This window comes from Bos indicus, chromosome 11 (assembly GCF_029378745.1).
Source record: "Bos indicus isolate NIAB-ARS_2022 breed Sahiwal x Tharparkar chromosome 11, NIAB-ARS_B.indTharparkar_mat_pri_1.0, whole genome shotgun sequence".
NCBI classification, from domain to species: Eukaryota; Metazoa; Chordata; class Mammalia; order Artiodactyla; family Bovidae; genus Bos; species Bos indicus.
Window position 1 is genome coordinate 34,770,054 of NC_091770.1, and position 72,089 is coordinate 34,842,142.

The window sequence follows — 72,089 nt, forward strand, 5'->3', positions numbered from 1 at the left end:
CTTAATCTAAAATGCATAGTAAACTGGAGATGGGAATACACAAAATGATTGAATAATTTATTCCTGTCAAATTTAGTTTCTCCCAGCTTACCTCAAGGGATCAACTGATCAAATTATTTTAGAGGAATAGCCTATTTTAAGGGTACATAAAATATCCAATGGGCATAGTGATCAAACCAGAACTTTCCATTTGCAATCCATCAATGGTGTGAAATCCCCAAATCAATTAACTTTCCATTTGAGAGAACATGCTAACATGACTGGATTTCACATCAGGTTAAAATTATATACATTAGCTGTAATATGTTTCTGCAATTTTATTAGTCCTTTCCCATTTCAAGTGTTATGTTATTCTTTTCATTTGGCTTTTTATTTAACTAATTTTAATGTTCTATAAATATTTTAGAATATTTGAATTCTGTAACATTTTGCTTTTTTCACTACTCTTAGATTGTCGAATTACAAGTCATATGCAATAACTTGGTCAAATTTAGATAATATTTGTGATCAATAAACCTTAGAAGAAAAGGTGAAGAAAATCATGTTACTCTTTAATCCCCTGAACGTTTTTTCTATGAAACCAATAACAAATGTTATTCTTTACTCTTTTCTATTTTAAATTTAAAAATTGCAGTGTGAAATAAGGGGTGCAAATGTTATATTAAGAATCCAAAACTAATATGTCATAATAGAAGGTGCTTTTATGGACACTGACAATGCTAAACAGTTTGCACACTTTCATTTAATATTTAAGCATCCCAATGAATATATACTTTTATCAATACCCTATTTTTACATGAGGAAACTAAGGCCAAGAGAGGTTTTAATAACTGCAAGCGTCATACAACTAATATTGGAAAATTTTTGTCATACAAAGTTAGGCGTTTCTTCTTTAAGGTCGATGCTCTTAACCATAGTGAAATTTTATTACAACTCCACTAGTAAAGAGGAAGAATGCTGCAGCCTTCCAGAGATTCACTGGTGCTTATCCACAGTTATAGTTATTGGAGAATATTCAAAAAAAACCCCAACTAACCTGTAAGAACAGGCCAAAGGATCAGGGCTCAGTATTATTATATTTTTTAATAATTTTATTTATTTATTTTTGGCTGTGCTGGGTCGGTATTTGTGGCCCTAGAGCACAGGCTCAGTAGTTGCCTTGCATGGGCAGAGGAGCTCCACAGCATGTGCGATCCTCCAGGGATGAAACCCAAGTCTCCTGCATTGGCAGGCAGTTTCTTTACCACTGAGCCAACAGGGAAGCCCCAGGGCTAAGTATTCTTTATTGTTCTCACTTTGATGAATACAAAATATGTTCCTATATTATGTTTTACATATATTCCCTTATCTTTACTGTCTATAAAATCTGCACTAATTTCTAAAATTTTATCTAGTCTAACTCAATGCTAAATATAGTACTAAAGAGTTTGTGACATAGAAGCTAATTAGTATATGCTAAAGGAAAGTTATGACCAACCTAGATAGCATATTTAAAAGCAGAGACATTACTTTGCCAACAAAGGTCCATCTAATCAAGGCTATGGTTTTTCCAGTAGTCACGTATGAATATGAGCGTTGGACGGTGAATAGAATTGGATGGTGAAGAAAGCTGAGCACCGAAGAATTTATGCTTTTGAACTGTGGTGTTGGAGAAGACTCTTAAGATTCCATTGGACTGCAAGAAGATCCAACCAGTCCATCCTAAAGGGGATCAGACCTGGATGTTCATTGGAATGACTGATGTTGAAGCTGAAACTCCAATACTTTGGCCACCTCGTGTGAAGAGTTGACTCATTGGAAAAGACCCTAAGGCTGGGAAGGATTGGAGGCAGGAGGAGAAGAGGACGACAGAGGATGAGATGGCTGGATGGCATCACCGACTTGATGGACATGGGTTTGGGTAGCCTCTGGGAGTTGGTGATGGACAGGGAGGCCTCGTGTGCTGCGATTCATGGGGTCACAAAAAGTCAGACACGACTGAGCGACTGAACTGAACTGAACTAGTGCCAAAGCAAAAAAAATAATGTATGTAGCAGGCAGATTCTTTATCATCTGAGCCACCAGGGAAGCCTTTAAAAAAAGAAAAAAATATATGTGTGTATATAGTGTATGTGTGTGTGCAAAAAGATTACTTAAAATTTATTACAACAATGAAATCTCAGTATTATAATTTCCATTTTACAAAGGTAAGCAACGAACAGCTACATTACCATAGGCTTCATTGAAGGGTGAAATACAAGAGAAACAGATAACAAATGATGCAACCAAAAGAAAGAATTTACTTCCCACTGAGGTAAAAGGAGAAGCCTCCCATCACGTGATGTTTTAGCTAGAGCTGAAAAGGCCATTTCAGAGGCAAGCACAATTGCAAAGTAGTTGCTAAAGTTGGGAGAATAATAATACATCAAACAGTTAGCTGCTCAACAGAAGGCAATAGTACATTTAAACACAGATAACAAATAGAATGTGCTTTGTGTTTTAATTCATTTTGATCTTTTCAACTCTTTCTTTTCTTAAAGAGATTCAGAATTTTACAGAATTAATATTTATAACCTGAAGTATCACTTTTTAATTTTTTCAATATCATCTTTCCTCTGAAATATATATATTCTTATAGATTTTTTTAATGAAAATAAAGCTGCGTGTTAGTATTGATTCCTCAAGGTCTCCTATCTTAACTCCTATATTGATTGAGCGACTTGAAAAATAGTATTATGGTTCAAGCAAAAGTGATTATAAATTTTTCTTCTATTTCTGGAAGAAAACTGAGTTGATATATGGTTCAATTATCTCTGTCATTTTATAGAATAGCTTGAGATAGCATGTATTCTGAATTACTAATAAAAATATAGGCTTGATGAGTCAAATAGATAATTAAATATTCAACAGTCTGCAATACATTTAATATTAAATTGGATAAAAGTATTAATTGATACTGAGAACTGGAGTAAGAGGTCAAATGAATGTGAATTTTTTGTAACTTTATTTGTTGTTTGATGAAATTGGGAATAAAAACACTTAAAATGAATCTTGAATAGACACATTTAGAAACTACAGAGGAAGATAAAATAATGTAAAATGCCAGTTAATACTCAATTGTTGGGGGCCAGAGTGAGGTACTCCGCCCGTGACAAAGGTCATGAGGAAGGAGGCTCGACATACGCAAAGGCGGGATTGAGCCTCAGGAGTCCCCCTGGAACTCCTCGAGCATCTACCCCCATAACTAGAGCCTGCCTACTTTACTACTTTGTGCTCTTACCTACACCTCTGACTTTACGGGGGGCTGTCCCCCACGACTTCTTTCGGAGAAGGAGTTAACCTAGAGCTCCAGTTAATAATAATTCCTGGGCGTGATAAGAGTGTTTTAACCTACAAACTCCTCTGAAGGTTCTCTAGCCTGCCTGACAGGCTCGTCGGGCCACATGTGATTGCTCACAGCCTCCCAACCGTGAGAGGCACGAGATGCTTTAAACCCTCTAAAAACAGGTTCTTTAGAGAAGTTAGAAAACTTTAAGTATAGTGGGCTAATTAGAAATTGTGTTGGTGAAGGGTTTTTCATTTGTTGAGCCAACGTTTGTTGCTAAGTCTCCATATCCCCTGCCCTTACACACATTAATGAATATATAGAAGGAATAAGTATTAACCTTTGATATTAATCACGTTAGACCTTAGGCTAAGTAAATTCTTTCCTTAACTAAAACCCACTACACCCTCACCCTGTAGGAATGTAACTTTATTTGGGTGGCGTCTGTTTTGAGAATAATCAGCCCTGGAGAAATAAGTGTCCTGATTGACTGACCACTGTCACAAGGAGAGGGTCGTAAATTGTCAGCAGGCCCCCCTGGCCAGAAGATGATGTAACACCCCTAAGACCTCTGTATACATTTGTGTGAAGCACCTGACTTTAATAAAAGTCAGGACTGCTGTCCCCACGTGACTTTTGTATAACATCTTAGTGTATAAAAACAGACTCTGGAAAATAAAGAATTGGGATCAGTTTCTCGAAATACTGGTCTCCCCATGTCGCTCTCTCTCTCACTCTGGCTGAGTCTCCATCTGGAGCGCGGAACCCACCATGCTTACTAATTATGCCTGGGCTTCTAAGATCCGACCGGGGAGGCCTCAGTGTCTCCTCTCCTTCAGGAGAACGGAAGGACGCCTGCGGCCTACGTAAGTGGTGCAAGCTTCTTGTCTTGAAGTTTTATTGGTCCCCCGCGTAAACCAAGCTACTCAGCCTCTTTTCTCCACTGAATTTTCCTACTGAGCTATCCTTATTCTATTACTCTTTATATCTTTAATTAATATCTAATTGAAGCTATTGTATCCTGATCTTCGCCTACGCCGTCTCTCCTTCGAATACCCTGGATCAGCCGGGGCTGGTCCCCGGCACTCAATCATGTCTATCTGGCCACATAATTAGACCTATATGTGCTTACAAAGCTAGTTTCTCATTGAGTATTAAACAAACCCAGTGCAAAATGTGTTGAATGCCTCTTTCATAAGATAATTCATAGTAATTAAAGATAAAGTGCAATGGCATCTTTATTTCTGCTCAGAGGAGTCAATTTTGGACTATAATCAGTTCAGTTCAGTCACTCAGTCGTGTTCAACTCTTTGTGACCCCATGAATCACAGCATGCCAGGTCTGGACTATAATCAGGAGGTTACTTTTCATACTATATAATCTCTGTTACTAAATAATAGGTAGACAGAGACAGATATTGAGGCCTAAGACAAAGTTTATCACCATACACTTAGGAAAATTCAGTAAGTAGCACTAGTAGGAATCTGCAGAGCATATTTAAGAAAAGTGTAGCTTTCTTATTATAAAAGTGGGCAAAAAATTATATTTAAAATTAACTTTGATGTACAGACATTAAAATTCTATAAATAGTAACAAAAGTTATAATGAAAGGCATGGGTATCTCAGGACAGATTATGAAATGCATCAACAAAAATGACATGCAGAAGAGAACTGGAAGATCATGAAAAACGTGAGCAGAAATTGTTGGATGAGAACACAAAAGAGAAAATCTTCAAATCACACTTCAGTTCAGTTCAGTTCAGTTCAGTCGCTCAGTCGTATCTGACTCTTTGCGACCCCATGAATTGCAGCATGCCAGGCCTCCTTGTCCATCACCAACTCCCAGAGTTTACTCAGACTCACATCCATGGAGTTGGTAATGCCATCCAGCCATCTCATCTTCTGTTGTCTCCTTCTCCTCCTGCCCCCAATCCCTCCCAGCATCAGAGTCTTTTCCAATGAGTCAACTCTTCGCATGAGGTGGCCAAAGTACTGGAGTTTCAGCTTTAGCATCATTCCTTCCAAAGAACACCCAGGGCTGATCTCCTTTAGAATGGACTGGTTGGATCTGCTTCCAGTCCAAGGGACTCTCAAAAGTCTTCTCCAACACCACAGTTCAAAAGCATCAATACTGCTGCTAAGTCGCTTCAGTCATGTCCGACTCTGTGTGACCCCATAGATGGCAGCCCACCAGGCTCCTCTGTCCCTGGGATTCTCTAAGCAAGAACACTGGAGTGGGTTGCCATTTCCTTCTCCAATGCAGGAAAGTGAAAAGTAAAAGTGAAGTCACTGTCATGTCCAACTCGTAGCGTCAATAGGTTATGACAAAATCTCAATATGGAGAATTTAAAAGAAAATAGAATTAAACTGCATGTTTACTTAATTTTGTTGTATATGGTGGATGTTTAAGTTCATTGTACATCTAATCTGCCTAGAATGGTAATATCAGCAAAGTCCTATTAGGCCAACCCATCCCCACCATACATCTACATCCACCAACAGTAAGAGTCTGATCTTACTTACCAGGTAAACCAACCCATTTCCAACACTACACCTTCTGATAGTGTGCTCACAATGGCCAAGTAAACCACAGGCAGATACCCATCTTCTGCCACATACCTTAACACTAGCTATTTCATCTGCTTCACCAACAGCAACAGCAGGATTCCTGACCCACAGGATACATGCATAGGATGACAGGCCTGCTTCACTAAAGTGTCAGTCTCATCAGGTTCCCTAAGCCACACTTGGGACAGGAGGTGGATCAATACACCCAGAGTGGTATCATCAGCAAAGACTGAGTGGGGTTGCATCATACCGAGCTCATTCCCACTGGCAAGCTCAACTGGTACCTGTGTATAGCACAGAAGAAGAAAACACATCAGAAGAATATCCCAGCCAAGTTTCTGAAAACTAAACTTACAGTTTTCAAAAATCATCAGGGACCTGCATGCTATGCCTAATAATGTGACTGATTACCTGCTATAAAAAGTTTTAGATAGGAAAATGAGTCTTCTATGATAATATGCAAAACATCAAGGATAAAACGAAAAAAAAAAATCTCTTATCAAGAACTAAGAAAAATACAACTTGAAAAGTAAAAACAATCATTGACACCAACAGAGATTATTCATCTCTTAGAATCATGTGACAAAGATTTTAAAGCAGTCATTATAAACATGCTTAAGAAATAGTTACAAGCTCTCTTGAAACAAATAGAAAATCTTATAAAATAAATACAAAAAAGAATTTGTATTTTAGAACTGAAAAATATAACAACAAAGTAAAAACCTTTCTAGGGGGTCTCAGAATAAAGTAGAGAAAACAGAAGGTAAAATCAATAAGTTTGAGGAAAAAGAGTTTACCCAATCTGCATAATTTTGTTCAGTTCAGTTCAGTCGCTCAGTCATGTTCGACTCTTTGCGACCTCATGAATTGCAGCATGCCAGGCCTCCTTGTCCATCACCAACTCCCAGAGTTCACTCAGACTCACGTCCATCAAAGTGGTGATGCCATCCAGCCATCTGATCTTCTGTCGTCCCCTTCTCCTCCTGCCCCCAATCCCTCCCAGCATCAGAGTCTTTTCCAATGAGTCAACTCTTTGCATAAGGTGGCCAAAGTACTGGAGTTTCAGCTTTAGCATCATTCCTTCCAAAGAAATTCCAGGGCTGATCTCCTTCAGAATGGACTGGTTGGATCTCCTTGCAGTCCAAGGGACTCTCAAGAGTCTTCTCCAACACCACAGTTCAAAAGCATCAATTCTTTGGTGCTCAGCTGTTACCATTTGGCAACTCACTCCAGTATTCTTGCCTGGAAAATTCAATGGACAGAGGAGCCTGGAAGGCTATAGTCCAACCGGTTGCAAGACTGAACATACACACCAGCCAGAAATTTAATTAGTAATTATAAAGCCCTCCCCTACATAGGAAAGGAGGGCATACTTCCTATCATTTTGATGCCAATATTACCTGATACCAAAGCCACACACAAAGAGAGTTCAAAATAAGAAAACTATGGACTAATATATCTTATGAATTTAGATGCCAAAATTCGTAATGACATATTGGCAAATTAAATCCATTAGTGTATTTTTTTAAAAAAGAGTTACATTATACTCAAAAGACTGATAAAAGACTAATTGCTTTTCAAAAATATCTACTAAAAAAAATTCTTTGAATTTATGAGTTCAGCAGGATTGTTGGAATTCAAGATAAAATGCAATAACATTTAAAATTATCCCAAACAAGATGAACTACTTAGGTATAAATGTAACAGTGCACAAATCTATATGCTTTAAGTAAAAATCTCGTACTTACAGGAAAATTAATTGGAAATGAAACACAGAGTTAAATGTAAGATAATTATAAAACTTTGGGGAAAAAACATAAGTGATACTCTTCAAGACCTGAAACTAGGCAAGGAAATCTTAGACTAAACAACAAAAGCACAATCCATTTTTTAAAAGTCATAAGTGAGATTCTCATAAAAATTTTAAAATTTCACTGTGAAACTTATGTGAAGAAAATAAATTGAAAAGCTAAAGACTGGGAGAACATATTTTCAAATAACATGTTCAAAAAAATAACAGTTTCTAGAGATTATAAAACACTCTCAAAAGCCAACTTAAAAACAGACAAACAAAACAACACTAGACAATCCAGTCAGTAAAATGGGCAAAAGATGTGAAGAGACCTTTCACCAAGGAAGATTTATGTATGACAAATAAGCATATGAAAAGGTGGTTGACATCATATACCATTAAGAAAATGAAAATTAAAACCACAATTAAGCATCATTAAAAACTTACCCTCTTACACTGTTGGTGGGAATGCAAACTAGTACAGCCACTATGGAGAACAGTGTGGAGATTCCTTAAAAAACTGGAAATAGAACTGCCTTATGATCCAGCAATCCCACTGCTGGGCATACACACTGAGGGAACCAGAAGGGAAAGAGACACGTGTACCCCAATGTTCATCGCAGCACTGTTTATAATAGCTAGGACATGGAAGCAACCTAGATGTCCATCAGTAGATGAATGGATAAGAAAGCTATGGTACATATACACAATGGAGTATTACTCAGCTATTAAAAAGAATACATTTGAATCAGTTCTAATGAGGTGGATGAAACTGGAGCCTATTATACAGAGTGAAATAAGCCAGAAAGAAAAACACCAATACAGTATACTAATGCATATATATGGAATTTAGACAGATGGTAACAATAACCCTGTATACAAGACAGCAAAAGAGACACTGATGTATAAAACAGTCTTATGGACTCTGTGGGAGAGGGAGAGGGTGGAAAGATTTGGGAGAATGGCATTGAAACATGTAAAATATCATGCATGAAATGAGTCACCAGTCCAGGTTCGATGCACGATACTGGATGCTTGGGGCTGGTGCACTGGGACGACCAGAGGGATGGTGTGGGGAGGGAGGAGGGAGGAGGGTTCAGGATGGGGAACACAGGTATACCTGTGGTGGATTCATTTTGATATTTGGCAAAACTAATACAATATTGTAAAGTTTAAAAATAAAATGTAAAAAAAACATCAAAAGAGCAAAAAAAAAAAAAAATCGCAATACTAAAGGATGTGGAGAAACCAGATCACTTATTTATTGCTGGTAGGATAGTAAAACATTTCTTCTAAATTTTAAATTTTTTTAAATTTCAAGATAGCTTGTTTAGCTTGTTGGTTTCCTTTAAATTTTAAATTTTAAAAATAAAATCACTTAGCTATATGATCTGGCAGCTGCCCCCATGAGTCTTTATCCCAGAAAAATAAAAACTATGCTCACAGAACAACATGTACCTTAATGTTGACAGCACCATTATTCATCATACCCCAAAGCTGGAAAATACCCAAATGCCCTTCAAAGAGTGAATGTTTAAACAAACTGTAATACACATCAATTCCACAGAATAGTATTGAGCAATAAAAGGAACAAACTATTTATATGTATAAAAACTGGGATATGTCTCAAAGAAATTATATTGAATTTTAAAAGATAATATCAAAAGTTTATTCTATAGAATTCTATTTACACAACGCTCTTCAAATAAATTACAGAGATGGAAAACAGAGTAAGGGTTGCCAGGGTTTGGAATGGAGACAGAGCATGTGGTGGTAGACAGAGGAAGCTACGCATGGGATAAAACTACTTACACACACACACAGATTAGTGCGTCTGCACTGGTAAAATGGGAAAAAACTCCATCATTATTACCAATATAAAATACTTGGTTCTGATGTTTTATTATAGAAGAAGTTAATGTTGGGAGAGGCTGGAAAAGGATGTTAGAGACCACTCTATACATTTCTTTGCCATTACCTGTGAATCTATAAGCCTTTCAAAATAGAAAGAAAAAAGAATTACACCATAATCCACATAGAGTTACTGTTCCACAGTGAAGCTTCAATTTGTGAATTGTTTTGCTATTCTTACTGAATCATAATACGATGCCTTTATTATGTACTTGTTATTTATCAGATGCCCATAATCTCTCAACTGATCTTTCCAACAAATATTATCCCATGCTATATTACGAATTATTTAAAAATCAAAATATTTTTATATAAAAATAATGTGTTCTATTTCTTATGCTCTCATATCTATAAATGTGGTTCTTGCCATGAATTCTTTTACTTTAAAACAAATTCTCACTTTGGGGCTTCCATTTTCCCATTGAAAAGAAAAGTGATTATAATTCTGAGGACCTGTCTTAGTCTGTTCAGGCTGCTATAACAAAATATCACAGTCTGGGCACTTATAAAACACAGTTTAGAGGCTGGAAGTACAAAATAAGGATGTAGGCATTGTTGGGTTCTTGTGAAGGCCTTCTTTGGGGTTGCAAACTGTTGACTTATTGCTGGGTCCTAACGTGGTAGAAGGGACAAATATTTCTCTTGGACTTCTTTTACAAGAACACTAATCCCATTCACAAAGACTGCCTCAATGACCTAATCACCTCCCAAAGGCCCTGCCTCTGTGGTGGTGGTATCATCCATCACCTTAGGTATTAAGTTTTCAACATATGAATTTGTGGGATACATAATCAATCTATATAGCAGGACTTTTCACCTTGCTTATTATAGATAGCATAAGTGGTGAGAATTAAAGAAGGTTTGAGGGAGAGAAATGCATGGTTTGGAATTCTTGATTCCCAGGGAAGCAACCTAAATTATCTAAAGTTTTTATACTCTATCTTTTCAAATATGAACAAATTTCTTTTTCCCTGAAATATGAGTAGTAGGTTAATCTGAAAACAAAACAAGAAGTTTACTGCTTATCTGTCACATTATTCTTTGAGTGCAATTGAAGAACTGAGAGTGTGCTAGGGGCTTGGCAGCTGAGTTCTTGTCAGCAAGCCATCTCTTGCTTGGTTGGCAAGATTAAAAATGGTTATTGCCTTAGGAAATAAAGAGTAGCCTGGAGGAAATGGCCTGAAGGAAGCTAAAGTGTAACCCTGTAAAATCAATAGCATGGCATAAGGAATGTTATTTAGTCAGCAGAGGAACTTTGGAAAGTGTTTTTGTCCAGAAGATGTAGCAACTGTAGTGACAAGTTATAAAGTAAATAAGCTCACAAAAATTTCAGGAAATACCTTGTATGTCAGTGCTTATATTCTATAGTGTTACTGCAATATCATAAGAAATAAAGGTTTTCTCCTTTCTTTTCTTTAGTCTTAATAGTATTTCCTTGTAGTAATCATGTATACACCCAAGATGAGAGTTAGTATACTAAGATTCCATCTGTGGCACTTCATTTTGTAAGCGGATACATGTGTCACCTTGACTAGAATCATATACCAATCTAATTTAAACCTGAGCTTGAGATGTAATTTTTAAGAAAAGTAAAACCATAAAAAAAGTACAGGTCAAAGGTTTCTTATCAGTATAGAAAGTGTAGAAGTGGAGAAATTAGTTTTCACAAGCATATACAGCCATGAGAGTTAGATGGACAAAAGATTGAGATAACTCAATATTGTAATGTAATGGGGTTTCCCTGCTGGCTCAGTACTAATATATATATGTATATACACATGCCTGCCAATGCAGAAGACACAGGTTCGATCCCAGGGTCAGGAAGATACCCTGGGGGAAGGAAATGGCAACCCACTCTAGTAGTCTTGCCTAAGAAATCCCAGACAGAGGAGTCTGACAAGTTATAGTCCATGGGGTCACAAAGAGTCAGACACAACTTAGTGACTAAACAAAAGCAACAATAATGTAATGGGTAGGAATATCAGGGGCAGCAAGTGATAATTCCATTTGGAGTGAGGAGGCTTATTTGCCGATTAGTATAAAGTCTGGTTTGACAGACAACATGTATTAATATAAGGGACAGCAACCCACTGAAACATGTCCTGGAAAGCATCATGCAACTATGTAACTGTGGGAATATAAAGCCTCATGAAGAATTTCAAAAATAAACTAGAACTTTCTCTACTATAATGGCTGAATGATGACTTCAAAATAACCATTAGCACAGGATCCGTGATTAGGATGAATCAGTTGAGTAATATGGAATCAAAAGACAAACAAAAAGCAGGGACTTGACCAGTTAGCTCTGTTGATGTCAGAGAAGCAAAGGGCAAAAAAAAAACAGTGTCACCCAGTCAGTACTGCTGTGTCCTAGACCCAAAGACTCCATCACTAACTGCTGAATCCTGTAAAAAATATAGGAAACTAAATAGAGATAATGTGAATGGGCTGATGTAAACTCATCAGTCTGCTTCAGAAACTGTCTCCAGATTCAACTGTTGAACTCTTCTTATAAAGAAGATATTCTAAATAGGACATGTACTTGTGATGACTACATCAGATCAGATCAGATCAGTTGCTCAGTCGTGCCCGACTCTTTGCGACCCTATGAATCGCAGCATGCCAGGCCTCCCTGTCCATCACCACCTCCCGGAGTTCACTCAGACTCATGTCCATAGATCAGTGATGCCATCCAGCCATCTCATCGTCCCCTTCTCCTCTTGCCCCCAATCCCTCCCAGCATCAGAGTCTTTTCCAATGAGTCAATTCCTCGCATGAGGTGGCCAAAGTACTGGAGTTTCAGCTTTAGCATCATTCCTTCCAAAGAAATCCCAGGGCTGATCTCCTTCAGAATGGACTGGTTGGATCTCCTTGCAGTCCAAGGGACTCTCAAGAGTCTTCTCCAACACCACAGTTCAAAAGCATCAATTCTTTGGCGCTCAGGCTTTTTCACAGTCCAACTCTCACATCCATACATGACCACAGGAAAAACCATAGCCTCGACTAGACGAACCTTTGTTGGCAAAGTAATGTCTCTGCTTTTCAATATGCTATCCAGGTTGGTCATAAATTTCCTTCCAAGGAGTAAGCGTCTTTTAATTTCATGGCTGCAATCACCATCTGCAGTGATTTTGGAGCCCAGAAAAATCAAGTCTAACACTGTTTCCACTGTTTCCCCATCTATTTCCCATGAAGTGATGGGGCCGGATGCCATGATCTTCGTTTTCTGAATGTTGAGCTTTAAGCCAACTTTTTCACTCTCCACTTTCAACTTCATCAAGAGGCTTTTTAGTTCCTCTTCACTTTCTGCCATAAGGGTGGTGTCATCTGTATATCTGAGGTTATTGATATTTCTCCCGGCAATCTTGATTCCAGTTTGTGTTTCTTCCAGTCCAGCGTTTCTCATGATGTACTCTGCATAGAAGTTAAATAAACAGGGTGACAATATACAGACTTGACATACTCCTTTTCCTATTTGGAACCAGTCTCTTGTTCCATGTCCAGTTCTAACTGTTGCTTCCTGACCTGCATACAAATTTCTCAAGAGGCAGATCAGGTGGTCTGGTATTCCCATCTCTTTCAGAATTTTCCACAGTTTATTGCGACCCACACAGTCAAAGGCTTTGGCATAGTCAATAAAGCAGAAATAGATGTTTTTCTGGAACTCTCTTGCTTTTTCTATGATCCAGCAGATGTTGGCAGTTTGATCTCTGGTTCCTCTGCCTTTTCTAAAACCAGCTTGAACATCAGGAAGTTCACGGTTCACGTATTGCTGAAGCCTGGCTTGGAGAATTTTGAGCATTACTTTACTAGCGTGTGAGATGAGTGCAATTGTGTGGTAGTTTGAGCATTCTTTGGCATTGCCTTTCTTTGGGATTGGAATGAAAACTGACCTTTTTCAGTCCTGTGGCCACTGCTGAGTTTTCCAAATTTGCTGGTATATTGAGTGCAGCACTTTCACAGCAACATCTTTCAGGATTTGGAATAGCTCAACTGGAATTCCATCACCTCCACTAGCTTTGTTCGTAGTGATGCTTTCTAAGGCCCACTTGACTTCACATTCCATGATGTCTGGCTCTAGGTCAATGATCACACCATCATGATTATCTGGATCGTGAAGATCTTTTTTGTACAGTTCTTCTGTGTATTCTTGCCACCTTTTCTTAATATCTTCTGCTTCTGTTAGGTCCATACCATTTCTGTCCTTTATCACCATTTCTGTCCTTTATCACTACATAGAAGTAACATACATACATATGTAGTGATGACAACATAGAAGTATGTATGTTACTTCTATGTTATCATCACTGCATAGAAGTAACATACATACATATAAGTTTAGTTAGACATGAGAAAAAGTTTGAGGATTATTTGATTGCTCTGAGATATGGAATACTTCTTTTCCTTGAAATCCTTAAAGTCTTTTCCTTGATGATGAAGCTCAGTGACAGACTTCTTAAGAGACAGAAGAAAATCCATTTATGGAGACTGTAATTCTCCATTACTCTAGTTTCCTTAAGGAATTTTATTGTTATGCAAAGTATCAGGGACTTAATATTCAAGTTAGGAGTTTTAATGTATTCTGTATTGATGTATAATTATATGGCTGAGAAGGAATAGCTATTATTTACAATTTTATTTTAAAATTATCTTACTAGTGTTCATTTCAAACGCAAGAAATAAATGCCAAATGAAGACTGAATTAATCTAGTAACTGGGTTCAGAGTATCAGTAAAATATCACTATGGTGCTGTGACCATTAATCATATGTAATCTTGGCACTGTGTTCAAGTGGTTGACGAGTAGTAAAATCTGTAGCAGTTCAGTTATTTGGAAGTTATATATCTGATAAGGGACTTATATTTTAAATGTATAAAAACCAAATTAAAACTTTCTTCCAGTATGGTATATTATAATTTTTGTTAGAATGATAAATGTTTTTAATCCAGTCACTAATTAGTTATGCTTTATTTTCATCTATAACTTTTGAAATATCTTTCAGTTAGAGGGCTGGAGAATTTAGTTCCGCCGCCGCTGCAGCTAAGTCACTTCAGTCGTGTCTGACTCTGTGCGACCCCATAGACGGCAGCCCACCAGGCTCCTCTGTCCCTGGGATTCTCCAGGCAAGAATACTGGAGTGGGTTGCCATTTCCTTCTCCAATGCATGCATGCATGCTAAGTCGCTTCAGTCGTGTCTGACTCTGTACGACCCTATGGACACAGCCCACCAGGCTCCTCCGTCCACAGGATTCTCTAGACAAGAATACTGGAGTGGGTTGCCATTTCCTTCTCCAGAATTTAGTACAAAACGTCTCAAATAAAAAATGGTCTAAAGCAAAATACTGATATGAGAAACCATTTAGCATAGCAAAAATTAACTTTTTAAATACAACCATTTTTGTTTTGAACCTACAAGTTTTTAAATGTTTCTGCCTATTTTGAAATAAAGACTTAATTATAATAACTCTTCTAGTACTATAGTGACAAACTTATTCCTAGTTAATTCATTTGTCTTTATGCAGAGACTTCCATAGGATTGTGCTTTAATTCAGTACTAACCAGGCTATTATTTGAAAGTGTTTCCAACTCAGCAATAAATGGTGGTGATTTAGTTATAATTAAATAGAAATGGGTATTTGAAAGCTTAATGAAGTTCAGAGAAGTATTCATTATGTTTCAATACATTTATATTATCTACTCACCCAATAAATTGTTATACCTATTTTGTAATTAACTAGGAATTAACTCATTTAATTAAAAAAAAACCTGGTCTCAAAATTCTTACTATGTTATATATCCATTGAAAACCTAATTGAGTGCAGACAACACATCTTGTAATGAATCAAAACAAAAAAATTAGTGTAGCTTTGAGAGTGAATTATAATTGAAACTGTTTACAGAATTATGATGGATCTGTAGCATCCAACATTTTTCTGCATTGCATGTCTCTGATACTAAATATCTTTACATATTTGATATGTAAAGATATTCAAGACTTTATCAAATACCATACATTCTTTTTTTCTCATGTCTTTTATCTGATATGAAGAGCATTATCACATTAGTTCTTGTCAGTAAGTCAGTTTTAATCTCTAAAAGACTGAGTCATCTACTTGTTTCACATTGATGTGATTTAATGCATTTGCCTAGCTGTGGAAAATTCTGAAAGAGATGGGAATACCAGACCACCTGATCTGCCTCTTGAGAAACCTATATGCAGGTCAGGAAGTAACAGTTAGAACTGGACATGGAACAACAGACTGGTTCCAAATAGGAAAAGGAGTACGTCAAGGCTGTATACTGCTACCCTGCTTATTTAACTTATATGCAGACTACATCGTGAGAAACCCTGGACTGGAAGAAGCACAAGCTGGAATCAAAATTGCCGGGAGAAATATCAATAACCTCAGATATGCAGATGACACCACGCTTATGGCAGAAAGTGAAGAGGAACTCAAAAGCCTCTTGATGAAAGTGAAAGTGGAGAGTGAAAAAGTTGGCTTAAAGCTCAACATTCAGAAAACTAAGATCATGGCGTCTGGTCCCATCGTTTCATGGGAAATAGATGGGGAAACAGTGGCAGACTTGATTTTTTTGGGCTCCAAAATCACTGCAGATGGTGACTGCAGCCATGAAATTAAAAGACGCTTACTCCTTGGAAGAAAAGTTATGACCAACCTAAGATAGCATATTGAAAAGCAAAGACATTACTTTGCCAACAAAGGTCCATCTAGTCAAGGCTATGGTTTTTCCAGTGGTCATATATGGATGTGAGAGTTGGACTGTGAAGAAAGCTGAGCACCGAAGAATTGATGCTTTTGAACTGTGGTGTTGGAGAAGACTCTTGAGAGTCCCTTGGACTGCAAGGAGATCCAACCAGTCCATTCTGAAGGAGATCAGCCCTGGGATTTCTTTGGAAGGAATGATGCTAAAGCTGAAACTCCAGTACTGTGGCCACCTCATGCAAGGAGTTGACTCATTGGAAAAGACTCTGATGCTGGGAGGGATTGGGGGCAAGAGGAGAAGGGGACGACAGAGGACGAGATGGCTGGATGGCATCACCGACTCGATGGACGTGAGTCTGAGTGAAATCTGGGAGTTGGTGATGGATAGGGAGGCCTGGCGTGCTGTGATTCATGGGGTCGCAAAGAGTCGGACACGACTGAGCAACTGAACTGAACTGAACTGAACTGAGCTGGGCAGAATATGTCTTTCTTCCCACATTCCCTGTCCCCTACCAAGCTTAGAAAATGTGATGAATTGACTGAGTGGCTGCAGACTTTTCTTTTGTTTTCTAGCTTCTTCTTTTTCCTCTTCCTGTATTTCTTCTCCTTCTCCCTCTTTCCTGTCTCATCTGCCTCCTCCATCTTCTTTTCCTCTTCCTAATCCTCTGTTCTCCATACCCCCCCTCCTCCACTTCTTCCTCTTATGCCTCTTCTTCTTCTTCCTTTCTTTCTTTTTTTCTTTTGGAATATCTATACTGAGATGTAATTCATATAGCCTAAAACTCCCTCATGTAAATAAACAATTTAATGTTTTTTTAGTATATTCACACAGATATGTGGAACCATCACAAAGTAAGTTTGCCTCACTTTTTCAACTCAAGCAGAAATGCCATAGCATTACTCTCTGACTGTCACTCTCCCTATTCCCCCATCTTCCACCCACCCTAACCCTAAGCAACCACTAATCTACTTTCTGTCTCTGCAGATTTCTCTATTCTGGACATTTTTATATGAATAGGATCATATGATATCATTATTTATTTATTTTACTTTTGTAATGACTGGCTTCTTTCACATGCCTAATGTTTTCAAGGTCCACCCATATTGGAATATGTGTTAGTGCGTGCATGTGTGCTAAGTCACTTCAGTCATGTCTGACTCTATTCAACCCTGTAGACTATAGCCTGCCAGGCTCCTCTGTCTATAGGATTCTCCAGGAAGGAATACTGGAGTGGGTCGCCATGCCCCCTTCCAGGCGATCTTCCCAATGCAGGGATTGAACCTGCGTTTCTTTCATCTCCTGCCTTGGGTTCTTTACCACTATTGCCACCTAGGAAGCCCAACAGTGTTAGTACTTTATTTCTTTTTTGGTGGTCAGATATTATTCCATTATATGAATTACCGTGTTACCTTTATCCGTTTGTTAGTTAATAGACATTTGGTTTGTTTCTGTCATTTGACTTTTATGAGTAATGTTTATATATATTTGCATGCAAAAATTTTTTGTTTTATTTCTCATAGTTATATGTGTAAGAGTAGAATTTCTGAATCATATGGTGATTCTATATTTAACATTTTGAGGAAATGCTGCACTATTTTCCACAGTGATTCTATATTTACATCCCCACTAGTAGTGTATGAGAAATCCATTTCTCTACAACTTCATCAACCCTTATTACTATCTAACTTTTTGATTACAGTTGTCTTGCATTATCCTGATGGAAGATTATGTGTTTTCTGTTGACTAATTCCAGATGCTCCATGGTCTCTTCCATTCCACATTATTGTATAGTGTCCACTTTTCATTGGCCTCTGCCAAGAAAAATGACTATTCTGGTAATTGCCAAATTATGATTTTCATATCTGCCATTCCTTGTACCTTTCCTGAAGAGCTTTCTATTCTCCTCCATGTATTTCTGTACTCCCATTTACATATTATATCATTATGGACACAGAGATTGCAATTACATTGTGACATAATCCTTTACTCTCAGTGTTAGTTTTGTTTCTCAAGTTGCCTAGAACTTAGACAGTGAGAATCTCCTCACACTGACTACTATATCTTTTTGACATGTTCTCACATTATTTGAGAATTTCCTTTCCTTCTCAATCAAAAACATGTTTCTGCCTTATCTTTTCCTTTCCAATTCCATCCCTGTAGTCATCCCTTTTCCTCAAGGAGACTAGACTCCTTTCAAAGCAAAATGATATTTTATAAGCACAAATGTTACCACTGGAGCATTATCTCATCTAGGCTTTCTCAATGGCAGAGCTAGGAAGTGTCAGTTTCTGAATGTAGATATGTGCATGTCTCTGTATCTTCTTCTGTATCTACCTTTATATACTAAAAATATATATAAATTGATGCTAATACCTCCAACTTGAAACCAACACCAAACAGTGCATTCAAAATACTCTCACTTCAGTATTTGTAACTCCCTTCCCTATCAGTGAGGAACATGGTTCCCATTATCCTTAATATGAATATTTACTCTTTCTATCATAGAAAACAGAGAAAGCAGTTTCTGAATTGCTGTTCTGTATCACTGTGAAAAACAGACCTACTAATAACCACATATTGGTATTTGTTTACAGCTCTGTGTCTTTAGATTGATGATAGTGTAAAAACAAATTTTAAAAATAAGAGGCCTAATTCTCCCTGATAAAAACAGGGATAGAACCATTTCCTCCCTCACCCCCACTATTTTTTAGAGCTTGTTGCCAGTTTTACAATCCAGGAAAGTATTTGTCAAGGTCCTAGGAATATTAAAAAAAAAAAAAAAATTGATAAACAGCAAAAGAGAAAATGCCCCTATCATCAGTTTCTGTGGGAGCAAAGGAAATGACACCTGACCATTCAGCTGATACCTGGATCCAAATTGCAAGCCTAACTCCATTCATAAAGATTTGTTGTTTAGTCACGAAGTCCTGTCTGACCCTTTTCCAAACCAATGAACTGTAGCCTGCCAGACTTCTCTGTCCATGGGATATCCCAGACAAGAATTCTGGAGTGGCTTGCCATTTCCTTCTCCAGGGGATCTTCCTGACCCAAGGATCAAACTCAAGTCTCCTGCTTTGGCAGGTGGATTCATTACAACTGAGCCACCAGGGAAGTCCTTCATAAGGATAGGAGGATTTCTTTTTCTCTCATATGTATAAGGTCAATTAACTAATACAGACGGTTACCCCAACTAAGGTAAATCTCAGTTCAGTTCCGTTCAGTTGCTCAGTCATGTCCGACTCTTTGCGACCCCATGAATCACAGCACGCCAGGCCTCCCTGTCCATCACCAACTCCCGGAGTTCACTCAGACTCACGTCCATCGAGTCAGTGATGCCATCTAACCATCCCATCTTCTGTCATCCCCTTCTCCTCCTGCCCTCAATCTTTCCCAGCATCAGGGTCTTTTCAAATGAGTCAGCTCTTCACATCAGGTGGCCAAAGTATTGGAGTTTCAGCTTCAACATCAGTCCTTCCAATGAACACCCAGGACTGATCTCCTTTAGGATGGTCTGGTTGGATCTCCTTGCAGTCCAATGGACTCTCAAGAGCCTTCTCCAACACCACAGTTCAAAAGCATCAATTCTTCAGCACTCAGCTTTCTTTATAGTCCAACTCTCACATCCATACATGACTACTGGAAAAACCATAGCTTTGACTAGACGGACCTTCTTTGGGCAAGTAATATCTTTGCTTTTTAATATGCTGTCTAGTTGGTCAGTTAAATTTAGGATGAAATATATGTGATTAAATCTCTGAGGTGGGAAGGTCCCCTAGTTAAGGGAATAGCAACACACTCCAGTATTCTTACCTGGAGAATTCCATGGACAGAGGAGCCTGGTGGGCTACAGTCCATGGGATCTCAAAGAGTAGGACACAACTAAGTGGCTAACACTTATATGTGGTTAAAGATGGTATCAAATCCTTTGCTTAAGGACTGGTTATTGTTTATCTGAAGAACATATCTGAGATGGATGTTATGTGCTTGCTTATGTGAGATTCCTTCCTGTCTTTGCAGTCTATTAATGAACTGCCTGTGATGCACACCAAACTAGGGCTTAATGTTTATACAATAATAAAACTTTTTTCCCCACCACCTTTTTGGAGGGTTTTCTGGGTTGAAAGTGCTTCCTTGGTAACTTAGTTGGTAAAGAATCCACCCACAATGCAGGAGACCAGGGTTTGATCCCTGGGCTGGGAAAATCCCCTGGAGAAAGGAACAGCTACCCACTCCAGTATTCTTGCCTAGAGAATTCACTGCACTGTATAGTCCAGGGCATCACAAAGAGTTGGACACACCTGAGCGACTTTCACACTTTTGTCACTTCTGTGTTGAAAGAAGATTTTGTTTCCAATTATATTTTCCCAACAATAGTTAATATTATATTCAAGTGATGCTTGGCTTAATTATTCCTCCCCCCTTACTTGATATATATTTTAAGTGTATATATATTACTAACATATATTAATCTGAAATTTTATTTCTGTTTGTATTCTAATTGTTTCTTTTCCTCCTGATGCTTATTTTTGAATATGTGAAACATCAATGATTCCAAAGTTGATGCTATATAAAAGTTTTATGCAAGCAAGTATAATCTCACACCTCAAATCCTTCAACTTTATTCCTACCAATGAAACTTAACCAATATCATTAATATCTGCTTCATGCTTCTTGTGTTTCTCTTTGCACAAATAAGCAAATGCATATTTTCTGATTTTCCCTTCTTTTTTACACAAAAAACTAACATACTGAATGTGGTCTTCTGTACTCTGCTTTTTGTACTTAATATTATACATATAGGAAATCTGTGTATTAATTCATTGAGATCCCCTCCACTCTTCTTTATGATGCATTGTACTAACACTGTATAAACACATTTGTTTAAACCAATAGTCTATATATGTGCATTTAGGTCAATTATTTTGCAGTTACCAATAATTCTAGACAAAATAACCTTTTGCATATACATTTTCATATTGTTGGAGTTGTAGCTTCATGATAAATTCATGAAAGTGGGATTTGTAGGTCAAAATGTAACTGCATGTATCAGATCAGATCAGACCAGATCAGTCGCTCAGTCATGTCCCACTCTTTGTGACCCCATGAATCGCAGCATGCCAGGCCTCCCTGTCCATCACCAACACCCGGAGTTCACTGAGACTCACGTCCATCGAGTCACTGATGCCATCCAGCCATCTCATCCTCTGTTGTCCCCTTCTCCTCCTGCCCCCAATCCCTCCCAGCATCAGAGTCTTTTCCAATGAGTCACCTCTTTGCATGAGATGGCCAAAGTACTGGAGTTTCAACTTTAGCATCATTCCTTCCAAAGAAATCCCAGGGCTGATTTCCTTTAGAATGGACTGGTTGAATCTCCTTGCAGTCCAAGGGACTCTCAAGAGTCTTCTCCAACACCACAGTTCAAAAGCATCAATTCTTGGGTGCTCAGCCTTCTTCACAGTCCAACTCTCACATCCATACATGACCACAGGAAAAACCATAGCCTCGACTAGACAAACCTTTGTTGGCAAAGTAATGTCTGTGCTTTTGAATATGCTACCCAGGTTGGTCATAACTTTTCTTCCAAGGAGTAAGCGTCTTTTAATTTCATGGCTGCAGTCACCATCTGCAGTGATTTTGGAGCCCAAAAAAATCAAGTCTGACACTGTTTCCACTGTTTCCCCATCTATTTCCCATGAAGTGATAGGGCCGGATGCCATGATCTTCGTTTTCTGAATGTTGAGCTTTAAGCCAACTTTTTCACTCTCCACTTTCACCTTCATCAAGAGGCTTTTGAGTTCCTCTTCAATTTCTGCCATAAGGGTGGTGTCATACGCATATCTGAGGTTATTGATATTTCTCCCGGCAATCTTGATTCCAGCTTGTGTTTCTTCCAGTCCAGCGTTTCTCATGATGTACTCTGCCTAGAAGTTAAATAAGCAGGGTGACAATATACAGCCTTGATGTACTCCTTTTCCTATTTGGAACCAGTCTGTTGTTCCATGTCCAGTTCTAACTGTTGCTTCCTGACCTGCATACAAATTTCTCAAGAGGCAGATCAGGTGATCTGGTATTCCCATCTCTTTCAGAATTGTCCACAGTTTATTGTGATCCACACAGTCAAAGGCTTTGGCATAGTCAACAAAGCAGAAATAGATGCTTTTCTGGAACTCTCTTGCTTTTTCCAAGATCCAGCGGATGTTGGCAATTTGATCTCTGGTTCCTCTGCCTTTTCTAAAACCAGCTTGAACATCAGGAAGTTCACAGTTTTTTTTTATTGCTGAAGCCTGGCTTAGAGAATTTTGAGCATTACTTTAATAGCATGTGAGATGAGTGCAATTGTGCGGTAGTCTGAGCATTCTTTGGCATTGCCTTTCTTTGGGATTGGAATGAAAACTGACCTTTTCCAGTCCTGTGGCCACTGCTGAGTTTTCCAAATTTGCTGGCATATTGAGTGCAGCACTTTCACAGCATCATCTTTCAGGATTTGGAATAGTTCAACTGGAATTCCATCACCTCCACTAGCTTTGTTCATAGTGATGCTTTCTAAGGCCCACTTGACTTCACATTCCAGGATGTCTGGCTCTAGGTCAGTGATCACACCATTGTGATTATCTGGGTCGTGAAGATCTTTTTTGTACAGTTCTTCTGTGTATTCTTGCCATCTCTTCTTAATATCTTCTGCTTCTGTTAGGTCCATACCATTTCTGTCCTTTATCGAGCTCATCTTTGCCTGAAATGTTCCTTTGGTATCTCTGATTTTGTTGAAGAGATCCCTAGTCTTTCCCATTCTGTTGTTTTCCTCTATTTCTTTGCATTGATCACTCAAGAAGGCTTTCTTATGTCTTCTTGCTATTCTTTGGAACTCTGCATTCAGATGTTTATATCTTTCCTTTTCTCCTTTGCTTTTCTCTTCTCTTCTTTTCACAGCTATTTGTAAGGCCTCCCCAGACAGCCATTTTGCTTTTTTGCATTTTTTTCTATGGGAATAGTCTTGATCCCTGTCTCCTGTACAATGTCACGAACCTCATTCCATAGTTCATCAGGCACTCTATCTATCAGATCTAGGCCCTTAAATCTATTTCTCACTTCCACTGTATAATCATAAGGGATTTGATTTAGGTCATACCTGAATGGTCTAGTGGTTTTCCCTAGTGTCTTCAATTTAAGTCTGAATTTGGCAATAAGGAGTTCATGGTCTGAGCCACAGTCAGCTCCTGGTCTTGTTTTTGCTGACTGTATAGAGCTTCTCCATCTTTGGCTGCAAAGAATATAATCTGTCTGATTTCGGTGTTGACCATCTGGTGATGTCCATGTGTAGAGTCTTCTCTTGTGTTGTTGGAAGAGGGTGTTTGTTATGACCAGTGCATTTTCTTGGCAAATCTCTATCAAGTGCATGTATAGTTTTATTTATATATTGCAAAACTCCTCTCCATAACAGTTTGTACCAGTTTGCGTTCTCACCAGCAATTTTCCACAGCCTCAAAAATATAATGTATTATTAAATATTACATTTGTGTCAATATGCTAGTCTATAAATAGTATCTTAATATAATTTTTTTTTCATTTTTTTAAAATTTTATTTTATTTTTAAACTTTACATAATTGTATTAGTTTTGCCAAATATGAAAATGAATCCATCACAGGTATACATGTGCTCCCCATCCTGAACCCTCCTCCCTCCTCCCTCCCCATACCATCCCTCTGGGTCGTCCCAGTGCACTAGCCCCAAGCATCCAGTATCGTGCATTGAACCTGGACTGGCATCTCGTTTCATACATGATCTTAATATAGTTTTAAATTGAATTTTTCTTGTAATGAGTACTGAACATCTAGCCACAGGTGTAAGGGCCATTACTATGTATTTTACATAAATTTTGTTTGTCTGTGGCTTGTTTTACTATTTGGGTTTTTCTTTTCCTTAGTCCTTTATCTGTGTTAAATATTGTAAATATTATCTTCCCGGTTGTAATTGGTCTTTTGATATTGGTTACAGTATGTTACAAGTTGAGTTCCTCAGGAGGCTGATAAAGATTGAGATAGATATTGGCATGTAGGAAGTTTTTTAAAGAGCTCTCTTGAGATCAACACCAATGGAGGGAAAAGAATATGTTCTACTATCTTCTAGGCCTACGTGTCTCTTGCTTTGGACCATTGCAGGTATTTCAGAGATCAGTAAGACCAATCATCAATAGCAACAACAAAAGGGAAAAACAACAAAAGGAAGCCTAATGTTTTATTCCAACATGCCCCCATTCTGTTTATCATGGCTATATTTAAATAAATGGAAAAAACAGCCAAATTTGGTCAAGTCCTAATTATCATACAGGTAGTAAGTTACTGTGGGATTTACCCACACATTTTTAGATGTAATCTGTTCAGTGTGTGAATAACAATAGCTTTAACAGAACAGAAAGTGACCTCCTTAAAAACACTCAAAGACTTCCTAACTCACAGAATTAAATGACCATTATCAATTGATTTTATCAAGTCATTTATTTAAATATTTGCAAGCAGATCTGAAGTCATTGCTAGGATCTAGAATTTGAGGAGGAACTGGGGAAGGTGATCCCTTAACTACTTCATTAGTATTTCCCAAGGTGCATGGCTCTGCAAAAGTGCATTCTGAGATTATCTACCCAAGAATAGATATTAGAAGAATACTTCAAAGGAAGACTGTCTTGTAAATATGTTTTTGGTATTTTCCCCATATGATATATAATTACTTTGTTCTTATAAATAAAGGAAACTAACATAGCCTTTAAACTCCTCACTTTTGGCTTTCCTACTTGTCCTCAATTTTTGCTTCCCTACTTCCACTCATTTATGTTGAGTGTATCCTTCCAAACCTCCTTGTGTGCGTTAAACACACTAATATATATGTCCACTCCAGTATTCTTTCTATGATCCAGGCCATGTAAAGAAGGATCTGCTATGGGCAATTCAAACTGTGCACCCAGCCACAACTATTTTGTCCAAGTCTGTTTAACTGAAACATAACACACAGTTCAGTGAAGAAGATAATAAGCTACACAGGGATGCTCTGTAGTCTGCAATGTGAAAGAGTGGGAAGAATGTTATGCTTCATCTTTCTGATGATAAGGGGTTGAGGTATAAAAGAGGAAAGTTGGTATATGTAATTCTGTCCTCCTTTTCCTTATTCTATTCCCTATCTTTACAAAATTCTACTATTGATAGCTCTCAGAAAGTCAAGCTAGTACCTCAATTTGGAGCATCCTGGGGATAAAAGTGTTCTTGCCTGGAGAATCCCAGGGACGGCGGAGCCTGGTGGGCTGCCGTCTATGGGGTTGCACAGAGTCGGACATGACTGAAGCGATTTAGCAGCAGCAGCAGGGGATAAAAAGACTTCCAAAATAGATGATATATGGCAATGTTTGCTGTCTTTTTGGATATCTGGTATTATTATTATTGCAGGAGTACTACTCTCTGAGAAAGACAGCTCTCAATCATGTTGCAATTCCAAATTCACTGTTAGAAGAACATGTTTTAGAAAAATACTTGAACCCAAAGCTACATTATAAAACCACTATCTCCTGAATATATATCCAAACACATAGGGCACTGTTTGTGATTGAACTTCCCCTGGATTTTATGGGTCCACATGCTTCAAATAATAATACAGGAGAATATCATATATGCCATGGATTTGAATTGAGATCATGAAACCTGATCCTATTTCAAGGACACAGCAGCCCCAGAAGGGCATCTCCCAGGTTTGACTTTAATTAAGGTCCTCTCCACTGGCTGTCTGAAGTGACAGTTGAGATCTTAGCAAAATGTGCCCTTATCTCCTTGACCTCTTTTGTTCAGATCTTCAACACTAGATGATTAAAGCTACTTTGTATTTTATTCAGGAAAAAAAAAAAAAAAGATAAAGTCATTTCCAGGTGCTCAAGGGCGGAAGAAAGTACCTGAATTCACAGAAGGCTTGGCACTGCTCTCTTCTGCTACACTTGGCCTGAAACAACACAGATGGGTTGTATTTGAGGTGATAAAATGCTTGGGAAGGTGAAATAACTCCCTAGGAGAGGAGCTGACAATGGCAAATAAGGCATTTGGTTGGCAAAAGAAGTGAAAATTAAAAGACACAAACTAACTGGGGCCACTGAATATATAAAACTCCCAAGTGCCCAACGATTTTAGATGACTTAAGTGGTTTTAACAGTTTACAAAAAGAAACATACTTACATGAATCAGTACCTAAATAATCGTGCTTTATACTAATTTATTTTATTAAAGATATTATCTGTAGCCTCTCAATATATATAAAAATCAAGAAAAACAAGATTCTGTCACAACAGAAGAAACACCAAACAACAATAGTCAACATGCAATATATTGTTTAATTGAACTTTAGCTGGAGATAATTGTATAGATTCAAATAGAGTCATAAGAAATAATCTAAGAGATCCTTCATGTCTTTTGCCAGTCTCCCCCAATGGTGGTGATGGTGTGTGCATGCTCAGTTGAGTCCAGTGCTTTGTGACCCCATGGATTGTAGTCTGCCAGATTCCTCTGCCCATGGGATTTTCAAGGCAAAAGTACTGGAATGGCTTGCCATTTTCTACTCCATGGGATCTTCCCCACCTAGGGATTGAGCCCAGGTCTCCTGTATTGCAGGCAGACTTTTTACTGTCTGAGCCCCTAGGAGAGTCCACGATGATAATATCTTACATAGTTATGGTACAATATCACAACCATGTTGATATTTATACAATCAGGATGCAGAGTATTCCATCACAACAAAGATCCCTGGTCATGCAAAGCATTTTAAATCCCCAGATCAAAATATCTTACAAGTATTGGCTTAACACATTAAATGAAATGCATGGTAATAGGAACCAAAAGAGATGCATTCATATATAAAACTACGTTGGCTGTTTTCAAGGAAATCAAAATAGGTTGGGTAGAAAGTATGTAAATTTAAAAACTGCTAACAATATCCACCACCGAGAATTGTGGTGGGAAACAATATTTATTAAATAGCTTCATGCAGTCAGGTATAGTAGCAGGGGCTCTGGGTGCAGTAGACCTGGGTATGGCATAAGCCCTCTTGGAGGAGGTCACCACTAACCCACCATAGAGCCACCAGAACTTACACAGGACTGGAAACAGACCCTTGGAGAGCACAAACAGAACGTTGTGTGCACCAGGACCCAGGAGAAAGGAGCCGTGACCCCACAAGAGACTGACCCAGACATGCCTGTGAGTGTACTGGAGTCTCCAGTGGAGCCATGGGTCAGCAGTGGCCTGCTGCAGGGTTGGGGGCACTGAGTGTATCAGGGCATGCATTAGATCTTTTGAAGGAGGTCAACATTATCTTCATTACTTCCATCATAGTTTGGCCTCAGGTCAAATAACAGGGAGAAAACATAGCCCAGCCCTTCAACAGAAAATTGGTATAAGATTTACTGAGCCCATCAGAAGAAGACCCAGTTTCCCCTCTGCCAGTCTCTCCCATCAGGAAGCTTCCCTAAGCCTCTTATCCTTCTCCATCAGAGGGCAGACAGACTGAAAACCATAATCACAGAAAACTAACCAATTTGATCACATGGACCACAGCCTTGTCTAACTCAGTGAAACTATGATCCATGCCATGTAGGGCCACGCAAGACAGACAGGTTATGGTGGAGAGTTCTGACAAAATATGGTCTACCAGAAAAGGGAATAGCAAACCATTTCAGTATTCTTGCCTTGAGAACCCCATGAATGGTATGAAAAGGCAAAAAGAGGACACTGAAAGATGATCTCCCCAGGTCAATAGGTGCCCAATATACTACTGGAAGTCAGTGGAGAAATAACTCCAGAAAGAATGAAGAGATGGAGCCAAAGCAACAGCAACACCCCGTTATGGATGTGACTTGTGGTAAGTCTGATGCTGTAAAGAGCAATATTGCATAGGAACCTGGAATGTTAGGCCCATGAATCAAGGCAAATTGGAAGTGGTCAAACAGGGGATGGCAAGAATGAACACTGAATTTTAGGAATCAGCGAGCTAAAATGGACTGGAATGGGTGAATTTAAATCAGATGACAATTATATCTACTAATGCGGACAAGAACCCCTTAGAAGAAATGCAGTAGCCATCATGGTCAGCAAAAGAACACAAAATGCATTACTTGGATGCAATGTTAAAAATGACAGAATGATCTCTGTTCATTTCCAAGGCAAATCATTGAATATCACAGTAATCCAAGTCTATGCCCTGACCAGTAATGCTGAAGAAGCTGAAGTTGAATGGTTCTATGAAGACCTACAAGACTTTCTAGGACTAACACTCAAAAAAGATGTCCTTTTCATTATAGAGGACTGGAATGCAAAACTAGGAAGTCAAGAAATACCTGGAATAACAGGCAAATTGGGTCTTGGAGTACAGAATGAAGCAGGGCAAAGGCTAATAGAGTTTTGCCAATAGAACACATTGATCATAGCAAACACCCTCTTCCAGCAACACAAAAGAAGACTCTACACATGGACATCACCAGATGGTCAATACCAAAATCAGTTGATTATATCCTGTGCAACCAAAGATGGAGAAGCTCTGTACAGTCAGCAAAAATAAGAATGGGAGCTGACTGTGGCTCATATCATGAACTCCTTATTGCAAATTCAGACTTAAATTGAATAAAGTAGGGAAAACCACTAGATCATTCAGGTATGACCTAAATCAAATCCCTTATGATTATACAGTGAAAGTGAGAAATAGATTCAAGGGATTAGATCTGATAGGCAGAGTGCCTGAAGAACTATGGACAGAGGTTTGTGACATTGAACAGGAGGCAGTGACCAAGATCATCCCCAAGAAAAAGAAATGCAAAAAGGCAAAATAGTTGTCTGAGGAGGCCTTAAAAATAGCTATGAAAAGAAGAGATAGGAAAGGCAAATGAGAAAAGGAAAGATATACCCATTTGAATGCAGAGTTGCAAGAAATAGCAAGGAGAGATAAGAAAGCCTTCCTCAGTGATCAATGCAAAGAAATAGAGGAAAATAATATAATGAGAAAGACTAGAGATCTCTTCAAGAAAATTAGCAATACCAAGGGAACTTTTCATGAAAAGATGGGCACAATAAAGGACAGAAATGATATGGATCTAACAGAAGCAGAAGATATGAAGAAAAGTTGGCAAGAATACACCGAAGAACTATACAAAAAAGGCTCTTCATGACCCAGATAATCACGAAGGTTTGATCACTCACCTAGAGCCAGACATCCTGGAAGGCAAAGTCAAGTGGGCCTTAGGAAGCATCACCACGAACAAAGCTAGTGGAGGTGATGGAATTCCAGTTGAGCTATTTCAAATCTTAAAAGATGATGCTGTGAAAGTGCTGCACTTAATATGTCAGCAAATTTGGAAAAAGCAGCAGTGACCACAGGCCTGGAAAATGTCAGTTTTTGTTCCAATCCCAAAGAAAGGCAATGCCAAAGAATGGTCAAAGCACTGCCCAATTATACCCAGCTCACACACTAGCAAAGTAATGCTCAAAATTCTGCAAGCCAGGCTTCAACAGTACGTGAACCATGAACTTCCAGATGTTCAAGCTGAAGTTAGAAAAGGCAGTGGAACCAGACATTAAATTGCCAACATCCATTGGATCATCAAAAAAGCAAGAGAGTTCCACAAAAACATCTACTTCTGCTTTATTGACTATGCCAAAACCTTTGACTGTATGGATCACAACAAACTGTGGAAATTTTTTAAAGAGATGGGAATACCAGACTACCTGACCTGCCTCCTGAGAAATATATATGCAGATCATGAAACAACAGCTAGAACTGTACATGGAACAACAGACTGGTTCCAAATCAGGAAAGGAGTACATCAAGACTGTATATTGTCACAATGTTTATTTAGGTTATATGCAGAGTATATCAGTGAAATGCCTGGCTGGATGCAGCACAAGCTGGAATCAAGGTTGCCAGGAGAGATACAATAACCTCAGATATGCAGATGAAACCACACTCATGGCAGAAAATGAAGAAGAACTAAAGAGTCTCTTGATGAAAGTGAAAGAGAGTGAAAAAGTTGGCTTAAAACTCAACATTCAGAAAACTAATATCATGGCATCTGGTTCCATCACTTCATGGCAAATAGATGGGGAAACAGTGGAAACAGTGACTGACTTTATTTTGGGGGGCTCCAAAATCAGTGCAGATGGTGACTGCAGCCATGAAATTAAAAGACACTTGCTCCTTGGAAGGAAAGTTCTGACCAACATAGACAGTATATTGAAAAGCAGAGACATTACTTTGCCAACAAAGGTCTGTCTAGTCCAGACTATGGTTTTTCCAGTAGTCATGTATGGATGTGAGAGTTGGACTATAAAGAAAGCTGAGCACTGAAGAACTGATGCTTTTGAACTGTGGTGTTGGAGAAGACTCAAGAGTCCCTTGGACAGCAAGGAGATCCAACAAGTCCATCCTAAAGGAAATCAGTCCTGAATATTGATTGGAATAACTGATGCTGAAACTGAAACTCCCATACTCTGGCCACCTGATGCAAAGAAATGACTCATCAGAAAAGACCATTTGATGGGAAAGATTGAAGTGGGAAGGAAAAGGGGGTGAGAGAGGTTGAGATGGTTGTGTGGCAACATTGACTCAATGGACATGAGTTTGAGTGGGCTCCGCGAGTTGGTGATGGACAGAGAAGCCTGGCATGGTTCAGTCTATGGGGTGGAATGAGTTGGACACGACTGCGTGATTGAACTGATCTGAACTGAACTGAGTCAGGCATATTTACCTTATAAGTTAGTCTTCACAGCCTCTTGAGATATGTAATAATTATTATCTCCAACTTGCAGATGTTTGGTTGCTAAATCATGTCCAACTCTTCCACAACCCCATGGACTGTAGCCCACCAGGCTCCTCTGTTTATGGTATTTCCTAGGCAAGGATACTGGAGTGGATTGCCATTTCCTTCTACAGGGGATCTTCCTGACCCAGGGATTGAACTTGTATTGCCTGCATTGGCAGGTGGACTCTTTACTGCTAAGCCACAAGGGAAGCCCATTTTACAGATGAGAAAAATGTAATTCTTTCAGTTAGTAATACAAGGAGCTAGAATTTAATACTATCTAGGCAATATGTGATTGAGAAGATAGAGATGTCTGGGGAAACCTCAAGATGGATTCCCTGATATTGTGAAATGTATGTGCCATTTTCCTATAAATAGAACTTAGTTGAAGAGGCTAGATATGGGCCCAATTAAAGGAAATGAGATAAGAATGAAAAAAGTATCATCAGGTGATACTAATTGTCTAGAGGGTTTGTGTAGGTTAGTAGGATGTTGGGGGAGAAAGAAAGTAAATATTTGTATTAATTTCATGTGACTAAATTTGAGGAGCCATTATATTAAAATGATAGTGATATAATTAATAAACAAAATTTAAAAAATAATAAGTACACATATATATGGAATTTAGGAAGATGGTAACAATAACCCTGTGTATGAGACAGCAAAAGAGACACTGATGTATAGAACAGTCTTTTGGACTCTGTGGGAGAGGGAGAGGGTGGGATGATTTGGGAGAATGGCATTGAAACATGTATAATATCATATATGAAACGAGTCGCCAGTCCAGGTTCGATGCACGATACTGGATGCTTGGGGCTGGTGCACTGGGACGACCTAGAGGGATGGTACGGGGAGGGAAGAGGGAGGGGGTTTCGGATGGGGAACATGTATATGCCTGTGGCAGATTCATTTTGATATATGGCAAAACCAATACAATACTATAGAGTTAAAAAATAAAATTAAAAAAAAAATAAGAACTACTACTGATGCTGTGGCAGGCCACATTCTTGGTGCATTACATGTATCACCTCATTTATATTGCATAATAACCCTTTTCTATAATCCCCTCAAAATATATTGATTACTAAAAATCATAACTACAACTAGTAAACTACTGAAAATCCTGTTACTATAGTTAGTAAACCACACAAATGAGCAATTATTGAGGGAAACAGGGAAAACAGAATCAGCTCTAAGTTATGTAAGATCTCATTTTCTCAGTTCTTAGAATTCTTGGCCCCAACTTTGATTATCTGCCACCTACCCATCTACCACTTCACCAAAGGTGTGTATGCTTTGAGAGAGGTGCTAACATTTAATCTGTATGTAAAATGTCTATTATCATCTCTTTGATTAACGTATAGGCATTTTATTTACTTTATTTGCTGTTTCTACCCTCCCATGTGGGAAAACTGACTTTCAAACTCAACATCTGAAAAACTAAGACCATGGAATCTGGTCCCATCACTTCACAATTAGAAAGGGAAAAAGTCGAAACAGTGAGAGATTTTATTTTCTTGGGCTCTAAAATCACTGTGGATGGTGACTGCCACAAAATGAAAAGACGCTGGATCCTTGAAAGAAAAACTATTACAAACCTAGACATTATATAAAAAAAGCACAGACATCACTTTGCTGGCAGATCTGTATTGTCAAAGCTCTGTTTTTCCAGTAGTCAAGTAAGGATGTGAGAGTTGGACCATAAAGAAGCCTGAGAGCCAAAGAACTGATGCTTTCAAATTGTGATGCTAGAGAAGTCTCTTGAGCATTCCTTGGACAGCAAAGAGATCAAATCAGTCCATCCTAAAGGAAATCAATCTTGAATGTTCATTGGAAGGACTGATGCTGAAGCTCAAGCTCCAATACTTTGGCCACCTGATGTGAAGAGCTGACTCACTGAAAAAGACCCTGACGCTCAGGAAGATTGAGGTCAGGAGGAGAACAGGACAGCAGAGGAAGAGATGGCTTGATGGTGTCACCAACTCAATCCACATGAACTTGAGCAAACTCTGGGAGATAGCAAAGAACAGGGAGGCCTGGTGTGCTGCAGTTCATGGGGTGGCAGAGTCAGATAAGACCTAGCGACTAAACAACAATCCTCCCATATTTCTTGCAAGCAATCTAGCCATGTTTGGTTTAATAAAAAAATGTTTTTTGTTTTTTTTTTTTTCTAATCATAGTCACTTTGATGCAGTCTTCTGATCTTACTATAGGTGTTAAAGTTTTTACACCAATAAGTCACCATTACGACCTGGCATCAAACAATTTTAAGACTTCATAGATGTTAAGTAACATGACTTTAAGTGAGTTTTAATGGTGGAAAAAATGTCTTGAAATCTATGAAGTGAATAATAATGGCTTATAAAACTATTAGACCCTTACAAGCCTTCTAAATCCGGATCTGAACCAAGAAGGGTGTCTATGCCATTTCGCTTAGTGTTGTACCCAGATCCTTTGTCTTGTTTGTTTTGTCTTATTTATGCTGTTCATTTTGTCTTTTTATCTAACTATTGGAGTTTAGGAATAAATCTCCTCCAAACCACAGAAATGGTCATGGAACATACTTTCCTGACACATGACCTTTCACCTCTTTTCCCCAGACATTTCTTCCTCTGTGCATAAATCATTTCCCCTAAAATCCACATTCATGCACATCTCCTCAGACCAGCTTCTTAAGCTAGTTTCTAAAATTTTGATTCCCTGGACCATTGCTTCTGTTCTAGTGTAACTTTAAAACTGCTCATCCATTCTAAACTTTGCTCTGTTCATTGAATATAGCCTTAGGGGCAAGTTGTGCTATCTCTATGAGTCAAACTTTGCCCTTCAACAAAAGTCAATAGGCACTATCTGCAGATACCTCAGGACACAATTTAGCAAGCTAAATTTACTCTGCCACCATATAGGTCACTGTAATGCTAGTTTGTAAAACGTGGTTTTTACAGAAATAGGTTATTAGAAAAGAACAGAAATAAAATAATAAATAGCTTTCTTCAATCACCCAAGATAGGGTCTAGGTGGCTTGCGTTGAGGGTCACCAGAAGGATTTCCTGGGGGAGCTGAGGGGAATGTTTTCCCTAAACAAAAGCAAATGCCTGAGGGCATTTGATTAGACTATTAAAGTAGTGATTGCCAGTGTTCACCAAGGCCCTTTACCTGCATGAGAGGACTGCCAGGTAAAATACAAGATGCTCAGTGAAATTTGAATTTCAGACAAACCAGGACAATTTTTAGTATATGCCGATTATTTGTATTTATCTGAAGTACAAATTCAACTGAATGGCCTGTGAGTATATACATTATGCATACATAATCTGGCAACTCTACCCTGAAAATAAGAGTGATATGCTCTCCAGGCAGAATTTACTGCCAATTCTGGCCAATAAAATATGAATAAAAATAGTGTACTGATGCAAGACTGAGGCTGTGAAAACATCTACACAATTTTCCAGTTTGTCTTTTTCATGACCAATACAAATGTTTCATAACATGTCATATCTTGGATAACGCAAGAAATAAAATCCTGTTTATTAACTATGGTCCTCTCCTTGAATGCCTTAAAAAATTTGCAGATCCTCAAAGGACTGAAAAAGGTTTAACCTCTGTAATTTTTATATTTGTCTGATTTACTTGTATCATCTTGAATTTTGTTTTCTGAATCTCTTCTTAGTGGCCCTGACTCAGAGGCCTGATGTTGTTTCCTCATTGTAAACCTTAACAGGCATCCTAGCTCAATCCCAGAGAAAGAGGGAAAGAGTGACAAATTAAAATCAATGGATAGATCCTATTAACAATGTCCATTAAGTCCGCAGAAGACCCTTCTCAGATGGATGCAAACTAACTTTATTTATCAAATACGTTTAATATAAAGTTATATAAAATATCAATTACTGAATACTTTAGATATAGGCCAATAGAGTACAAAATGAATACAAGGAATGTGAGACATACTTGACATGGAATATATCTTGATTTTTTAAACTAAATACCTGATTCAATACAACTGTGAATGAAAGGATGCAATAAAAAGACACAGCTCTTAGAATTAGATTTTTCAGTCCTGATTTCTTATGTACATTATAAGAAAAAATATTACTGTAATACTGTATAGTCACCCCTTAACACCTGCTGCAGAACAAGGGCTAGAATTATGCAATAGCTGCAATCTAAAAAATAATAATTAAAACATCACATCCTCAATTGTCCCCTTGTGAGAAAGAGGTCACTACAGAGTAGTAGCTTGTTTTAGTTAGAATTACATCAGTTTTAGGGACAGTATTTTCTCTTACTACGAACAAAGCTAGTGGAGGTGATGGAATTCCAGTTGAGCTATTCTAAATCCTGAAAGATGATGCTGTGAAAGTGCTGCACTCAATACATCAGCAAATTTGGAAAACTCAGCAGTAGCCACAGGACTGGAAAAGGTCAGTTTTCATTCCAATCCCAAAGAAAGGCAATGCCAAAGAATGCTCAAACTACCGCACAATTGCAATCATCTCACACACTAGAAAGTAACGCTCAAATTCTCCAAGCCAGGCTTCAGCAATATGTGAACCGTGAACTTCCTGATGTTCAAGCTGGTTTTAGAAAAGGCAGAGGAAACAGAGATCAAATTGCCAACATCCGCTGGATCATGGAAAAAGCAAGAGAGTTCCAGAAAAACATCTATTTCTGCTTTATTGACTATGTCAAAGCCTTTGACTGTGTGGCTCACAATAAACTGTGGAAAATTCTGAAAGAGATGGGAATACCAGACCACCTGACCTGCCTCTTGAGAAACCTGTATGCAGGTCAGGAAGCAATGGTTAGAACTGGACATGGAACAACAGACGGGTTCCAAATAGGAAAAGGAGTATGTCAAGGCTGTATATTGTCACCCTGCTTATTTAACTTATATGCAGACTACATCATGAGAAACGCCGGGATGGAGGAAGCACAAGCTGGAATCAAGGTTGCCAGGAGAAATATCAATAATCTCAGATATGGAGATGACACCACCCTTATGGCAGAAAGTGAAGAAGAACTAAAGAGCCTCTTGATGAAAGTGAAAGAGGAGAGTGAAAAAATGGGCTTAAAGCTCAACATTCAGAAAACGAAGATCATGGCATCTGGTCCCATCACTTCATGGGAAATAGATGGGGAAACAGTGGAAATAGTGGCTGACTTTATTTTGGGGGGCTCTAAAATCACTGCAGATGTGACAGCAGCCATGAAATTAAAAGACGCTTACTGCTTGGAAGGAAAATTATGACCAACCTAGACAGCATATTAAAAAGCAGAGACATTACTTTGTCAACAAAGGTCCATCTAGTCAAGGCTATGATTTTTCCAGTAGTTATGTATGGATGTGAGACTTGGACTATAAAGAAAACTGAGCGCCGAAGAATTGATGCTTTTGAACTGTGGTGTTGGAGAAGACTCTTGAGAGTCCCTTGGACTGCAAGGAGATCTAATCAGTCCATCCTAAAGGAGATCAGTCCTGGGTGTTCATTGGAGGGACTGATGTTGAAGCTGAAACTCCAATGCTTTGGCCACCTCATGTGAAGAGCTGACTCATTTGAAAAGACCCTAATGCTGGCAAAGATTTAGGGCAGGAGGAGAAGGGGACGACAGAGGATGAGATGGTTGGATGGAATCGCGGACTCAATGGAGATGGGTTTGGGTGGACTCTGGGAGTTGATGATGGACAGGGAGGCCTGGCGTGCTGTGATTCATGGGGTTGCTAAGAGTCAGATGCAACTGAATGACTGAACTGAACTGAACTGATTTTCTCTCACATTCAGTATCAGGACTTGAAGCATGACCCATTCACTCAAAATTGGTATGGTTTGGTGGTTAATCCAGATATATAGAATACAACTTTTCTAGAAAGAAACTTCTTAGAATTAGCCTTTGCTTTTAAGCCGGAAGATCACATCTCTTGGCAAAAAAAGGGCTAGTTTGGGGTCAGGCAAAGTCAGTAATTTAAAGAAAAACTCAGCAAATGAGATCCAGACTACCAAACTCAGGTTAAGAATGTAAGGGAAACAGTGAAGCCATTGTTGAGGCTCATGGACCAGAACAAACCTTGGATTGAGGAGGCACCTGTGCTGGGATTCAAAGGTCTCTGACTTCCTGTACTGGATGTTTTTGCCAACCTGACCCTACCTCCTAGTAGAAGCCTTATGTATACAGCTCCTTACTTTCTTGGTGGACTCTAAAAGACGAAAGGTACTTAAAAAAAAAAAAAAAGGTGTGGGTAAAGCTATACCAGAACGCTTGACAATGTTTATCCCTAAACATCAAACATATATTGAGTTCAGAGTTACTTCTTGAATTCCATGGGCCCTAAACATGTTTGCTTTCCTCCATAGAAAATATGAAAATTGCATTTTATAATCACATTAGTAAAAAACATATATTAATGCCATATATCAGAACATTTTCTTTGACCTAAATATTTCTTTTTCTTCTGATTTTAAAAGAAGTTAAAACATTTCCATGGTTTAGGAAAGCAAAATTTGCCACCCCAAAATGCTTTTTTGTGGTATGAAGATTATTTCAGTGTGATTAGACACAAAAAGTCTATCTTTTTACCTCCCCACTAACTGGCTAAAAAATTTATGTGAAGAGTCTGGTCCAGGCAAAGCAGTATCACCAGGGATACCTGCAAAGAATGTGGGCTAATTGTGGCAGGGGAGCCCAGCAAGACCTGAAGACCAAAGTCCTCTCTGTGTCCCACTGTCTCTCATGGCACAGTGAACATTTGTTTACCAGACATTTGCTTTTCCATCTCCGCATGAACTGCCTTCCTTCTTTTTGAAGTCCCAAACCCCAACTGCCTTCTCCTTCTCTCAGATGGCATATCAGCCTCAACTGCTCACTGTGTAGTTGGACCCCATATTCCTATTGGAACCCTCGTGCATACATAAGTACATTTGATTTTCTCCTGTTGATCTGTCTCATTCAATATTAATCTTAAACTAGCCAGAAGAACTTAGAGTAGAGGGAAAGATTTATTTCATCCCTCAGAGTGGGCTCCTAAGATTATTGTGAACTCTTGGTATAGCATTTACTGTGCTCAGTGGATATCAGCCCTGATTGTTATTGCCTGACTGCATTTCCTCTGTAAGATTTTCATCGTTTCTAGAGCTGTGATGAGGTGTGTCATTCTGTTAGGGGTTGGGGAAGGAGGAGCAGCTATGACAGGAAAGCGACAGCGCTAAATAAAAGAATTTGTTTTCTAACTGGAGAGCAAAGCTTAAACACAGAAACCCGCTGAAGACAATTTTAAAGCACTGAATTTGTAGATAATATTTCAACATCATCCTCTCCCTAAATGTAAGACTTAAAATACTTTTCATGTCGACCACAGTCATGGATTATATTTATAACACGGAAATATTCTGGGTTATTGGAGATGGACCGGTCTTTAAAGTCCTCTAATTCTTTGAATCTTACTTGAAGTTGTTGGATCTATACACTACCTAGCGAAGATAATCTTCAGTGCATTAAGCAAATGCTCACTAATTTCTTTCCTACAAGTTGAAAAGAGGTACAAGAAATACAACTGGCATTGAACATGCTCCCCTCCCCCTTCCAGTATAAAATGGAAGTCCCCTGCCTAGGATTGTGATTCGGATTCTCTTTGCCCTGGGGGTCTTATCTCTCACCACAGACTCTTCTTAAATGGGAAATTCAGCTGTCTGGAGGCTGAGAGCAGGCTAAGTCATTACTCAAAATTCATTGTCCATCCCTGAGTCATTCCTGGTTAGACAATTGACCAAATGCCCACTGGTTTTGACCTGAGTTTACTTGAGAATTTATTCTTTCCTCACAGTCCTTCAGAATATTCTTTGGTATCAGCTTAGTGGGTGAGATTTGATCATCGTTTTTTTTAGGTTTAGATTTGGGACTGGTGAACTTTTTTTTTTTTACGATTCCTCTCTGACTTAAACCACTACAGTGTACTGAACAAACCAGGTATGGAAGTGAGGTGGGGAGAGGTTTAATATTTATTGATATTAGTCTGCCTCTAAGTCAGACTGTCTGGGCCTAAATTTAGGCTTCATCACTTAGTATGTGCCTTTCCTCCCTATACTTTACCCATCATTCACTTCTAGCTACACTCGCATCTTTGTTGCTTGTGACTCCTATCTTTGGCTTTTCACACTTGCTGTTCCCTCTTTCTGTTACAAGGTCTCTGCAGATATCCACATGGTTTACTCATTTACCACATTTGTATCTTTGTTCAGATGTTAGCCTTGAGTTGTCAAACAATAAATATTTATTGAGCACTGCTATGAAGTGAGCACTGTTCTAGGAATTTCATGTAAGTTAGGAAATATTAAAGACAAATGGTCCTGCCCTGATAAAGATTATATTCTAGTAGTGAGGAAGAAACACTGGTTGATTACAAAACAAGCATATTTTAATATATATATATATATTAGAAGATGATACATACTATGAAAGAAAAGAGACTAAGGCAGATTTGGTATTAAGTCAGGCAATACTCGGAGAAGGCAGTGGCACCCCACTCCAGTACTTTTGCTTGGAAAATCCATGGATGGAGGAGCCTGGTAGGCTGCAGTCTATGGGGTCTTGAAGAGTCGGACACGACTGAGCAACTTCACTTTCACTTTTCTCTTTCATGCACTGGAGAAGGAAATGGAAACCCACTCCAGTATTCTTGCCTGGAGAATCCCAGGGACGGGGGAGCCTGGTGGGCTGCCGTCTATGGGGTCACACAGAGTTGGACATGACTGAAGTGACTTAGCAGCAGCAGCAGCAACAGCAGCAGGCAATACTAGTAGGACTCATGAAGAGGTAAACATAGTTTGAATGTGAAGTATAAAGAAAAATACACCAGGGATAAAGACTAAGACTTTGGAGCAAAACTACTAGAATTATGAAATTGTCATTTTGTCTTCATCCTTACAGTTTTTTGTGGTCCCTGAAACCTCCTCAAGCCAGGCCACCTCACCTCTGGAATTTCTTAAGAAGGGGTTTCACTTTCCTTTGATTTAAGACCACAAAGTCTTAAACCATGAAGAATAGAAATTAACTCCTGTGTGGTCTGAAGCTCTCCCACTCAGGAAAATTAAAGAAGGAACAACAGGAGATCTTGTTTCAGTAATTTGCATATGCTCAAAAACTACCCATAATCCAGCAATTAAGATATTGTTGCCTTGAAACAGGTGAGCAGTAAATACCTTTCTCTATGATGATACGTTGACTTAATGTGAGCTATCTACTAGCTATGAGGGTTTCACTTTATATGTAGGAGCACTTGTGTGTAAAGAAAGAGCAAGCAAGCAAAAATTAAATGTATTGTGGCACTACAGTAGTTTCTGGAGCCACATACTGGTAAGAATTTAATTACAGTCATCCTTGCAAAAATGAATTAATTCCTTTATAGTAATTTGCCCCAAATGAATGTGAAGACCTAACATCCAGTATCTGCAACTCATTTGGGCTAAAAGTAAATTTTTGAGTGTTTAATCCAGTGTACTTATATTACATTAAGCTCTGCTTGAAGAGTTTTATTCCACTATGATACAGCCAGGGATGCCATGAAAAGAATTGTAAAGCAGGAAAAAAGTGTGAAAATTACTCAGCATACTTACGTTATCTTTCATGTTATTTTCTTGAAAATGAATTTCTGATGTGAGTTATTCTTCAGTAGCTATGCTACAACAGAAGTAGCAAAGGATTCACTGATGCTGCTGCTAAGTTGTTTCAGTTGTGTCCGACTCTGTGAGACCCTATACACAGCAGCCCACCAGGCTCTGCTGTCCCTGGGATTCTCCAGGCAATAACACTGAAGTGGGTTGCCATTTCCTTCTCCAATGCATGAAAGTGAAAAGTGAAAGTGAAGTCGCTCAGCAGTGCCCGACTCTTAGCGACCCCATGGACTACAGCCTACCAGGCTCCTCCGTCCATGAGATTTTCCAGGCAAGAGTACTGGAGTGGGTTGCCATTGCCTTCTCCAAAAGGACTCACTATTTCTCCACTAAAACACTAATTAATATCTGTACAACTTTTCTGACCTAGTGTAGTGCAAAACTGTTTTATAGTATTCTTCCACTGTGTGCTAATAATTACATCATTCTGATTCCCTTATATGAGAGTGTCTTTTTTCCAGCCTGGCCCACAGTTGGAGGTAATCATTGAACAGTGACATCCTATTTAACTCTGTTTTCTCTTACCATCCTGCCCTCCTCAATCCCTGATTTCTCCATGCCAATAACCCTTCCCTGGCCCAATCAACAAATCTGAAAATGAGTTAACTGCTTAGGTATATTTTTTACATGCCAAATTTTGAAATACAGTGTGAACTTTGAGCAACTTAGGCTCGAACTGCATGGATCCACTCATATGTAGATTTTTTTCAATAAATATATTGGAAATTCTTTTGGATATTTCCAACAATTAGAAAAAACTTGAAAATATACTGTATAACCTAGAAATGCCAAAAAATGTTAGGGAAAAGTTTTGTCATGAATGCATAAAATATATGTAGCTACTAGTCTATATGTGTTAGCTTTCTTATTGTTTTATAACTTAGCTTTCAAAGAACTACATTACTGTGTAGTATGCTTCCTTCTTGCAATAGGAAAAACTGGGCATTAGTCTATTGTAGTCGTTTGTTATGATTTTTTTAATGTAAAGCATTTCCAATACTGTATTATGAGTATGGCTGTTATGTGCCATCTTATGTCTTATATAATATGCTATATGTTATATGCCTTATAGTTATATGCCATGAAAATTTTATAATGATACATTCATTAGTGTTTAGGTTAAGTGTCTATAAAGTGATCATATTGTTACTTCTTCATTATCAATGTAAATGGTTATACTTGTAAATAAATAATATTTTTCACATTATCTTTTTCTTTTTGATTAAGTCTGTGTTAGTAGAATGTATAACATCTACTTTGTTTTGTATCATATAACAATATTAATGTAGGTACTGAGAGATGATTTATCTTATAGACAGATAATATAAATTTCTGTTATCAATAAAACATTACAATACTATAAATGTATTTTCTTCATCATTTCCTTAATGACATCTTCTCTTCTGTCACTTACTTTATTGTAAGAATACAGTATATAATATATATAAGATACAAAATATCTGTTAATTAACCATTTATATTATTGGTAAAGCTTCCAATCACCAGTAAGCTAGGAGTGGATAAGTTTTTGGGAAGTCCAAAGTTACATGTGGATTTTAAACTCTTCAGAGGGTCAGTGCCCCTGACCCCCAAGTTGTTCAAGGGTCAACTGTATATTTTTCATTGCTTTGTCAGGCATCAGATAGTTTGTAGACACTGAGGTTATCAGGTTTTTAAACTTTGTCTATAATATGCCAAAGAACAGATGGAAATTGATTTTTTCATTAAATTAAAATTTATTCAGGCAGATAGAGTGAGGAATTACCTGAAACTCCCATTAGTCATTTCCTTTGCAAAGATTTTCTTTGCAGTCAATCTGTGCTACACTGAAAGAAGAAAGATGTTCTTCTTCCTTCAGATTTCCAAAGAAAGTTTTTGAATATTTTGTGAGAAGAGTGTCCTCCTTCATTTGTGTTAACACAACATTTTGTCCACATATTTATTACAATCTAGCTGATAAGATTTGAAATCTCTAAAGTCAGGACCAAATATCTTATATTGATGTCACTAGTGTGTCTCGGAGAAGGCAATGGCACCCCACTCCAGTACTCCTGCCTGGAAAATCTCATGGACGGAGGAGCCTGGTAGGCTGCAGTCCATGGGTCGCTGAGGGTCAAACACGACTGAGTGACTTCACTTTCACTTTTCACTTTCATGCACTGGAGAAGGAAATGGCAACCCACTCCAGTGTTCTTGCCTGGAGAATCCCGGGGACGGGGGAGCCTGGTGGGCTGCCATCTATGAGGTCGCACAGAGTCAGACATGACTGAAGTGACTTAGCAGCAGCAGCAGCAGTGTCTAGCATGTAAGTCACATAGTAAGAATGCAAACATAGCTGTTAAAATAATTCACTGTCCTTAATTATATCCAAATATTTCATAAGTTTCACACTGCTTTTCATCTCTGGTATATATGTTCAGGAAAGAAAAAAAAAAATCAATGCAGTGCTGGCTCATGTCACAGCTTTGAAAAAGTTCCCTGTGTTCTACTTACTTGCTGTGAGTAATAAATCCCTTCTTCTTTTGGCTTGATTGTTTCTTTTTACTTGACATCTGCCAGGAGGCAAATGAAGGTTTGGGTTAACACTCCCATTTAAGGGAAAGTATTAGGAGAAGGCAATGGCACCCCACTCCAGTACTCTTGCCTGGAAAATCCCATGGACAGAGGAGCCTGGAAGGCTGCAGTCCATGGGGTCGCTAGGAGTCGGACACAACTGAGCTTTTCACTTTCACTTTTCACTTTCATGCATTGGAGAAGGAAATGGCAGCCCACTCCAGTGTTCTTGCCTGGAGAATCCCAGGGATGGGGGAGCCTGGTGGGCTGCCGTCTGTGGGGTCGCACAGAGTCCGACACGACTGAAGCGACTTAGCAGCAGCAGCAGCATTATCAGGTGATTTTGAATAAGTGGGTGGTATTTAGTAGAGGTGGAATAAAGACATGAAAGAAGGGTGTTATATAAAGGTAACAAGTAATAGAAGAAATAATATATGCTCTTGACAAAAACTGTGCAGTCATAAAGTTTCCAGTGGCCCTCCATTGTCTCTCAGGCCAACTTCCTCTCAGAACTCACTGTGTCAGTTATGTAGGGCCTTAATAATTTGTCTGCTACGTTCCCTGAAACTACCTATAGTTTTCTAATTCCCAACTTTAATGATTTTTTAAAAATGGTTGTTTAAATGATTGTTCAAAACAGATAACCTCAAATTTGACTGAATATCAGATCCTATTATCTTTTTTGATATGCTGGAAAAAAAAATACTGAATTAAACAATAAAAAAGAATAAAGCTAGAAAACTAAAGAAAAATAATAAACAACCCATTTGTTTTCTTCCCCATTCAGGTATTTTTGTGATTGTACTTGATAATCATTTATCAGATGGGGAGGGCGATCAGGCAAAGCTGAACTTGAATTTAGTTTGTTTGGCTACTTTCAACATAAAAAACTACTAAGGAGGACAAAGGAAGAAACCAGTTTCTTTAAGTCATATCAGTTGGTCACTGATTGTTCAGCATTAAAACAAAAGAATAAAAAAGCAAGCTTCAATAAGGCCACTTACACACTTTGGGGCATAAAACGTCAGCCATTTTTCACTGAGCTGTAATCAAAAATAGACAAGTCACCCTAACAACATATGTCTGGCCCAGGGCGCTTATTTTCAGTCTAATCAGTGATTTTCTGACAGATTCCTGAAGGTCATAAGAAACAGAGACCTGGAAAGTTAAATAGATACACGATATGCATGTTGTTATTATTTTAATATTTATTTTATATCAGAGTATTGTTAATTAACAATATTGTGATGGTATAAAGGATACAGCAAAGTGCTTCAATTATACATACATATGTGCCTCATATTCTTTTTCAGTTTCAGTAATAACCTAAATGGGAAAAGATTGTTGTTGTTTTTTTAATTGGTATGGTAAGGCAAACCATTCAATATCACAGTAATCCAAGTCTATGCCCCAACAAGTAACGCTGAAGAAGCTGAAGTTGAATGGTTCTGTGAAGATCTACAAGACCTTTTAGAACTAACACCCAAAAAATATGTCCTTTTCATTATAGGGGACTGGAATGCAAAAGTAGGAAGTCAAGAAACACCTGGAGTAACAGGCAAATTTGGCCTTGGAATACAGAATGAAGCAGGGCAAAGACTAATAGAGTTTTGCCAAGAAAATGCACTGATCATAACAAACACCCTCTTCCAACAACACAAGAGAAGACTCTATACATGGACGTCACCAGATGGTCAACACCGAAATCAGATTGATTATATTCTTTGCAGCCAAAGATGGAGAAGCTCTATACAATCAGCAAAAACAAGACCAGGAGCTGACTGTGGCTCAGACCATGAACTCCTTATTGCCAAATTCAGACTTAAATTGAAGAAAGTAGGGAAAACCACTAGACCATCCAGGTATGACCTAAATCAAATCCCTTATGATTATACAGTGGATGTGAGAAATAGATTAAAGGGCCTAGATCTGATAGAGTGCCTGATGAACTATGGAATGAGGTTCATGACATTGTACAGGAGACAGGGATCAAGACCATTCCCATAGAAAAGAAATGCAAAAAAGCAAAATGGCTGTCTGGGGAGGCCTTACAAAATAGCTGTGAAAAGAAGAGAAGCGAAAAGCTAAGGAGAAAAGGAAAGATATAAACATCTGAATGCAGAGTTAGAAAGAATAGCAATAAGACATAAGAAAGCCTTCTTGAGGGATCAATGCAAAGAAATAGAGGAAAACAACAGAATGGGAAAGATTAGAGATCTCATCAAGAAAATTAGAGATACCAAAGGAACATTTCAGGCAAAGATGAGCTCAATAAAGGACAGAAATGGTATGGACCTAACAGAAGCAGAAGATATTAAGAAAAAAAAAAATATTAAGAAGAGATGACAAGAATACACAGAAGAACTATACAAAAAAGATCTTCATGACCCAGATAATCACAATGGTGTGATCACTGACCTAGAGCCAGACATCCTGGAATGTGAAGTCGAGTGAGCCTTAGAAAGCATCACTACGAACAAATCTAGTGGAGCTGATAGAATTCCAGTTGAGCTATTTCAAATCCTGAAAGATGATGCTGTGAAAGTGCTGCACTCAATATGCCAGCAAATTTGGAAAACTCAGCAGTAGCCACAGAACTGGAAAAGGTCAGTTTTCATTCCAATCCCAAAGAAAGGCAATGCCAAAGAATGCTCAAACTACTGCACAATTGCACTCAATCTCACATGCTAGTAAAGTAATGCTCAAAATTTTCCAAGCCAGGCTTCAGCAATATGTGAACCATGAACTTCCTGATGTTCAAGCTGGTTTTAGAAAAGGCAGTGGAACCAGAGATCAAATTGCCAACATCTGCTGCATCATGGAAAAAGCAAGAGAGTTCCAGAAAAGCATCTATTTCTGCTTTATTGACTATGCCAAAGCCTTTGACTGTGTGGATCACAATAAACTGTGGAAAATTCTGAAAGAGATGGGAATACCAGACCACCTGATCTGCCTCTTGAGAAATTTGTATGCAGGTCAGGAAGCAACAGTTAGAACTGGACATGGAACAACAGACTGGTTCCAAATAGGAAAAGGAGTTCATCAAGGCTGTATATTGTCACCCTGTTTATTTAACTTCTATGCAGAGTACATCATGAGAAACGCTGGACTGGAAGAAACACAAGCTGGAATCAAGATTGCCGGGAGAAATATCAATCACCTCAGATATACAGATGACACCACCCTTATGGCAGAAAGTGAAGAGGAACTCAAAGGCCTCTTGATGAAAGTGAAAGTGGAGAGTGAAAGAGTTGGCTTAAAGCTCAACATTCAGAAAATGAAGATCATGGCATCCGGTCACATCACTTCATGGGAAATAGATGGGGAAACAGTGGAAACAGTGTCAGACTTTATTTTTCTGCGCTCCAAAATCACTACAGATGGTGACTGCAGCCATGAAATTAAAAGACGGTTTCTTCTTGGAAGGAAAGTTATGACCAACCTAGATAGCATATTGAAAAGCAGAGACATTACTTTGCCAACAAAGGTTCGTCTAGTCAACGCTATGGTTTTTCCTGTGGTTATGTATGGATGTGAGAGTTGGACTGTGAAGAAGGCTGAGCGCCAAAGAATTGATGCTTTTGAACTGTGGTTTTGGAAAAGACTCTTGAGAGTCCCTTGGACTGCAAGGAGATCCAACCAGTCCATTCTAAAGGAGATCAGCCCTGGGATTTCTTTGGAAGGAATGATGCTAAAGCTGAAACTCCAGTACTTTGGCCACCTCATTAGAAGAGTTGACTCATTGGAAAAGACTCTGATGCTGGGAGGGATTGGGGGCAGGAGGAGAAGGGGACGACAGAGGATGAGATGGCTGGATGGCATTACCGACTCGACGGACATGAGTCTGAGTAAACTCCAGGAGTTGGTGATGGACAGGGAGGCCTGGCGTGCTGCGATTCATGGGGTCGCAAAGAGTTGGACGTGACTGAGCGACTGATCTGATCTGATGGTAAATATTCAAATAAACTCATCTGTAATTTTAGTTAAAGAATTTTAACCTTCTTCCTCTAACATAGATTTGGTTTTTTTCCTACTTCTAGAAATAAAAATCACTCATAATTCTAGCTAAAAGCTTTTTGTGTACCTTCTTCTAAAATGCTGCTACATAGTTCTCCATAATAGAATCTTATTCCTCTTGGAAATTTAGGAATAGGTTTATAGACTTACTATTCTCCTGTTCATTCTGTTCCCCAAGGCAAAATAGTATTGGAAAAAAAATTTTTTTTTCAAATTCCCTCCTTCCTCAAAAAAAGAGAGGGATTTTTAAAAATCTGATTATTGCAAGGAGAAAGAACCCATCCTCTTTTCTTCGTCTCCAAGGGAAGCACACTTAGGAAGAGTTCAGTTCACTCAGTATATCCCCATGCAGACAGACAGCACTAAAGCTGGACGTAGTGACCAGGACTGGGAAGTGTAATAAAGGTACAGATCTAAGCTATATTACACAATGCTGCTTTTTTTTTTTAAATTGAAGCAGCAGCAGCAGACTAAATAAGAAGCATTGCTAAAATTAATTTTACATGTTTTTCTTTTTACTTTTAACATACATACTAGAAAATTCAAAATTCCACACTTAGCTTAAATTTTATCTTTATTGAACAATAAAGAATTAGAACAATGAAGAAAGTGCTTTTCTTTTTCAAGATGTGGATAAGTTGCAAGCCATAGGAGGTTGTGGTCAAATGTAATTAAAATATGAAACTTGAGTCTGGTTCTCTCTTTGGAACTCAGGGGCTAGAAAGGAATGTTTATAATTATTACCCACAAATGACAACAATAGAAATTGAAAAATATAATCTCATTGGCCTGTAACCTAAACTCCCAGAATAAAATTCTGTGTATGCCATCATCACAGAGCACACATCACATATTCCTTCTGTATTTGAGTGGAATTGTGCTAATATGATAGCCACTAGTTGCATGTGGCTACTGAGCATATGAAATGTGGATGATCTCTCTCGAGAGGTGCTATAAATTTATTAATACCATACATACCATATTACAAAGACTTGGTTAAAAATATAATATTTAAATAATTTTTATATTGATTATTTATTGATGTGGCAGTGTTTGAGAAATATTAGATTAAATAAGGGAGAAGGCACTGGCAACCCACTCCGTTACTCTTGCCTGGAAAATCCAATGGACGGAGAAGCCTGGTGGGCTGCAGTCCATGGGGTCGCTAAGAGTCAGACACGACTGAGCGACTTCACTCTCACTTTTCACTTTCATGAATTGGAGAAGGCAATGGTAACCCACTCCAGTGTTCTTGCTTGGAGAATCCCAGGGACGGGGGAAGCTTGATGGGCTGCCATCTATGGGGTCACACAGAGTTGGACACAACTGACACGACTTAGCAGCAGCAGCAGACTAAATAAGAAGCATTGCTAAAATTAATTTTACATGTTTTTCTTTTTACTTTTAATGCAGATACTAGAAAATTCAAAATTCCACACGAGGCTTAAATTTTATCTTTATTGAACAACAAAGAATTAGAACAATGAAGAAATTGCTTTTCTTTTTCAAGATGTGGATAAGTGTCAAGCCATTGGGGGTTGTGGGCAAATGTAATTAAAATAAAATTAATATGAAACAAAGAGAATGATAATTTGTGGCACTATTATACAATGCCTACAACTAATTCCTACATTGAAGTCCTATTTGGTGGTGTTTGCTTTGCACTTTACCCTTTGTGATTATATATGATGTTTCCACTGAAATTCTAGTTTCAAAATAAGACTCTGTGTTATTTTTTTGAAGCCAAAATAATTAAACTCAAAATGAGTTTCTTTATACTTTGAGAAAATAAAAATGTTTTTCTCTGCTATACAGGGCTATTAGACCAATTCTCCCATATCTATGTGTGTGTATGTTCCCTTGGAAACATAATAAATTTAAGTCATGATAATTTTTGGAATAGAGACAAATTTCTCTAGGAATTAAGTCAATTCTCCATATTCACAATATAAGATTATCTCTAAAGTTACAGGCCAGATGACTTTCACATATGTCAAAATGTACCTTTAAATAGCTCAGGGGTCCCTCATGAAATGTATGGGAGAGGATCAGAAAGTAAGGCCCTTAGTCTCTCAACAAGATAGTGAATCCTTTTTCTATCATCTTCACTGCTGTATAACATATGTGAAATTTTGTTCCAACTTCATAGTCACTGTTGTGATTCCTTATATGCATATAGATCTGCTAATGCTTACCCAGTTACATATTGTGTTCTCGATTCTATATTAGTCTGGAGGAATGTTTCTGTTGGCATGGATACATTATTTCTCTAACATTATTAAAACTATGGTCTGAGACTGAGCTGGTACAAATCCTTACTGAATATAAATGTTAATCCAGCGCTGACAAATTATGATGTAATGAGCTAAAACTAAAGTGGTTACTCACTAAAATGATGAAAATATGCTAGAAGCTGAGTCATTCACCATGGTTGCTGGTGAGACACAGTCAGTATTTTTTTTTAACTGAACCATAGCTGATTTACATCCCTGGTGGCTCAGATGGTAAAGAGTCTGCCTGCAATGCAGGAGACCCAGGTTCAATCCCTGGACCAGGAAGCTCCCCTGGAGAAGGAAATGGCAAGCCACTCCAGTATTCTTGCTTGGAGAATTCACTGGACAGAGGAACCTGGCGGTCTACAGTCCATGGTGTCGCAAAGAGTCAGACACAACTGGGCGAATTTCACTTCTTCGTTTGTTTCAAGTATACAATGCAGAGATTCAGTATTTTTTATAGATTATGCCCCATTGAAAGCTAGTATCAAATTTGGCTTCATTCCCTGTGTTATGCAATGTATCATTGGTACTTATTTACTTTATGTATAATAGTTTGTACCACTTAATCCCATACTCCTATCTCGCCCCTTCTCACTTCCTTCTCCCCACTGGAAGCCACTAGTTTGTTCTTGATATCTACATTCAGTATTAAACAATTGAAGCTTGAAAGGATTCTAGATTTTACTGAAACCACTCATTTACTTTTCAGATAATCAAATTAGTACAGAGAGAGCTGAAGTGTCTTAATTAAGGACAGTGTCCACATAAAGTAAAATGATTGGAATTAGAACCCAGGGTCAAAATCTGTGTACAATGCAACAGTGATTTTTTTTTCTTTGAGTCAGTCCTATTTTGCCATAACTTATCTCCTTAATTATAATTAGTTAGTTAAAATGTAGACTTTGCCCCACACTGATGTTGAATAAAAATGGGACATGACGTGAAAATGAGTATTTTTCATGAGGTATAGTGAGTAACTGACACCAGATAGCAAAAGAACATTTTCATCTTCCAGTTCATACTGCTCTAACATTCTTCCAAAATAATATTCTTCTGTTCTGTGTGTACTCTTTGTGAGTGGATAGGTTATTCTTTTTAATTAGAATTCTTTATGACAGGTTTTACAGATACCATCACTGGATGAATAAAAATCACAACTGTTTTGTCTTTTGGGTTTTCTGTCTCATTATTCAACTTGATCATTTAACTTGATTCTTTCTATGATTCTTCTAACTTCATAATCTCAACAACACTTTTGGTTAACATCAAGAAAAAATGCTCCCTGAGTAAAATTTCTTGGAAGATTGAGACAAAGTTGCACACTCCCTTTATTCCAACCTTCTTAGACTGTAATCTGTTCCAAGGGAATGTTCAAAGCATTATAGTCAGGTGGCTTAAAATGAAAATTACATTATACTTTGAAACAAAGGACATTATTTATGGGAACAATTTTACAAATATTCTCAAGTTCTTCTTAATGAAAAGATGCCAAGTAGAATATTTTTATTCAAAAATATGCAATCCCCTAGCTTAAAGAAACTGTTTGATATTATTTTATATTTAAGATATATCATTCTTATGTAGCTAGCTTCATTGGGATTTACCACAAAATACTTATGTTGATGGAAATAATTTTTTTTTTAAGGAAAAGGAATATATTTTCAATGTATTTGAAAACTACAGAAAATTGAACAACCATATAGACATTTTCCACCCCCACGAAACAATCTCTACTTCTTTCAAAGTATTAAAGGAAGAAAACTACTCTGCAACCTAAAGTTTCTTTAGTGTATAATAAACTAGCTGACTTTACATTGCTGCTGCTGCTGCTAAGTCACTTCAGTCGTGTCCGACTCTGTGCGACCCCATAGACGGCAGCCCACCAGCCTCCCCCGCCCCTGGGATTCTCCAGGCAAGAACACTGGAGTGGGTTGCCATTTCCTTCTCCAATGCATGAAAGTAAAAAGTGAAAGTGAAGTCACTCAGTCGTGTCCAACTCTTAGTGACCCCATGGACTGTAGCCTACCAGGCTCCTCCGTCCTTGGGATTCTCCTGGCAAGAGTACTTTACATTAGGGCTATTTAAAATATATCTACTCTTATCCATGCAAGCCACTCTCCTCATGGGATAAAAAAAGACCTAAAAGAGTTAATGTCCATAAGCAGATGTTACTGACTTCTTAGCTGACTTTTCCATCAAGAACTCATTTCATAAAACCTGTATCTTCATGGTTCATTCAGAAAAAATCTTAAGGCAAATATCTGTCCAAGGAAGTCATTAAGAAATGGATGGAATTCTGTCGCTATTTGCACATCTGTCATTTAGTACCAGACACTGATTTAGAAATACTTCATACTTATCCCGTAGTTACTTTAGGACTGGGCCATATTTCTATCTTGACTTCATCCAAGCAAGAATTTATGGGCATCTTGTCAGTAAAGAATCTCCCGGCAGTGCAGGAGACCCGGATTTGATCCCCAGGTTGGGAAGATCCTCTGGAGAAGGAAATGGCAACCCACTTGAGTACCTTTGCCTAGAAATCCCATGGACAGAGGAGCCTGGTAGGCTGCAGTCCATGGGGTTGCAAAGAGTCAGGCACAATTGAGTGACTAACACTTTAAACCAATGAAGCATCAAAAAATTGCCTGATATATAAATAAATTTAATAAAGTTCTGGTGTCTCTGAAATCATGCTTGACTTTTCCTGCTTCCATTACCTCAGGCCACATCTTGTTATGCATGTATTTATTGCCTCTGCCAGGAGGACATTGTCAATACCCCATAGCCAAAATCTGGCCCTCAGAGCAGTGAATGAGCATTTTTATTATTATTTTAATAATTTAAAGAAAGTTTTAGATTTTATTTATATTTTTGTGGACTAAGCAAATGTTCATATTTAAAACAATGATATTTTTCAGAGTAATATTTCTATTATTTTTTCTCACTTCCTTTAAGTTTTCACACTTCGGTTGCAAGAATTTACTGTCCTGAATAGTTCTGCACATGCTCTTGGAAACCAAAATAGAACTTGCCAAGTTGTGCATTTAATTATTTTTTAATTTATTTAGGATTAAATTGGAATCAGTTCTGTATACATGCATAGAGTGGATAAGAGAAATGTGTTGAATACTCAGACAGCTGATCCACCCTTGTAAGGATCATCTTTTTCCCTCTGTAGCACCATCTCCTCCAATACACACTTTGTACTGGTACAATAACCCCCTTCATTTTCATTCTAGACACATAAAATGAGTTTATAAGAAAGGAACTGCTTGTGACAGGTTTGATCTGAATTATTCACTTTTTCATCAGGTTACTCAGTTCAGTTCAGTTGAGTCACTCAGTCGTGTCTGACTCTTTGCAACCCCATGGACTAAAGCATGCCAGGCCTCCCTGTCCATCACCAACTCCTGAAGTTTACTCAAACTCATGTCCACTGAGTCAGTGATGCCATCTAACCATCTCATCCTCTCTCGTCCCCTTCTCCTCCTGCCTTCAATTGTTGTTGTTCATGCAATTTAAAATAAAAAAATTAGTTTACTTTTAATAATGAATTATTTTTCTATGAATTTTAGGAGATCTACATATCTAATATTTCCTCATTATACAATTTATTTTCTCATTGTTTAAAAACTAAGTTGTATACTCTCCTCAATTCCTATTATTTCATTTATTCAATAAATATTTACTGTATACCTAATGTAAGTCATGCATTCTGCTAGGGCATCTTAAAATCTTAAATAAGATAGTACAATCCCTCCTGTCCAGAAACGTGCTGACTGGAGGAGGCAGACATTCATCAAATGATTATGTGAATTAACATATTTTAAACTGTGATTAATTGTGTTGAATAAAGTTACTGGAGTAAGGAAAGTGAATAATAGGAAAAGTTTAATTTGTTTATCAGATCAGTGAAAACTTTCCTTAGAATGTGATATATGAGCTAGAATTTGAAACATAAATAGTATTTAATTAGTGGAAGAAAAATTGTTCCAGAGAAAATGGCACATATAAAGATCTTGAGTAAGTAGGACTCAAAAGAGTTCAACCTGGCTAAGACATTTAAACTTGTGGTCCAGTGGTTAAGAATCTGCCTGCCAATGCAGGGGACATGGGTCCAATCCCTGCATGAGGAAGATCTCCTGGAGAAGGGCATGGCAACCCACTCCAGTATTCTTGCCTGGAGAATTCCATGAACAGAGGAGCCTGGTGGGCTACAGTCCATAGGGTCGCAGAGAATCGGACACAGCTAAGTGACTAACACTACTACTAGTAAGACACTTAAAGTGAGGAACAGAACACATCATTTTGTGTCTGGAAAGGCAGAGGGTGGCTGACCATAAAGAGCTTTGCAAGCCTAAATACTGGATTTTGGTCTCTATTTTAAAAGCAAAATATTTGAAACAATGTATGCAAGTGAAGAACATAACCCTTCCTGCCATTTTTAGATCAGTGGCTGTGGTATGATGGGTCCTTTTGAGGGTTGGCAGTGGCTAGCTTTGATGTGAGCTGAAATTTGAAACCTAAGCCGTATTTAATTAGTGAAAGAGAAATCTTTCCAGAGAAAATGGCACACATAAAGATATTAAATAGGACTCAAAAAAGTTCAATTTGATTAAGGCATTTAAACTGGTGGTTAAGAATCTGCAATGGTTGTCTTAAAAATTCATCCTTTAAAAATAAGAAAAAAATAAAGTCATGCCAGATGCTTCCCCCTCAGTCAGAAAGTAGACACAATTTGCTTACAAAACAATGAGAATCAAAAGAAGTATAGGCTTGTCAGGAGGTACCTGAATTCTAAGTTTGTTGTCGCCCAGTGAATGTGTCAATCCTTAGCAGAGATTTGTTATTTGGAAGAGCAGAATATGCAGAAGGTGGTTGAATATTTAAGCATGATCATATAGGGAAGCAGAGACATTATTTTGCCAACAAAGGTCCGTCTAGTGAAGGCTATGGTTTTTCCAGTGGTCATGTATGGATGTGAGAGTTGGACTGTGAAGAAAGCTGAGCACTGAAGAATTGATGCTTTTGAACTGTGGTGTTGGAGAAGACTCTTGAGAGTCCCTTGGACTGCAAGGAGATCCAACCAGTCCATCCTAAAGGAGATCAGTTGTGGGTGTTCATTGGAGGGACTGATGTTGAAGCTGAAACTCCAATATTTTGGCCACCTCATGCGAAGAGCTGACTCATTTGAAAAGACCCTGATGCTGAGAAAGATTGAGGGCAGGAGGAGAAGGGAACGACAGAGGATGGGATGATTGGATGACATCACTGACTCGATGGATATGGGTTTGGATGGACTCCGGGAGTTGGTGATGGACAGGGAGGCCGGGCGTGCTGGGATTCATGGGGTTGCAAAGAATCAGACACAACTGAGTGACTGAACTGAACTGATATAGGGAAGGAAAGATTTTCTGTCCATCCTCTTAGGTACAATTGCTGGGGTTATGAAATAAACTGATAAATGGCAGATTAAGAGGTCTACAAGTGTATTAATTTTTAATATTACATGTACAAGGGCATCAGGAAAAAAGTGAATACCCCCCCCAAAAAAAAGTGAGATTTGCAAGCTTATATACCATGTTAATAGAGGGAAGGGAAGGAAGATGACTTAGGAAAGAGTCAATAAATCTTAGGAAAAATAAACAGGCCCCAGTAGAATTGATGGGAACTAGGATAGTTTGTGACAAAGTTTTCTGGATGTGATGTTCACCTCTAGGCTCCTCTTCTGTGATAAGAGTCACCTTCTCTGGTTTATGAAACACCCGGGGAGGGATTTATGACAATTGGATTTCTTCTAAAGAATTTGTCTTTAGGCAAAAAAAAGAAAAGGGAGTTCAGAGAAAGTTTCTTCCTGCCTGTTGTGTTTTGCAAGTGCCTTCAGCTCAAAACAATCAATGTATATAGTGGTGAATTTTCAGGTTGCATGTCCTAAACTACTTCAGTCCTCAATCCAAGTAAACCGGTATCTAAGATGTAATTTTTAAGGAGCAAAAATGAAAACCTGAAATATATCTCCATAAAAATTCTCCCTAATATTCTTTTTTTGCTCTAAAATAAATACAAAATTCCTGTTTTACTTTTTCAACTTTTACTTTCCTAGGGTGATTTTGTGCAACTTGTTTTACTTCGGTGTTTTACTTACAGATATATTTCCTGATCTGAGTTACAGGTAGAGTAGTTAATTGACTGTGGGACTTGGTTCCATGGATATGAGACCTATATTGTACCCATTCAATACAGCACACTAGTTAAGAGGGTAGAATCTAGATTTATCATTAATACGTTCAAATACCATGTTTTCCTCTTATCAGCAGTATGACCATGGGAAAATTGTTATTTCCTGGCCACCATCCACTTTCACAAAATTGAAAACAATAACAATTTCATAGGTTTTTAAAGAGATACTTATAACTTGATACATGTAAGATAAACTGTATTTCGTATATAGCAAGTACTTGTTAGATGTTTCTATTTATCCAGACAAATCTTTACTACCGACCAATGTTAACTTCGGAGAAGGCAATGGCACCCCACTCCAGTACTCTTGCCTGGAAAATCCCATGGACAGAGGAGCCTGGTAGGCTGCAGTCCAAGGGGTTGCTAAGAGTCAGACACGACTGAGCGACTTCACTTTCACTTTTCACTTTCATGCACTGGAGAGGCAGACGGCAACCCACTCCAGCGTTCTTGCCTGGAGAATTCCAGGGACGGGGGAGCCTGGTGGGCTGCCATCTATGGGGTCGCACTGAGTCAGACACAACTGAAGTGACTAAGCAAGCAAGCAATGTTAATTAAAAATCCACTTTGAAAATCTACTTCAATTTAAAGTTTTAATCCTTAATGAATACCATTTCTACATAAACCCTAACAATATTTTAAATCATTATGAACATTACCTTTTTATGTGAACAAGAGTTTTGAGCAAAAACTTGCTACACAGTTACAAATATTGAAATAAAAGATGTAGTCTCTTCACCCCAAAAAATATATAGAATAGAATAATACACTCAAGACAAATTAATAAAGCACTCCTTTTTCAAGGTCTGTTGTAAATCATACTCGTTCTATGAAGTTGTCTTCTTCTGCATGGACAGAGTTGGCTCAGGTAAAATGCTGCTGCTGCTGCTAAGTTGCTTCAGTCGTGTCCCACTCTTTGCAACCCCATGGACTATAGCCTACCAGGCCCCTCCATCCATGGGACTTTCCAGGCAAGAGTAGTGAAGTGGGTTGCCATATCCTTCTCCTCAGGTAGAATAATTCTGTATATTTTAACCCATTGGAAGGAAAAAAGGAGTAAAGTGCTAGAATGTGGACCGTAAACCTGTCACTTTTCTTTGTATCCAAGTGGCTGGAACTTAATCACATCCCCGCATATGGGTGTGGTGTCATTTGTTCAGTTAAAAGTCAGGGGGGTTGGTAACTGAAAGGCAAAAGGAGAAAATGTGTGATTGGCATGATCCGATGTTACCATGTACAATAATTATAATTTGTGTGGTATTAGTGTAGGTGAAATGAAAAGGACAGAGGAGGAAAAGAGAGTAAAAAGGGAGGAAAGAAGGAAGAAATAGAAGAAAGGAAGGAAAGGGAAAATAATGCTATAAATAAAGTATATAAGATTTTACCTGAAAAGTATTATATTTATAATAACTCAAAGTAAAGACATCAATTATGGATTAAATCATATATATGTACACAAAAATTAGAAATTTGTCTGCATTTGACACCCAGGTAAGACTTGGAAAATTCAAAGGAAAATGAAGGATTTTCTAAAGGAAAACAAACAACAAAGAGTAAACAAACGGTGAAAACATAGGTATGAAATTTTGAATGGCAGAAACAGCAGTATGGCAATAATGAAAAAGGAAGATTAAGAATCATTCAGGGAAACTTGAAGTTTAACATGTAATGAATTTGGAATGAAATAAGAAGCAATGATGTTTTTAAGGGTAATTTAATACAAGCATTTTTTTGTAAAAGTTTTAGTTTGTTGAGGTATTGTTGATTTACAATGTTGTATTAATTTCTGCTGTACAGCAAAGTGATTGAAATATATATATATATATACATTTCATATTCTTTTCATTATTGTTTATTATAGGATATTGGATCTAGTTACCTGTGCTATATAGTATAGCCTTGTTATTTATTCATACCATGTGTAATAGTTGCATCTGCTAATCCCAAGCTCCCAATCCATCCCTTCCCTTCTCTGCCTCCCCCTTGGCTGTGTGTGTGTCAGTTGCTCAATCGTGTTCAACTCTTTGTGACCCCGTGGACTATAGCCCATCAGGTTCCTCTGTCCATGGAATTCTCCAGGCAAGAATACTGGAGTGGATTGTCATCCCCTTCTCCAGGGGATCTTCCTGACCCAAGGATCGAATCCATGTCTCCTGCACTGCAGGCAGCTTCTTTACCGTCTGAGCCCACCAGGCAACCATTGTATATTCAATAGAAGCATTCTTTAAGAAGATCTAAAGACAAACAAATGCAGGACTGATTTGGAGGGGAAAGGGATAGAGTCAAAAAGTAAGGTGAGGAGGCTCTTAAAGGGTGCTGAAGACAAAGCAGGACGGGAAAAATGGAAAAGAAGGGATATTACAAACAATATTTCTAAGGAGGAATTGCAGCTTTCCATGTATTGTGAAGTCATAGATCTTCTGGGCACATGAAGGACAGGAGTCTAAGAGAATTGGACAAAAACCGAAAAGCCTTGAAGTAGTGAATGCCAAAAATGTTTCATTTACAGAAATTTTGCTGAGGAACATTAAACTTGATTATCTGTTACTTCAGTGGTACTTCTTTCTGGTTGAGGAGTATTATCTTAGTTTCTATAGACAAGAATAAATATGAGAACCAACAAAATTTTATTAAAGAAGTAGTTCAAGTTACAAAATAGCTTCTTCATTGATATTCAGGATTTCATCAGCCCCAGAACAGTGAGAATAGAACTGGGGCTTTCTTCTTTAAAATAAGTAATCAAATACTTCAAATTCTAATGAAATAAAAATATAAAAGAAAGTGAAAGTGTTAGTGGCTCAGTCATATCTGACTCTTTGCAACCCCATGGACTGTAGCCTTCCCAGGCTCCTTTGTCCATGGAATTCTGCAGGCAAGAATACTGCTAAACTTAACCCCTTAAATCATCCAGTGATAATATTATTTCAATGTTATGAACTAACAACGAAAATTTAAAATAAAGCATATGGCATTTATATTTACAAAAAATATTATTTCTTTTGCTTGAGAAGAAAAGATTATAATTATATTCTGAATATCAAGTTGAGTTGCTCTGCCTCAGCAATACATTAATGAATTAAATGTTAATTATTGTAGTTTCAAAAAAAATACAATTACAGCATCCTTACTCTTTGAAGCTTTAGGCACTTCACCACCTTTAGAATTAAGAGTTAATTAGGAATCTAAAATTAAAATTGCTGCATTAATAGAGGTTTCATTATTTTTCAAAAGAGGATTCTTAGATCTTTTATTGATACTGTTGCTTTTGAATAATATGATCAGCATAAATTACTTTTACTCTTTGAGGTTTTTTCTAGCTAACTAATGGCCTTAATTTACTTTGGAGTTTGAACTATTTGATAACAAAACATAAAGAAATATATAAACCAAGAAATAAAAGAAAAAAGAAGAGAAGGAAGGAAAGAAGGAAGAAGAATAAAATCAAGTTATTTGAATGATATCGAATCAGTGAGAGGGGAAAAAAAAAAAAAGAAAAGCAGACAACTCACCAGGAAGAGAAATTCAAAGATATCAGACACAGTGAAAGGCAAGGATGAAAAAGGCAGGGTGTTTTACTGAAAACACAGGCTTTACCTAAAGGTGCAAATGCTAAACAATAAGCCTCTCAGACATTTCCTACCACTTGTCTCTCAAAACACCAACTGCCAGATTTCTCAGAAGGAACTGGGGTAAGAGATCTAAATCCATAGAGATTAAAACTTTGTGGTCAAAAAAAAAAAAAAAAAACAACTAGGTCCTGTCCAATTTCTCTGCAAAATGTCTAAAACCCAAAAGTCAAATCTTTAATATAGAACTCCTCATCAGCTCTTTGCTTCATTCTTAAATGTGAATTGGCATTCCAAGATCACAGTGGACATTCAAGGACATTCAAAGGAACAAGCAACAACAAGAGCATGCATAGACCCAAGAATGAATTAATCAAGAAAGAGGATGGTACAGAATCAAGGGAATACCCAAGATGATACTAGCCCTATAGCTGGCAAATAGGGCAAATCAATTTACCTTGCATTAATGGAAAAGAGCCAACAGATGTCAGTGATAAAATAATGCAATTGGTGTGTTTATCCTGAGGGCAGTTGCACAATTCTATCAGTTTGGAGAGGAAATACTTGGATAGAAATGAAGTAAGTAAATAAATAATTAAGGAAACATGAGGCAACTTTCTAACTTTGGAAGAGTAGTCAAAGAAAAGAAAGAAGGAAAAGAAAGAAAGAAAGGAAATGCGATCATAGCTTACTATATGGCCCTGCTATGAACCATATATACAAAGTTATATAATAAAGATAATTAATTCAATCAAATTAGATTATATAAATCCTAAGGGTAGGGGTTAAGAATGTGGCAGTTGAATTTTGAGACCTAATCTATTTTTTTATACAACTGACAGATAGCTTATTAAATCTTCCAGATATAAAATTTTAAAATAATTTTTTAAAATCCTTCTGAGGAGATGATTCAGAAGAAATGGAGGTAAAGTCAGAAGAAATATTTCCAAGTGTGGAAAGTTGTTTCCCTGGGAAATTGAGAATCTGGATAGGTGAGCAGCAAAAAAGAGGGTAGTGGGGGGAACTGGTTTTCATTTTAAGCTTTAGAGGTGTATTTGACGTTTTAAACATGAATACTTATTACTTTGATTTTGAAAAGTAATGAGAATAAATCTCCTGCTTCTGATCTGGTATGTAAGGAGCTTGAAAGTTATCACTCTGTCCTAACAAGAAGCAAACATTTGAACAAACTGAAAAATCAACCACTCTTAGATCTAGAGAAGTGAGATTACAAGGCAAACCACTGCCCCCAAAATTGGAGAGATGGATAGGCACAACCTACTGGACCAGAAATCTGTGAGCTGAAACTTCTGCAGGAACCAATATTAGTGTAGCAAAATTTAAATGGTAACTGAAAAAATTTCTAAAAGTTCAGGTAGACAAATCTGAGAGTTAAAACTCCAGAGAGGGAACCAATCTTAGGGCAAAGGAGTCTGTTTTTGTGAGTTTTACCAGTTACTAACAGTGAAGATAAGAGAAAGTTCCCCTTAGATTTCCAGTCGAAGGAGAGGAAAAATAATCATTTTGAAATAAGCCTGAGCATTCTGTTTTTAACAAGGCCTAGCCTCAGGAGAACCTAGTTAACTAGAACCAAACCTGTTGTATTATCAATGTCTAACCAATGTGAGGAAAGGAAACTCCCGCCCCCTCTAGCTATCCTGTCTTACCTAAGGATGGGGAGGGCAGGGGGTTGAATTGAGAAGCACATGTCAAATTCATTGTCCAGAATTACAGCCTAACTAAAAGACGGAAACTCAATATTAGAACCATGAAACACTTCCCCTCCCTTGACACCTTAGCAACACACTACTGCAGGCTTAATTTCCTGAGTTCATTTGACTTAGTATATCATATCTGGCATTCAACAACAATAAAAAAAACTGCAAAGCATATTAAAGTGCAAAAATAATGAGTGTATTATTTTAATAAGAATAGCTGAACTGAGTCTTTTTCAGGAAGTTTTGCAACTTACAGTCAGTCAATCAGTTTAGTCACTCAGTAGTGTATGACTCTTTGCCATCCCATGGACTGCAGCACACCAGGCTTCTTTGTCCATAACCAAATCCCAGCGCTTACTCAAACTCATGTCCATCGAGTCAGTGATGCCATCCAACCTTCTCATCCTCTGTCGACCCTTCTCCTCCTGCCTTCAATCTTTCCCAACATCAGGGTCTTTTCTAGTAAGTCAGTTCTTTGCATCAGGTGGCCAAAGTATTGGAGTTTCAGCTTCAAAATCAGTCCTTCCAACGAATATTCAGGACTAAATTTCCTTTAGGATGGACTGGTTGGATCTCCTTGCAGTCAAAGAACTCTCAAGAGTCTTCTCCAACAACACAGTTCAAAAGCATCAATTCTTTGGTGCTCAGCTTTCTTTACAGTCCAACTTTCACATCCATGCAGGACTACTGGAAAAACAATAGCTTTGACTACATGGAGCTTTGTTGGCAAAGTAATGCCTCTCCTCTTTAATATGCTGTCTAGGTTGATCATAGCTTTCCTTCCAAGGAGCAAGTGTCTTTTAATTTCATGGCTGCAGTACCATGTGCTGTGATTTTGGAGCCCCCAAAATAGTCTCTCACGTTTCTATTGTTTCTCCATCTATTCACGATGAAGTGATGGGATTGGATGCCATAATCTTTGTTTTCTGAATGTTGAGTTTTAAGCCAACCCTTCACTCTCCTCTTTCATTTTCATCAAGAGGCTCTTTAGTTCTTTCTGCCATAAGGGTGGTGTCATCTGCATATCTGAGGTTATTGATATTTCTCCCAACAATCTTGATTCCAGCTTGTGCTTCACCCATCCCAGCATTTCACATGATGTACTCTACATGAAGAAGTAAAGTGTTAGTTCCTCAGTCATGTCCGACTCTTTGCAACCCCATGGACTATAGCCCAACAGACTTCTCTGTCCATAGTATTCTCCAGGCAAGAATACTGGAGTGGATTGCCTTTCCATTCTCCAGAGGATCTTCCCAACTCAGGGATCGAACCCTAGTCTCCTGCATTGCAGACAGATTCCTTACTGTTTGAGCTATAAGAAAGTCTGCATAGAAGTTACATAAGCAGGGTGACAATATGCACCTTGACGAACCCCTTTCCTGATTTGGAACCAGTCTATTGTTCCATGTCTAGTTCTAACTGTTGCTTCCTGACCTGCATACAGATTTCTCAGGAGGCAGGTAAGGTGGTCTTCCCATCTCTTGAAGAATTTTCTACAGTTTGTTGTGATCCACACAGTCAAAGGATTTGGCCTAGTCAATAAAGCAGAAGTAGATGTTTTTCTGGAACTCTCTTGCTTTTTCAATGATCAATGGATGTTGGCAATTTGATCTCTGGTTCCTCTGCCTTTTCTTTTTTTTTTTTTAATTTAAATTTATTTATTTTAATTGAAGGCTAATTATTTTATAATATTGTATTGGTTCTCCTCTGCCTTTTCTAAATCCAACTTGAACATGTGAGCCTTACATTGCTAGCATGTGAGATGAGTGCAATTGTGCGGTAGTTTGAGCATTCTTTGACATTGCCTTTCTTTGGGATTGGAATGAAACTGACCTTTTCTGGCAACTGTTACAACTTACAACATCTGTGTAATTCAGTGATGAGAGAATAAAATGAAACAACACATCTAATCAATTTGGTATCCATTGGATCATAAAAAAGGAATTGTTGTTCAGTTGCCAAGTTGTATCCAATTCTTTGTGGAAAAGAACAGCTATTTAATGAGATATATATAAGCATATTAATTGTTAGTGAATTATCAAATCATTTTAACTTGTCCATAATATTTGACCCATTACCAGATAAATATTTGTCTTTAGTCCATATTAGATAATAGTGGTAAATAATGGGGAAATAGATGAGTCATATACTCTTTAAAATCCTTAATCAGAACTATCTAAAAATATGAATATTCTTCTCACATCCCCAGAAGTATATCCAGCATATTAAGAATACACACACATACATGTGCACATATACACATACACAATTGGTACTTAAGAAATATTTATCAAGGAAGCTCTTTTGCCTGAATCTTATTATTTATTAGAATTGAAATCAAAACAGCAAAAGTGATACTTTGGCATTTACTGTTATTGTTCAGTCACCAAGTCATATCTAATTCTTTGTCATGGACTGTAGCATGTCAGTTTGCTCTATCTTCCTCTACTTTCTGAACTTTGATCTAATTCACATCACTTTGGCATATGGTTGGGCAATAGGAATTAATCAATATTTTCTCCTCATATATTTCCAGACACACAAGATTATAAGTCATTCAGGTCTTGGCCCAACTTCAGATGTTAACATAAAAATAGTATGAATTATGCACAACTCCAGAATTTAGGTTATCTTTAACTTTTTCCATTTCTTTCTTTAAGACATCGTGTCTTACAAATGTGGACATCATTACATAGAAGGCTGTCAAGCTACTTCCTGTTCTTTTAGGAAAGTAATGAATGTCTTGCTTTTCTCTTTTTTGAAACCAAAGGGAACCTTGAACACTATCTTAATAGGGCATGCTTCTCCTTTATAAATAAAACTCCCAGTCAAATGTTTGCTTTACAGAGACTAGTAAGGACCCATCATAAATGTTCTCAGCTAAATCAAAGGCTCTAGCTACATTTTTACTTTATACAAAAATGAAAGTTTTGTGTTCAGCTGAGCCCCTGAAGAGATCTTCAGTTCAGTTCAGTTCAGTTCATTCATTCACTCGTGTCCGACTTTTTGCAACCCCATGAATTGCAGCACGCCAGGCCTCCCTGTCTATCATCAACTCCGGAATTCACTCAAACTCACATCCATTGAGTTGATGATGCCATCCAGCCATCTCATCCTCTGTCATCCTCTTTTCCCCCTGCCCCTAATCCCTCCCAGCATCAGAGTCTTTTCCAATGAGTCAACTCTTCCATGAGGTGGCCAAAATACTGGAGTTTCAGCTTTAGCATCATTCCTTCCAAAGAACACCCAGGGCTGATCTCCTTTAGAATGGACTGGTTGGATCTCCTTGCAGTCCAAGGGACTCTCAAGAGTCTTCTCCAACACCACAGTTCAAAAGCATCAATTCTTTGGTGCTTAGCTTTCTTCACAGTCCAACTCTCATATCCATACATGACCACAGGAAAAACCATAGCCTTGACTAGACGAACCTTTGTTGGCAAAGTAATGTCTCTGCTTTTGAATATGCTATCTAGATTGGTCATAACTTTCCTTCCAAGAAGTAAGCGTCTTTTAATTTCATGGCTGCAATCACCATCTGCAGTGATTTTGGAGCCCCCCAAAATAAAGTCTGACATTGTTTCCCCATGTATTTCCCATGAAGTGATGGGACCAGATGCCATGATCTTTCTTTTCTGAATGTTGAGCTTGAAGCCAACTTTTTAACTCTCCTCTATCACTTTCATCAAGAGGCTTTTTAGTTCCTCTTCACTTTCTGCCATAAGGGTGATGTCATCTGCAGATCTGAGGTTAAAGATATTTCTCCTGGCAATCTTGATTGCAGCTTGTGCTTCTTCCAGCCCAGCGTTTCTCATGATGTACTCTGCATATAAGTTAAATAAGCAGGGTGACAGTATACAGCCTTGATGAACTCCTTTTCCTATTTGGAACCAGTCTGCTGTTCCATGTCCAGTTCTAACTGTTGCTTCCTGACCTGCATACAGATTTCTCAAGAGGCAGGTCAGGTGGTCTGGTATTCCCATCTCTTTCAGAATTTTCCACAGTTTATTGTGATCCACACAGTCAAAGGCTTTGGCATAGTCAATAAAGCAAAAATAGATGTTTTTCTGGAACTCTCTTGCTTTTTCCATGATCCAGTGGATGTTGGAAATTTGATCTCTGGTTCCTCTGCCTTTTCTAAAACCAGCTTGAACATCAGGAAGTTCACGGTTCACATATTGCTGAAGCCTGGCTTGGAGAATTTTGAGCATTACTTTACTAGCGTGTGAGATGAGTGCAATTGTGCAGTAGTTTGAGCATTCTTTGACATTGCCTTTCTTTGGGATTGGAATGAAAACTGACCTTTCCAGTCCTGTGGCCACTGCTGAGTTTTCCAAATTTTCTGGCATATTGAGTGCAGCACTTTCACAGCATCATCTTTCGGGATTTGAAATAGCTCAATTGGAATTCCATCACCTCCACTAGCATCATAGTGATGCTTTCTAAGGCCCACTTGACTTCACATTCCAGGATGTCTGGCTCTAGGTGAGTAATCACACCATCGTGATTATCTTGGTCGTGAAGATCTTTTTATCTTCAGTTCAGTTCAGTTGCTCAGTCGTGTCCAATTCTTTGCGACCCCATGAATCACAGCATGCCAGGCCTCCCTGTCCATTACCATTTCCCGGAGTTCACTCAAACTCACGTCCATCAAGTCGGTGATCTTAGGTCTTACAAATGTTGAATGGCCGAACTTCCAATAAATTTAAGACATAGTGATTTTAGATTGGACAATGTACATATGTTTATTCCTAGGCAAAAAAAAAAAGAAAAGTTATCACTTGAAAAAATCACTCTCCTATCAACAACAGAAATAGCTAGCATTTATTGAACTTACTCTGTTGCCAGGCAGTGTTAGAAGCTTTATATTCTTTACTTTAGATTCTCACAGCTATGCTGTTATAATGTTGTCAGTATTGTTGACATTCTAAATATGAGGAAAATGTAACTTATTCAGTATCATCTGCCTAGTAAGAGTTTGAATTTGAGTTCAAACACAGTCATTCTAACTCCAGAGCCCAAACTATTAATCATTATATTAAAAAACCAGTTTGATGCAGGTTACTTGGAAGATAGATATAATTAGAAAGGATAAAATTAAAATCATCTTTAAATCTGTCACCTGGGTAAAACAATGTGATGTATTGGTGGATTTTTCTCTTTGTCTTTATTAAAGCTTGTATCTCTCTCAAGACTAGAACCACACAGATAAGGTTTTTACAAATTTTTTTTTTGGCTCCCAAATATGTAGTGAATATTTCCCATGTCATTAAATGGTCTTTGAAGACACAACTTTAATGGCTACAAGAGAAAAATGTTTTTCACTTAAATAATCCAAAGAATTATCACAATTCTTATGTCACTCATCATGAGTAGCTTTGGTTAAAATGACCACATTTCTCTTCATTTGGGGGATTTTTTATTTTCTCTAAAGGAATCAAAATATATCAGTGAAGCTGTGCTCTCTGTTTGCATTTTGTATGAAGCAGTTATGAAGCAAGATGAAAGCATTTAACTTGATTCTCTAATGCATCTGCAGCTGAAATTCACAAATTTATAGCCTAAGGGATGATCTTGCCCTGTCAAAGAAGCAACTGGACACTCACTAGAGCACTTTACTGGGGATTATCTAAGTGGACAATGGAATTATTTTTCCAGTATAGTTAGACCTTTCTCTTTCTTCCAGTTTAAATGTATAAACTCATTAGATTAACTTTGTCCATACATACCGACTGGGAATGCTAGAACATTGGAGGCCACGGTGGATATAAGACCAGAGAAGACAGCAAACCAAAGGAGGTTTGGTCTGTATGTTTCTGTCTAGAATATTGGAAATAAATTCTCACTCTAATCCTGAATTATTTATGAACACTTGCTGCTCATTCATTTACTTGCTCAATATTTCCTCCTTGGGGCTCTCTAGATCTCTGTGGGAGTAGTACAAAGAATATAATCAAAATCAAGCATTTATTTTGTTTTTCTGTTTACCCTTTTACCACTGTGCAGAAAAAGCTGTGCTTATATGGATTTTAAGTAAAAATAATACATTAACAGATCACTGGAGGAAAGAAAGCTAAAGTACATTCTCTGTGTGTAGAATATTATGGCAGTTGGTTAAGAACATCCATGGGGCATGATACAGATGAAATGGGAGTTTTAAAAACTAAACAGTGAGATGAGGCAAGGCAATCAGCTGAAAGTTCAAAAGTACATAAATGGCAGCCTAATGTAATATATAGATTTACTCAAGAGGTGGCAAGAATACACAGAAGAACTATACAAAAAAGAACTTCATGACCCAGATAACCATGATGGTATGATCACTCACCTAGAGCCAGACATCCTGGAATGCGAAGTCAAGCAGGCCTTAGGAAGCATCACTACGAACAAAGCTTATGGAGGTGATGCAATGCCAGTTGAGCTATCTCAGATCCTAAAAGATGATACTCTTAAAGTGCTGCACTCAACATGCCAGCAAATTTGGAAACAGCAGCAGTAGCCACAGGACTGGACAAGGTCTGTTTTCATTCCAATCCCAAGGAACGGCAATGCCAAAGAATGCTCAAGGGAAAGTGAAAGTCACTCAGTCGTGTCCGACTCTTAGCGACCCCCATGGATTATACAGTCCAGGGAATTCTCCAGTATTCTCCAGAATACTGGAGTGGGTAGCTGTTCCCTTCTCCAGGAGATCGTACCAACCCAGAGATCGAACCCAGGTCTCTCGCATTGCAGGCGGATTCTTTACCAGCTGAGCCACAAGGGAAGCCCAAGAATGCTGAAACTACTGAACAGTTGCACTCATCTCACACACTAGAAAATAATGCTCAAAATTCTCCAAGCCAGGTGAGAGGGTAACAGGCAGGAAGGCCAGTGATCTCCAAATGGAGGAAATAGGCTGCAAGTGTCTCTTAAAATTCTGTATTGCTATGATGACAACTGGTTCCACCTGAACTTAACTTTTCTCAGACCTGAGCTAACAAATGTGTTTTTCTTATGGAAATGTTTTTCTTAAGCTATGTTAATGAAGCTAGGTATCTGCTTTGGAATTTGACTTTCATCTAAATGGTTCCACCTAAGACTAATTTTTTCCTTTTCACAAACCTTGGGCTGATAATAGCTCAACAAACCAGTATTCATATTAATTGTTTTATGGGTGGGGGCTGACACATCTCTTGCCATCCTATCTCTAAAATATATATTGTGGGAGAGGGGCCTGGCTAAGCTCCTTCAGCCTTGAGGTGTCTCTCTTATCTGATTAATAGCTTTCTAACATACATAAAACAGCTTGCTAAAACTAGCATGGAGGGCACTCTCCATCATTTTTCTGATGTTCTGTCAGAAGCTTCCTCTGTCCCTTTTCACTTTAATAAACTCTGCTAAACAAAAGCTCTTCAGTGATCAAGCCTGGTCCCTGGTCCCAAAGCTAAATCTTCTTCATCAGAGGTCATGAATCTAACACCATTCACCATAAGTTATGACAGGCTTCAACTGGACATGAACCATGAAGTTCCAGGTGTTCAAGCTGGATTTAGAAAAAGCAGAGGAACCAGAGGTCAAATTGCCAACATCTGCTAGATTATTGAAAAAGCAAGAGAGTTCCAGAAAAACATCTACTTCTGCTTTATTGACTACACCAAAGCCTTGGACTGTGGGATCACAACAAACTGTTGTCAATTCTTAATAAGATGAGAATACCAGAACACCTGACCTGCCTCCTAAGAAATCTGTATGCAGGTCAAGAAGCAACAGTTAGAACTGAACATGGAACAGAAGACTGGTTGCAAATCAGGAAAGGATTACGTTAAGGCTGTATATTGTAACCCTGCTTATTTAACTTCTATGCAGAGTACATCATGAGAAATGCCAGGATGAATGAAGCACAAGTTGGAAGCAAGACTGCAGGGAGAAATATCAATGACCTCAGATATGCTGATAACACCACCCTTATGGCAGAAAGTGAAGAAGAAGTAAAGAGCCTCTTGAAAGTGAAAGAGGAGAGTGAAAAGTTGGCTTAAAATTCAACATTCAGAAAACTAAGATCATGACATCTGGTTCCATCTCTTCATGGCAAATAGATGGGAAAACAGTGACAAACTTTATTTTTGGGGGCTCCAAAATCACAGCAGATGGTGACTGCAGCTATGAAATTAAAAGACACTTGCTCCTTGGAAGAAAAGCTATTACCAACCTAGATAGTATATTAAAAAGAAAAGACATTACTTTGCTGACAAAGGTATGTCTAGTCAAAGCTATGGTTTTTCCAGTAGTCATGTACAGATGTGAAAATTAGACTATAAAGAAAGCTGAGCATCAAAGAATTGATCCTTTTGAACTGTGGTGTTGGAGAAGACAAGAGTCCCTTGGAGTGCAAGGAGATCAAACCAGTCAATCCTAAAGTAAATCAATCTTGAATATTCATTGGAAGGACTGATGCTGAAGCTGAAACTCCAATATTTTGGCCACCTGATGGGAAGAACTGACTCATTGGAAAAGACTCTGATGCTGGGAAAAATTGAAAGCATGAGGAGGAGGGGATGACAGAGGATGAGATGGTTGATGGCATCACTGACTCTATGGACATGAGTTTGAGTAACCTCTGGGAGTTGGTGATGGACAGGGATCCCTGGGGTGCTGCAGTCCATGGGATTACAGAGTCGTACACGACTGAGTGACTCAACTGAACTGAACTAAACTCAAAACCCACATAAGATTTTTGTTTACTGTGGAGTATACATAAACTTAAGTAAAGCAATATATCTTCTCTGCATGCAGCACATTCTTAGAGATAATGCAATAAATAAGCAGAAAGGAAATGATGCTTGCTTTAAATTTTTAGAAACCATTATGGACATAAGTGGATCCGTATTATGTTCCTCTGATTCCCTTTGAAGTGGCTGTGTTTTATTAAACTCTCTTTTGGGATAAGAGCTCATTTTCCTTTCTCTCATCAAATATATGTCCCAAATTAGAAATGAACCCACTTCCTTGGCTATTGTTGTCAGACTAGATGAAGAATAGACACTTGACTATAGAAGAGAAAGTCATAAAGAGAAAGCCAGAATGCTTCCCGTAGCCGCAGTGATCTGCACAACTGATGGGCCACACAAATCACTAATTAGTTGGTGCCCTCCCTCAGTGTTTTCTCATTTGATCTGAAAGTAAAGAATTATTTTCCCTCTGGTGATAAAACTTTAAGAATTGCGATGTTTATGGACTTGACCTCCATGTATACTAAAATGCCAACAAGAATAATGAGGTCAACATACAGAAAAAGGAGAGAGATGGAAAGAAGCTTGCCAGAGAACTTTTGAGAATCTAATGAATACGGTTTAATTTACTTGAACATATGTTCATACTTTTGTGATGAAATATTATACCATTATATAATTTTTAAAAATTAGCCTAAATGCAGAGCCTAGTTCTATTTGACAACATGGTAGCATCATTTTTGGGTTGGCAGGAACAAAAGGGAAAAGTAAAGTCCAATTACCCTGATTTTTCAAATTTTGCTTTCCATTTGGCCACTTGTTTCCAAATTTACACTAAAAAGTACATTGTTCACCATCCACAAGATCTTGGCTCTTTATATTTGGTAAAATCCTGCAAAACACAGATTTTTATTGTAGAAAGTGTGTGTGTGTGTTTGTGTGTGTGTGCGTGTGTGTGTGTGCTAAGTTGCTTCAGTCTATACAGTCACCGTAAAATGCCTTAGTTGTTTTTCCATATATTTGAAATGTCAAGAACAAAGGAATTATTTATTTAAAAGAGGGAAAGAAGGAAAGAAAGGCCACAAAACGTTTAAAACTGAGGAGTTTCAAAGCCACATAATTATCACCTATGAATAAATCTGGTGCTGTTGATGTGCAGATAATTAGAGTCCTGCTATTTAAATTTCAACCAACATTTGTTTAGCAATGACGTGTTTGACCAGACATTTATTTAGCAAGTTTCAGATTCTGTGTTGATTGTTTAAGATATGACAATTAATAATTTTGATCAATATAGTAATAAGCTACAGGTATATGCCAAAGCATATATTTTTATAATTTCTTGTTTGGTATTTTCAACTAGTAAACATCGATACAACTTGTAAACTGAAACTTCTTTTAAAAATAGAGACTACTAAGAAGTTTAAAAAGAAAAAAAAAATCCTTACACAAATCCTTCTTTGCAGTCACTAATGGTCTAATTCAGTTATTCAAATTGAGTTTATTTGATGAATAGGTATCATTGATAAACTCAGAAAATTATTGTTGCTATGCAGGAAGAATGTTGTAATGTTATAGGAAACTACCATTTGGGAGATCCAAGCCTAACTGGTTAGCGCTAGCCACTCTATGCTAGGTACGTTGGCCTTCATTTATCGCCTTTGAAATTTCAGCAATCAGCAAGAGTGAAAATAAGTGAAACAATGGCTGACAGATTTGTGTTGCATGCTGCTGCCCTGGGGTTATGATTTATTTTTCTGAAATTGTTTTGGACATACATTCGGATGTGATCTATTAGCATAACATAATCAAAATGTTCCCATAGATTTTAAGTCTGAGTTGTAAGAGTAACCAGGGAAAATTTCCTGAATTTTCCATCTGGGACAAAACTGTTTTTAATTTTAAAATAGTGAAATGCCCTTATAATTCATAATAATACACAATCTTCAAAATGTCACAAGCCCGTCTTTGATCTCCATGATGAATTTCTAACTAAAAATTTATATTGATGTACCTTCATTTTTGCTTGCATTATTCTAAGCAGTCCGTATGACCTTACAACATTGTGCTGAGCCCTGAATTTTGCACTCTGAATGTGTATTTGCTTTGGGGAGAACACAAAGATGAGGAATAGAAAAAATGATCTAATTATAATTAGTTTGTATAGTAAAAAGAAATATGTGAACCAGGGAAAAAAGAACTAGACATATTTAGGTAGAAAATTATGTGGGAAATAGT